The 59,552-nt window shown below is 35.7% G+C and overlaps 2 protein-coding genes across 6 annotated transcripts in view; both read left to right on the forward strand.

Annotated features, from left to right (window-relative positions):
* The window catches only part of LOC126836169 (chromosome transmission fidelity protein 8 homolog), a 26,883-nt gene extending 916 nt beyond the window's left edge, over positions 1-25,967 (forward strand). Inside the window, exons 1-2 of one of the 4 annotated variants that reach the window (XM_050569344.1) lie at positions 8,221-8,512; positions 25,222-25,967. In XM_050569344.1, the coding sequence (XP_050425301.1) occupies positions 25,240-25,608 (369 nt within the window). In that variant the 5' untranslated portion in view covers positions 8,221-8,512; positions 25,222-25,239 and the 3' untranslated portion in view covers positions 25,609-25,967. Of the gene's footprint in view, positions 1-8,220; positions 8,513-16,269; positions 16,715-21,281; positions 21,463-25,221 lie in introns of those variants that run through there. The other 3 variants (XM_050569346.1, XM_050569345.1, XM_050569343.1) reach the window with 3 other exon arrangements.
* Positions 25,968-37,425: 11,458 nt separating this feature from the next.
* Positions 37,426-58,631, forward strand: LOC126836168 (protein gustavus). 2 transcript variants are annotated; one of them, XM_050569341.1, is made up of 7 exons: positions 37,426-37,885; positions 47,142-47,219; positions 54,358-54,650; positions 56,545-56,732; positions 56,813-57,143; positions 57,385-57,543; positions 57,612-58,631. In XM_050569341.1, the coding sequence occupies exons 1-7, from the start codon at positions 37,464-37,466 to the stop codon at positions 57,749-57,751; spliced, it is 1,611 nt and encodes a 536-aa protein (XP_050425298.1). In that variant the 5' UTR covers positions 37,426-37,463; the 3' UTR covers positions 57,752-58,631. The 2 variants fall into 2 exon arrangements, with proteins under 2 accessions (XP_050425298.1, XP_050425299.1); XM_050569342.1 differs by lacking the exon at positions 47,142-47,219 and having other exon boundaries at positions 37,427-37,885; positions 57,612-58,628.
* The last annotated feature ends 921 nt before the right edge of the window (positions 58,632-59,552 follow it).

Genomic DNA, 59,552 nt, shown 5'->3' on the forward strand with positions numbered 1-59,552 from the left:
AAAACATAATATTTTGTCAATTTTAATTTAACTAAAAATATTTAAATCCACTGATAAAGAAACTTGTTTACATTTTATCTAGCCCTTACAAATATATTTGAATCTGATAGTGTTTAAACTATTAGGTTTCATATTATTATGTATTTAAAAATTATTATTTTATTGGTTTACCAATATGACAATTCAATCTGTATTTGGGATGTTGTTATGCATGTGCAGTGATGTGCAGATAAGAATATAAACGTATATTTTAAAGTGATAAATATTTGACTAAGTACTTTTAGAAAGTTAGTTCTATCAAGTCGGTATTTAAAAAAAAAAAAGCCAAAATTGGATTTTAGTCGATCGTTTAAAATGTTTGCAATAATCGGACGTTACAATAACAAACACAATAAGTAGCACTAAGTATATTAGTTCTACAATTATTTAAATGATAAACAAAACTATTAAATTAGTATTTTAATGTTACAAAAACAGCAAGTACTACCTATTATATAATACTTAATATTAATTCTTATTAGTTGATCTTATTTTTTTACTAATTCTTAAAGTCTGCACTAATTTTAATTTTAAATTACTTATCGTTAAATAAGTAAACTAATAAACATCAAATCCTCATTAAAATAAAATTAGTTTTTGTCAACATAGTCACAAAGATATGTTTCTATTAATGTAATTTAAATAAAATCAATTAGTTGTCTACTAACTTAATTATACTACCTTGTCATCTAATTTACTTTAACCTGTCACTATATAAGTTTCAGTCAGACTTACGCAGCGTTCTACATGAGCGAACTCAATGCGAACGCGGTGCGGTGCGACACGACGCGAAAATATCAAACAGCTGTCTACCCTGGAAGTGTCCTATGTGACCGAATACACGCTAAGGTTAGCGTGGCGCGAAGCGAACACGATCAAACGGTTTGATATTTTCTTGCGATCTGAACGCGATTTGTGCACAGAATGGACAGAATGGTCACTTTCAATGTAAACAAAAAAGCTGATTATGAACTCTCGGTCGCCGGAAGACCGCCGCGCACGTAGGACAGTGTGCTGCTTTGCATTGCGCCGCGTTGGATCGCACAAATTTTCGCGCCGCACCGCGTTCGCATTGAGTTTGCTCATGTAGGACGCTGCGTAACATAAAGTGTGGTAGACATACATTTTTTACTTGTCACAGTGTGACTAAATGTGATTGGGGTACTTCCTTACCCTGCGTGACCAATAACAGTTTAATAGTTGAAACATATCTTTTGGACTTCAAAATTGTAGGAAGAGCAAACAAATAAGGAAAATATAAATATGTCTATAAAATATAATAATTTACAGATTATAGTTTAAATTGAAAACTTTTAATTATGTGATGTTGCATCATAAATTAACAATTACCCTTAACCTGACACTTGTTTCTTTATTATTTAAAAATTAAAGCAAAACTATTCAGAGTTTTACATTTCAAAATGTTTTATTCATAAGTTTAAGCTGCTCATTTTAAAGCCATCGCTGACCGCTCCAAGAACATAGAGAAAGTTTTTGAGCATAATATATGATATGCCTGAACTGGCAGCTCCTTTTTACTTTCTAGTTTCTCGTAAATACTGCCACTGAGTGTGCAAATGTCAAACTAACGAGAGTAAGTTTTAAGCACTGCTACCCTAACTTTAACTAGTCCACTCTTTCTAATATTAAAAACAAAATATGTCACCAACACTATGCATATGTAATGCTATAAAGTCAATTTTAACTAATATAAATAGTTTCATGCATAACTATGTAGTTTGTAGATGAGTTTCCTAGGCAGTGCAAAAATAAACATTGAAGATACAGCATCTAATAACTTAGTAATAAAGCAACAGGCCAGTAAGTTGTAGACCTAGGTTTGATTAAGGGATACGATAATGTAACTTTACTTCTATAAGCCTTAATTTCACAAGAAGTCATTGTAAAAAAAACATTCGTTACTAAAATACAGTTATAGCTCACGCATATGAGAGTTTTATTTTGTATTTATTGATATTTATCAGTAAATTCAGAGAGTTATTAAATTTACTGAATATCCTTCATTTCCGTTTTGTTTAGTATATAAAATAAATATAATTCAGAAACTGCGCCAGAAAATAGTTTAAAAAAATGAGAGAGAATAGATGATTTAGGAATGTTTAAAAAAAAGAAACAATTAAACTGTAAAAGGGGCAAAAGAGATTAATAAAAAAGGATTTAGATATGTTAGGACATGGGACACAGATAAGAAATGGGTGACATAGAGATAAGTGGAGTGAACAAGCTATAGTGAATGAAAGCAATATGTATGGAAAGAGAATTTGGTTGGCCTGCCCTATTGTATTTTATAAGGGAAAAACAAAATAAAAACTTGGAAAATTAATTACAGTTCTGGGTCCGTTAGAACAAACGCATGTTTTTCAAAATGGTACTACTCCAAAAGTAATTGCAGTAAAAAAAAAATGTATTAATCAAAAAATGCAGATACATATGCAGTTCTTTTATACGTAACAAAATTTAGGTTCTGAAAATAATGTCAGTCATATGGCGGCATAGCGCCTTTGAGCCCCGCAATGCAGGAATCCAGGTGCTCGCGAAACGAGCCCATCGCGTCAGTCAGCATCTGTCCCTGAACTTCTCTCACCACTCGTTTGATCTCGTCCTTTAATTTATCAAGGGTTGGTGGCTTGTGTTGATAAATTTTAAGTGACCCCAAAAGAAAAAATCACATGTTGTTAGGTCAGGGGATCGAGGGGGCCACGGAATGTCCCCAAAGCGCGAAATGAGACAATGAGCGCTCAAGTGCGCCATATGACTGACATTATTTTCACAACCTAAATTTTGTTACGTATAAAAAAACTGCATATGTTTTTGCATTTTTTGATATAATACATTTTATTTTACTGCAATTACTTTTGGCGTAGCATCATTTTAAAAAACATGAGATTGTTCTGACGGACCCTGTATATGCCGTATAACTCGATTTAAATTCCACTGTACAATACGATTTTGAAACAAATGTCAAATTACAGATTTTTTTGTTTTCGACGAATCCTAGTTTTTTAATACACAAAAGAAAATTAAAAAAATGTCTTACAACTTTAGAGATGATTTGAAAAACAAATTTATGTGCTAAAAAAATTCTAAGGCTAGAATTGGATTCAGCGAAAAACTCTAGTTTAAAATAAAACTAGAATTGAATATATGTACTTTTCTTCTTGTTCCGAAATAAAACGTCACATTTTGTTGTATAGTGTCATAACCAAAGTCGTATGATGCTAACTATTTTTTTTGCTAATAATTTTCAAGTACTATTGAAATTAAATTTAAAAAAATTCAATGATTATTCTACTCGTAACATTAATTATTGTGATATTTATCAAATTGAGTATGTGTTGTAGTTTCCTACATTTTCGATTCCTGTGGGTCTATCCTGGGGTTTGCGTTCCTTTTTTTGCAATTTAATATCCAGAAAAATCCGTTCGTTTGCCGAGCAGTATCTTCCTTAAGGTCACGGTAAACTAGTTTTTATCACTGTACCGAGTCCAGTTTGGCTTGTTTGATGATTCAAATGTGAAATAAGACAAAATTAGCTGAAAGATTGTTATGATATTGTCATTTACCACACTTCCTTGTAGAATCACACGAGCTGTCTGTTCCACTTGTCGTGTTCACCTTGAAACTGGTATTATGCTACTTTTATTAACCCCACTATTGCGCCACTATCCACGTGTGCGATCGCGCGCGTGGGTCATCACTCATTGCCGGAGATAGCAAACGTTAAACAATATTTTTCTTTTTTTTTTAATTGGTGCACTGTTAACAAAGAAATGGCTTAAAGTCCATTTATTTTAGGACCCCTTCATTTATCCAAAAGTTAAAACCACCACTATCCGATAGATTTGTTCATAAAGCATCCAAATGTGCCTTTAAAATGATCAACATTTCATATGTTTAGTGTTTTAAAAGTGTTTTATTTAAAATATTTTTATCACGGTTTTTTGATGGATACATTATTTTTTTTAAATTAGGTTTTTAAGACTAACATTTTTTTCTCTCAAGAACTTGACCTGCTGAAGCAATTTCAAAGGCAGATTTGGATTCCTCATGAAAATAATCTAGCGGATAGTGGTGGTTTCATCCTTTTGGGTAAAACTCACCCATATTTTGTAGAACTGACTAATCGTGTAACTTTACCTTTTAGTTTGTCTTTATTGACTTTTGTTTTCATAGTTTCTTTATTATCTAAATCTGATCTCGATTGCTTAATATTTTCCATGATTTAAATTTTCTTTGCACTTATCATTCTGAAACTATCTCAGCCTCGAAAAGCTATTTTATCATTTTTCATTCTATATTAAGAAGACCTAGAATATTACTTGTCTGTTGTGATTGTTTCTTGGCAAATATCTCATGGCGTTTATTACAAAATAGAAGTAGGTAAAGAAATTACTTATTCAATGTAACAGCGTGGAATAATAGCATGGTTATATTCACACATTATTGCGTATTACTAATTAACCGTACATCAACGACAAGAGTATAATTATGAGTAATGACAATAGCGTTCACTTTAATATGCTTTTAAAATTATTGTATTCGTATATTATTTTAGTATAACTCGAATTTTTGCAACAGTTTTTTATGTGCCACCTTATTATTTTTTATTTTAGAGTATTCATCTATATATTTCTTAAGTTCGTTTGTTTACTTCTTAACAACTATTGTTTTCACAATTTGTATTACCCTTATAAAATAGCCAACAAACAGCATTACAATTTATTACTTTTCGATGACATTTCTTGTGTTTTTTATGTGTAGGTAATCACTTATTACCGAGAAATATATTACAACTCATTTAAATTTTAATTGGCCATCGTTGTTTAAAGTTCTCCAAATTGTGATTTTTATAGCGTATATAAATTATTATTATTATTTTTTTTTTTTATATAATATGTTAATATTCAATTTATTAAAGAGTATTTACAATCTATGCTGCAAGGCATAATAAGCAAATAGTTACATTGTTATATATACAGAGAGAGGGAAAAAAAAATAAACAAATAGAAACGGTGATTTGGTATGAGGAGGGAGGCTATCCAGTGATAGAACCCAACGTGATTTATTATTTTTTAAATGTGTTAAGAGGGCGTCGCACCGACCATTTTTAAGGAGTAAAGTATAGGCAATTTTTTACAAAATCTTAATTTAAAGGTTAAACTGTAATGTGTAATTATTAGTTCAATAACTAGGACTCTATTTTGGTAGTTAAATTATTTTTCGGACTATCACAGCATCCTTAAAAACGATTTAAAAATGTTTTTCATCTCTGCATGTTTAAGCAGACTGAAAATAACTCGTTTAATTTTGGTTTTAGAGTAAAAGCACCAATTATAAAATTAAAAGAGAACAATATTTCGGAGGGCACCACGGTGCGTTTTTTTTAATTATTCCAAGTATAACGCTGAATGCATCGTTTAGAAATAACGACTATTTTAATATTTTGAAATGACTGTAACTTTTCAAAAAAACGCACCGTGGTGCCCTCCGTAATATTATTCTCTTTTAATTTTATAATGGGTGCTTTTACTCTAAAACCAAAATTAAGCGATTTAATATTTTCAGTTGGCGTAAACATGTTTTTACCACTGAAAACCACCGGTGCGACGCCCTCTTAATATTTTATGTTTAACTAGGTACAGTATTTCATCAGTGATATGACACAGTTCTCAAAACTAACGATGCTTGATTTAATAAATTAATAAATTATTGTGTATTACTTATATATATATATATACTTAGTATAAACAAAAGTTAATAGTATGTGCAATCTTAATGTCGTTTTTATTTTTCACGCTGACATTACAGTCCTCATAAGTAGGATTCACACTTGAGTATTTCTGAATAATGCGATTATAATAAACCCCTACGTGCACATGACGCTTTGTATTGTTGTAGTTATAGACCTTGTACTAATATCTATAATGATCTTTGTAACTATGTCCTATGATTAATAGTAAATTTAGAAATGAGTAGTGTTTATATTTTAAATTGAGAAATGGATTTCAGGTGTATTATATTAAGTATTACAAACTATAGTGTACATTGATTTGTTTTTTAATTAATGGTTTTCGAGTATCAGTAAACTGTTAAAATGTTATTCTTGAACATTAAAACATTTGAACTAGTTGGTTGTGGTACCATTTGGTACTTTGGCTTTATATTATGATAATATAGGTAATATCTTAATAGCCCAACTTTGGTTTTCGTCCTCGTGAAGTACGCGATGTCATCATTTTGAAGTAGAGATCGTTAAATTGTTATAAGCTATTATGGACTCACTTCAGATGAATTTTAAAACTTTTATGTGATTATTTTAACATCAGGCATAATTCGACATTTTCTTCAATGGTATTCTACTTTTTTCTCAAAAATTAAAAAAAAACTAACAAACCAAAATGCATTAATGTATTGTTAATTATTATATTAATTTTTACTATATAAACTTGAATTATTTCTAGAGAGACTTAATAGGAATGTTGTTTACCTTTTTTTGGACATATTTAGCTTCTCATAAACTCGTAGTCCATTACGATTAATATCTAAAACTTATTTTATTAAATTCGGATAATTATGTCGAATTAGGTGTTTAATTACATGTTTCTAAGTAGGTAATCAGTTTTCAATATAGTTTGTACAGCGTAATGTGTGTAATAATTAAAACTCCTATTTAATAAACTATAGTTTTGTTTGTGTTCGAAGGCGAGAGAAAATACAATTACGTATAAATTGTAGTGATAAAAATAGTACCTTTTTCCTTTTGAAAACTTAATACCTACTTGATCCGACGATTATTTAGACGGCGTACCAAGTAAAAACCCTGAACCTAGTCAATTACGATAACAATTAATTGCCCATGAGTCATAAAATTATCTCAATAGGTTCGGTGTTTAAATTTCTTCATTTAAAATAATTCTAAAACAGTACAGGTTATTGAATTACCTAACAACTATTGAATTGTGTGTAGTGTTGTGTATACAATAGAATATAACTTTTTAATAATATGTATAAGTGCATAACTTTTGTTTTTTTAAATTATAAGTTGTTTAAAAATGATAAATATGGCCTATGGCGCACAATAGTCTAGAATCCGAAAAAGGAGATCGCAAATTGATTTTTCGATATGGTCGCAGTTTTTTTTTACGAAATTCAATTCTATAGGCGGACAGCGTTGAGCGAATAGTTGCCTAACCAACAAATAAAAATATGAATTCAAAGTTAATTATTAAAATGAATTTAATTAAATTTGTTTGATAATTTTCATAAATAGAATTAATAATTAATATTGATGACAATAATTAATTTTTAATAAAATAAAATAAAATTAGTTATATATTTATTATTTTAATAAAATTAATTTAAATTAGTTAATATTATTAGTTTACCAATTTTAGATTTATGTTTTAATTTGTTTATTAGATCACTATTGTATTTAACGCCCATTTATGGTCATAAGAACAGTCTATTCTTTGTCTTTCATCAAAAGTTTTAGTGTGGTAAAGAAATCAATTTTAAGACTTTTTTACTATCACTGAGCATTTCTACATAATAATTTCTCTTTATGAAATTGTTTAAATAATTGATTTTTTGACCTACATTAGCTCAATAGTTAGCTAAAACTGTAGGATTTTTTTAAGGATTGTTTATTATAATATAATGTCTAATAAGACATTATATTATCAAGTAGGTATCGACCAAAAAATTATATTTTTATATGCATGTCTGTGATCAATAAGTATTACAACATGAATGAAAATTAGCAGTATTTTGAAATCGTTTGGATTTCTGGAAAATAGAAGCTCTTAAGGTATTTTTGAGAAAAGAAAACCGTTAAGAAGGTCATCGGGTTTTGTCGAAAGACGGAATTAATTTTTTTTTCATGTCATAGATACACAATTTATATGTACGGCAATATTAAGGTAAATTTAGTCAGTAGACGAGTTTTCAGAATTTTGAGTACTATGTTAACGCACGCGCCAATATAGTTCACCTGTGCGAAGAGCGTTTGACCCTCACCAGGAAGCTGATGCCTATAGTCGTTGTTGCACATTGTCTTTGGTTTTACTCTTTACCACCACCTAACGTGCGAACAACCGTATCGCGGTGGTAGCGTACAACAGCACCTGAAGAAAAACGGCGGCCTGACCAGAGTGACGCCGACAGCCGGTTGGTACTGTCCGTGAGCATACTGTACTGTGCGTGCGTGCGTTTTTTGAAGAAAAAAACTATATGCGCGCAACTATTCGATTTTGACTTGTGTAGAAAAAAAAATAAATAGTACGCCGCGCTTATCGTTTTTTTTTTTAGTTTCGTACGGAGCGTTTTTCGTTTTACAAGTATCGAGCTCGGGCACAGGATTATATTGGAATTGTCGAGGCAAATAAAAAAAGAAAGTGATAACCGAAAATTCCAGGTATTGCAATTGGCGGCGATTCTACACTGTCAGATAAAGGTAGGTAGGTAGGCCAAAACATAATAATATAATATAAGAGACCAAAACAATATGGAACGTCTGAATAGGAGTCAACAGCCTACAGGCGACGGCGATGTACCTAATTCGAAACTGACGGCATTGTGTTGTACGCCTTGTCCATTGTAGCTCGTACTCAAAACCGAGTCACCAACCTTCAACAAATGACGCGAGTGTTTGGAAATAGTAGGCAAAACAGAGCTTGTAACAGCTGAAGTATTATTATTTTATCCCGACTGTCGCACACTAACCTGCGAAGTCACACGTATAAAACGTGTGTATATATATTTTATAATACCATATAGTTTTTTTTTTTACACATTCTGTAAATATGCACATAAACGTTCGAATGTTATTACGGAAATTAGTTTACAACTGCTTGTTTACTGCGTTAAACTCGATAGTATTTCATTGCCGTTTGGTCGAGTTGGGTACCAAAACGTTTAAGTACTAGTTTTGGTTTTCTGTTTTATGTTGCTAAAAAGCTGCGTGCCTAGGTAGGTCAACTTGGACTTTTAAATTTGTATTAATATGTTTCCATCTCAATGACCATACTATTATTGTCAACGTCGTTGATCTTTTCGATAATTAGATGGTACACCCTTGTTTTTTTGTTTACTTCGTGCCTCCCATGTAAATAAGAAAAAGCTATCAACAAAACTATTACACTATCTGCCGCCGATTAGAGCCAGCACCATTGTCTCCGACTATAAATTGTGTACACATCAGCAAACAGAAATCAAAATCAACACGGTGAAAAGAAATAATACACTGTACACTGAGTTAATTTTTATCAATGTAGCGTGTCTAAATTATTAGCAAGTAAAATCCAATACTTCGGCATTATAGTTTACCATTTGATAGCAGCGATCAATGTATTCAATACATTTGCATTATATTTTAACGCGTATTTATTTAATCTTAATTAAATACATTTAGGTTCATATAAAATTAGTTATGACTTATGTCTATCGAGCGCTTTTCCGAATGTTATTTTATGAAATGTGTTGTTCAGTATGTATGGGTTTGTCTGTAGACGTAAGTAATGTGTATGGCTAATTTTTTTCTATGCCATACCGGTCTGATAGAAAATTACCTTGAATACTTGAAAATACATTTGAAAAATATAACTTTGAATGAACTCCTTTTTTTAAATGTTCGTGTTGGTTAAACTTGTTTATGGTAGGATGAGGTGGAGAATTTGAGGAAACTGGTTGTATTTATTTTATTTCCATATTATGTATGCTATTATCCGACAAAAGACACCTATGTTGGTAAATCGACTAGAACAATAAGAGGGGACATGGCCTTCTCATGACTTCTTTGTGCTTGTCATACTGAGTATTTCTTGAATCTTCAAACAAATCGTATTATAAAAAAGCTTAACAATTTTAATATTAGATTGATAGTGTTACATAACTAGACGTCATCGAAGTACTAACGTATAACCGCGAACGAACAACGATTTTTAAGCACTTTTAGATTTGTGTACAATAGTTTCTATGATCAACATTCAGAACTTCTTACTTTGTAAGGATTAAAATATAAATATTTATACTGATCCTATGTTGAATAATAATTATTAGCCGTGTTAGTAACTTTGTGAAACAAAGTATTTAAAAACCAATTAGGAAAACAAGGTTATCCAATTACTTAAGTTATTCTTTATTGATACCCTTGGGCTGGAATGAAGCCCGAGTTATATGTACATTTTTCATTATATTTGTACAACAAAAAACAAAAAAATTAACTTTATGTAATGTACAATTTGTTCTACGTTTTGCGAAAACAAATTAATATAATAACGAAACATTATTTTTTTTCTTCTATAATTTCTGATATAAAAAAAGCGATAAAGACTGATTACCACTCTCATATAGTAGTTAAATAAAAGATTAAAGTGAAAATATTTTATTACTGTCGAGTTTATTGAGCTTTAGAACAGTAATGCGAGTTAATTTTTAGCGAAAATTAGAATATTAACGTATTCATCCTAAATAAAACTTTATTTTTAATAATTTATAGGTAAATAAATATTACAAGAAACCCTATTTTATTATATATTTATTTAATAAAATATCACCACAATTCAATACCTAAGATAGCAAACGTTTTATTGTTTATAAAATCTGTTACCTATGTGTTGAATGATACTGTAATTGAAAAGTTTCCTTAAACACTAACAAGTATACGATTATTTATTTTTCCGGTAAATAGGATAATAATAATGTGTATAGGTAGCCAAGTAGATGTATAATATTATATACATATATTGTCATGTATCTCAGTATAATAATACGAAATTTAATAGTAGTGCATTCATGATCACCTTGATCTTTCAAGGTTTTCCTCTTTATTCCTTATTTCGTACTGTAGTGTAGTTCCTTTTATACGTGCGAAAAAACCTACACCGTAGTCGACAGAGTTTCTATTGTATGAGCTTATTTAAATTTCTTTACTGGTAATTTATGTAGTGCTATGGAAATATTTATATTTTTAAAAGATGGTTCAACTAATAGGTAAACAGGCATATATATAATGTCTATAATGTAATTATTATGATGTTGTTAACGTATTACACCACTTGTAAAAATTGATATTTGTAATTTGATAATGGAAGCTAAAAACGAAATGTATTATTACCTTAAATTAAAAAACACTAAATCGATCGGAGTTAAATTACAATTTTTACAAGAGCGTTGATATTATATATATCATATTTATATAATTCCATTATTTGCTTAGTTTAAAAAATTTTACAACATTTTCATAAGGTAAAACGTCCTTTTTATATGTTGCGAAATGACTGTGAGATATTTATTTTCCAAATAGTATAAAACAATTTAATATGACATTTTTTTCTATAAATCTAGCACGACATAATGGAAAATAATAATTTAATCTTATTTTATTTAGTCAACAATACATTATGGAAAAAACATTGCATGCGAGATAATAATACCTACCGAACAATACGGGTTAAACTAAAATTCTATTGCACGAAAACTTAACATAACTTTTTTTCATTTAAAAACATGTTTTTATAAAATACATTTCTAATCATTTGTTGTAATGTTACACTCAAAAGGCAGGTGGTACATCTAATTTTTTTTTAAATCGTGTTTTTACACCAAAGTGCCCTTCTCCCCCAATCTAAATACTGTTAAAACACAATACAAATATTATATTATATTTTATAAATTTACATGTAGGAGAAAACTTGAGATTTCCGTTTTTTACCTGTAAAATTTTCCAAATTGGATTTATGTATCCTATTTTGGAACGCCAAGTGTCATTCATGACTAATTTTAATTATGATAGCAAATCTCATGTAAACATGTTTTTCGCATGCGATGTTCTCATATTAGTAGGTGAAACCCTAATATATTTGAAAAAAAACAATAACTCATCCGCGTGATATTTTTGTTCACAGTCAATGTATGCTTTGTATAGTAAATAAGTTTATTACCTACATTTTTTAATATCATGAGCTAAGATTAAGTATATAATTAAATTAAATAAATATATTTTATTTTTTCAACATTTCAAATTTCAGTAAAACAAAAATAACTTCTCATTTCGCATTTAGGTTAACAACTTGATACCGATTATTATGAATTATTGTAATATGAATATTATTGTTAAAAAAAAATTATTTATCGAGAAAAATGTATTTAAAAAAATGTTAAGCACGTTAAAATTTGTAATTTTTATTTCACTATTGACAATTTGAAAATTGAACATTAATGCCTGAAACTTTATATTTAATGATAAATAATCATAATATTATCTTTATACCTAATCATATCACATAATTATTTTAACTAATTATGTATCTGTCCTAATTATAAGTAAATTATTTTTAAAACCATAGTACCTAAATTTTAATATTAATTAATTTAACGTACATTAATTTAATTAATATAAATAAATAAATAATAAAAAAAAAATTTGGTTAATTTTTGTAATTTTGATGTAAGTACGGATGCATTAAATATCCAGTTATAAGTTATAAAATGTATTTAAAACAATATTGAAGTATAAATTTTATAAGTAATACCTCAAATATTTTATGTCTTACCATCGATCTCGCATTGGCCTTATCTTTATCTAACATTAAACCTTACAACCATTTGTTTTTTAGTTAAGTCTTTCATTAAAGAAGTATCTTTTGATTTATAAAAAGCAAACGTGTTCGAGGTTCAAGACATTATGCTACTGATAACCTGTAGAATAATTTGTAATAATTTACCCCTTATTGTTTTAATTTTTTCAATAAGTTTCGACCGGGTTTGACCTATTAAAAGTAAAAGGATAAATGTTTTTTAAACTTTGATGGTAATCTTAAGCAGTAACCCTTCAAACGTAATAATAATAATTGATCTTTGCACTGTAAAATGAACGCTGATACTATTTTATTGCAACAGACTATTAAGTTTATGAATGAAAATATGTTTTAATTAATATTAGTTATGTTTTGTAACATCAAACGTTACAACAGTAATTCACTTAACTACTAGAGTACTCCAAAATTTGTCCGAGTACTAGTTTCGAACCTGATGTGAAAATAAAATATAGATAATAGATATATTACAACATTTTTATAATTTCGATAATTTTTTTAGAGTGTATTGACTTTTAGCTTTAATAATATCAACAATCGCTACATTTTTAAGATCACCTTCTTTGTACTGAGTTTTTTTTACATTCGTTTTACAAGGTCAATTTATTTCCTGTGTGCGCGCGCAAGATGATAATGACCCTCGCAACTTGTATGCAACTATACAGATCACAAACGAATTTCATAAGATTATGTCCGTGATTTCTTTGAAAAAATCATACATAACCGGTTTTATTCTTTTTAAAATATATTTTATTAGGTATTTAATTTCATATTCGTATTTAATAAGAATAATATTGAATTATGTGTATACTATTTTATTTTATACTTTTATTTTTTTTATTATGTAAGAAAATATCCCCCAAGTATTCCGCGATCTCGCCCAAAGACTATTAATGACGGTATGTCTTTAATTTTCAAGATCAGTTTCTTAAACTCAATAAATTGTACAACGTTTTTCGTTTTTTATCTCTCGACTCGTCAAAGTTATGTTTCTATAACGTGTATACTACCCTTACAATAAGAACGCTTGTTGTTTTACTTATATGTATATTTTCATAACAGAGAAAACGGTCTGGCAACCTATTAAATCAGTTGGATTTTTAGTTGTGTGTAGATTAGCTTAGCATTGTCTATGATTTTTGATAATACAGTTAACATATGCCAACATAACGTTGTATTAAATTTCGCAACTAGCACTTCTTTTTCCTAAGGAGGGGGATGAGTTTATTACTATTCTCAGATAAATTAGTTAGTAATACTTTTAAACACATTCCGGTATTTTAAAAATAATACATTTTTACATTATTATGTAACAACTCCTTAGTAAATGGAATAGTGTTGATTTATTCATAATGGCTATGTTTTTAAAACAGAGGTCATTAAAAGCTTTGTACTTAAAAATTATAAAATGTAATTATTGTACCATCGTTAAGTATGTCAATTTTGTATTCTTTATTCGTGTATGTAAATATCACAAAAGGTCGTATATGACGTGGAAAGGGGTTAATTACTTTTTTCAATATTTATTTTACAAACGTTATAACTTATAATAAACCTTGACAATATGTAAAACTTTTTATTGTCTATGAAATATATCATTTACATTTTACAGATAACTGTTTTATTCAATTAAATTAATCTAGCTTACATTAAATTAGCATTTGAATCGCCTAGTCTTTTGTGTGAAGTACTAACATAATGTTATTATTATTTATTTATTTATTTCAAAATTCTTCTCTTTTGTTATTAGCTATGACGTTTTCTATCATCTAAGTGTCTTTAATTGTACGTTTACAGTGTGATGCAAATGTGTACCCAAGTAGATTTTTAAGGCTAGAGAGTAGAGTGAAATATTTACTTATTTTATTTAATTACTATTTATAGGAAAATTTACTTTAAGGTAATTAATTTAACTTTGATGCGAAGCTTAGAAGGTATTTTTTTATTTCACTTCGATTTTATTAAATGTGTTATAATTTTTATATTTATTGGGTATTTTAATATGTAAGGTGTTATAATTTTAATAAGACACAATAGTTGTTTTTAAATACAATTCATCTGAATTTTTTAAAACTTAAATCCTATCAAAAGTTAGTATTTTTTAAATTTAAATTATTACTAAGTACAAAATTAATAAAATGTATTAGTCGCCGCTAGTATAGTCGAGTCATACTCTTGAGTATAGTCGCGGCGCGGCAGTGGAACGGTTACTAAGGCTCTGAAGTTCCTACAATCAGACCCAAACGTCATTGTGAATTTAAAGACATGGATAGTCCGAAGATTGTCAAGTTAATAACATTTCATGAAATGAAAAAAATTCAATTCGTGAAAAAACATTATTATAATTTGCATGTGATTTTCTAGAGAATAAATATTTATTATATTTAGTATTATTACTTGATATTTAAAAAATACATTGAACATATTAAAAATGTATAAGGAAATGTTTAATGTTACTAACGTTTCTTAAAAAGTCATAGGCTATCGCGTTTTAAAGCTATAACTACAAAACTACTCGTTAGTTAACGTTTTAGTAGGTATCGATAATTGTCTATATTTGATTCAAAACATTTCTTTGATACCAAATTAATGATTTTATTAAGTATAATATCTGTGTTTGGATTATTAACATTTTGTAAAAGCTGCAAGGTGGTAACTTAGGAAAGTAATTATATTATTTAAGTCATGAGCAATTTTACCGGTTTAAGGAAACGAAAGAAAATAACTAAACAAATTTCTTGGCTGTCATAATTCAGGCAACTCAGCTATTAACAATATTTTAGAATCTGTTGAGCAAATTCATGTAGTAATTAATATTATTTTTACATGAATGACGTTATTGTTGGTCTAATGCACATGACCTTATTGCACTTTCTTAGCTATACAATAATATATAATTAGTAGATAATAAGTTATTATTATTCAAAGCATTTATTTTTGAAGTTGCAATTTTTGACACGCACGTAGGTACTTTTTATGAATAAAACCTTGTCTGTAAACCTATTGCAATGTTCTTGTTAGTTTTTGTATTGCAACCAAACTATTTTAACGTTTTCGAATATTCTTTTAAACATTGGTATTGTAATATACAATGCTGAAATGTCACCTAACTACTACATTCTACGTCATGGTCGCAGTAATGCAACTAAAATACATTTTGATGATTACAGTTCAAACGTAGAAATTTGTCCGGGAAAATGTTTTATATAGGCAGTGTGTGTCTTTTATTTGTACTTGAAAACCTTAAACGGCGAAGGCGACCAGAAAAGGCTAGCGTTTTGTATCGCTCTCTACGTTATATATTTGATGTTAACGTTTGTTTTTAGTCAAATGATGCCTAGACGTAGGTTGACCGGAAGGTAAACAAACACACTAGCAACATGCTAATAGTAGACATTATTCCGCTAAGAGGTACACAAGTAGTACTAATAAATATCTCTCGTTAGCCGTTCGATGTTTGCCGGTGGAACCGTATAATGTTTTTGTAGTCGCCCTTGACCTAGAGGCCCAGATTATAACCCCCCCACCTATGCTGCAGACCAGTGTGTGTGTGTGTGGTGGAGATGTAAACGCGACGACGATCTGGTGATCCTCCAGCGACGGCGATCACACAGGAACCTCGGCAGTTTTTGATAATACGCGATCGTCTAGAAGTCTCTCGGATACCGGAAAGTTTCGACGACCACCACCGATAGCCGATCGGTTATTATTTTCACCGTTATTCATTTTTTTTTTTTTTATATGCATTCTGTCTTTAATACGTTTTGATTTTGTATTATTATGGCGAAAAACTATCACGAATGCTGTTATAAACCGTCGTTTTTCCTGCATCCGGTCCGTCTAACAGTGCGCGTACAACCGTTGAATACCAATTGATTTTCGTTGACGAATTATTACATCCTAAACATACATAGTTAAGTGCGCGTGGATGACAGTAGTAATTAGTGCGGAATAATATTGCGCAACAACCTTTATTTTCGTCGAACTTTTGTCTTTTGCCCGAGAGATGTCTAGCAGCTGTCTACGTACACCAAACGACGACTACAATGTCTTCTTATCCGGTACAATAAATTAACAGCTATTAACTAATATATTCGATTTACTCGAAAACGGTTTTCGATAGGTCTAATCATTAACTTTGGTCAATAATTAATATGCTTAAATAGACATTACCGCTTATTAGTAATTTCGACTTTTTAAAGAAACAATTAAACTGAGGATTATTACTTTTCGGCTAATTAAACACAATACTTTGAGTGGCTTCTAATGTTTCTCTTTACAGTTTAATTTACAGGCAAATTTTTAAATGTTGAATTAGCTTAGTAGCATTTTTTTGAAAACACGTCAAATAGTACGCTTGGATTTTTTTATTTGTTTTACGATACATTACCAGTTGAGTAACTAATTATTGAGATTTACCCAAGATCTCAATCTTTCAGTCTCTGTTTTATCATAATCCCAAAATTATGAACCATGTATCCGTATATATTTGTAATATATTAACTTTTAGCGTTATCTTCACTACAAATAAACGAAAACTTTTTATTGGGTGTGAACGACCAACCAATATTTCAGAGTGAGGCAGAACCTTAGCAGATACCTATAGGACAAAGTTTGACTCCTTTAACCTTATCTATTGCGACACACAGTTTGACAAATCTGGGAGTCAGCCTTGGTTCCATTAAAATAAATTTCTTAACAATCATGTTGTAAATTAGATATGATTATATTGATTTTTTAAGCAGTTGTTATAGAATAAATGTTACACACATATTTTGTCACAAATAGCTTAGTCCTATATAGTCTAACTATAATATATCAATCCACGAAAGCTTTTACGCATTCATATCTAAATATGTTTTGTAATTAAAATGTGTGTCGTAATTATTTATAAAATGTTTAAATAAAATACTAATTACTACAATATTTTATTTATATAAAGGCCATCCGAAAGCTTTACGTGTTCATAGTAAAATTGTTTTATTATCATCTTACGCTTAATTAATGTAATTTCACATGAAAGTGGCGGTAATACTATTACCGGAAGGTCATATCCTTGTCGATGCCCTTAGTCGTCCAGTCGGTAAATACATACAACAAGGTTAATGCAATATGTAAAGCGAAAAAAAAGCCTCCCAATAGCTTTACCTCCGGTTTACGGATGTCTATGACACTTGCTCAGGAACAGGTATTGATCCGGAATCCGGATATGAGTTTAGTTGTTTTTACATGAAATATGCATATTATTATATTATTATATTGGCATTGGGGATATTATTATATTGTATAACTTTTATAGAATGATAATATACATTTGTATTATATTGAAGATTTTTACTTACTTTACTGAGCAATATAGGTATAGTATAACTTTATCGAGATAGGCCAGATGCTTCAGTACAAGGATAGTCAGTAAGTAACTCTTAGGTCCAAATAAACAACTTAGGATAGGAGAACTTCACCCCCCCCCCCCCCCAACACACATAACGCCTACATACCCTCCCCGTAAAAAACCTTAACCAAATTTGCGTATCCTTGAGGTAAATTTTTAATATTATGAGGGTGCTTAGACGCCCGTCCCCAGTCATTTAGGCTATTTTTACTTATGATACCACTCTAAATGGTCCACGTCTCGCAGTACAAGATTACTAGACCCATTATCTTCTTTGCTGCCACCAATAAGTTGGGTTTGATTTCCGGTTTGCGAAAAAATATTTCATACTTGGCGTGTGTATTTTCTTCGGTTTACAAATTCAAATTGTATCTATATTTCATGTTTTTCTACCTCTGTTGTTGTGTTACAGTTAGCAGGTAACACCATCGCCACCTCCACGCAATTATATTACCATAGCGTTTCAATAGCAGTCCTATTCTCGCGGCTCGTTCGCGCGCGAAAGATACAAAAAAAATATCTTGGGTCATTCTCATTACACACATACATACGATATGTATGAAACGTAAAATGTGTGTTAAAACTCCATTATTATTTAACGCACGCTTTGTTGTGTTCCATTGCTTGGGTTCAGTTCAGCATTGTGTCTCCGGGCGAATTCCTCGCGTTGCCTAATATGACCGCAGCGTTGCCAAACTAAAGGTATTATATACACATAAAATGCATAATATTAAATTTTTGTATCTTTGTTCCGTCTAGGTCACGTGCATACAGGTTTTCCAAGTGATTTCCTATGGTCCAAAACTCAATAGTAGAAATAGAAGACGGAAGTTAAACCCACTTCCCGCCTACCGATTCTTCTGTCGGTGTCTTGAGAGTGGCCCGTGTCAACTTTTTTTCCTCGAAACCCATATAGGTAACCCATACATATGGTGAATAAATGAACACCGATCTCGCACGGCATATGTGAATCGGTTTGAAAAAATTTGCTGTCACTCGCGCTGTTGTTGCTACATGTTATTATCATAGAATGTTGTATTCCTGAAAAACAAAACAAAAACAATTTGTCAGAAAAGAAACAGTAAACACCCATACATTTGCCTTTAGATAGGTTACACTTGCCACAACAAATATTTTTTTTACCGCTCGACAATGACACTGATCATGACGAGGTCAATTTTTTTTTTATTTACTTATGTTTTGAGATAAAAAAAATATCACGTTTCTGAGGTCATCGTGTGGCAATTGCTATTGCTATTGGAGCGCTCTATTCCACTATTCTCATATTTAGTTAAGACCAAAAAAATATGTAAGTTCAATGTTGTTAACAAAATTATTCACCGGATGTGATTATTCTCGCCAACGTTAATTCCGCACTGAGGAAAAGGTTATTTCCTTTCACGCGAAACCTTCAGCTTACATTTTTTTTCAACATGCTCAGCTTACGGGTTAGTTACCATAATAATTACCTTGTACGGTTTATTCTTATTACGGTTGGCAATACTGTGTGCGTGATTTATCGTCTAGGTTAACGACGCGACGGCAACAGCCGTCTTAGGTTTACTAAGGTTTTTTCGAGGTTGTTGTAAATGACATTTGAAAGAACAAACCAAAATTAAGTGTACCTGGTAATCGGAAATGTGTGAAATAAATGTCGAATAAAATTAGTTTTGGTTTTTTATTTTACAGTTTAAATTTAGGGAATCGTAATTCGATATTTAACATAGATATAACATAATATAATTATTATTTTATGTAGTATAATACCATTTGTTTATCATTGTTAAAGTTGTTCTTTGACAGGAAATCAGTTTTCTCCTTCTGTGTACGACACTTCATCCCATGTTGTTTATTTGCGTTAAAATAGCAAAGTGAATAACTATGCTAAAATATAGACTGCGCAATGTTGCTTTTACGATCTTTAAACTCGTGTATGATGACGTGATACTGACTACCGATAATAGCAGTAGGTAGTAGCATTGTTAATTTTAACATTGCTTTGTGCCTTCTAACTGTTCTTAAAAAGTTTACGAACTCTGATTGTTAACATACATTCTATTCTTTCGCAGCATCCTTTAAATGACAATAATCCCAGCGTTATCATTTTTTCCAAGAAACCACTAAGTATGCTACTTATGCAGTAGCTATTATGTTTAAAGCTGTTAATCTTTTATGAATATTTTTTTACATAATACTAGTCGAGATTATTTATCGTTACCACATTGTGCGTTTATTTTGTTGCCGAGAAAATATGCTAAATTAACAATTTCATAATAATTCTTTTCTACTACGACTATACTATTTTAAAGCTATTGAAATGCATTTGTTTGGTACTCCTTTTAGTTTGATATTTTAGCATTGTTTATATGGATTATTTTGGACTAAATGCTGATTTATTATTAAAAATCATAAGACATGAGATGAAATGTGATAAAATACACAATATAACACATAATAAAATTAACGTAATTCTAAAATTATAAACATAAATATATTTGTATTCGTTTTTTGGTATTGTCTTTTACGTCTGATAAAATTGACAGTTGATTTCTTGAATTTTTTTACCTATTACAGGGTTTGAGAAAATAAAATAAGCAGTTAACGTGATAATGTCAGTACATACTAAATATAGACTAGATTGAAGAGGAAGACCCACAAGTTGGCTTCAAAGTTATATTTCTGGAACTAGTTTGAGAATACGTTCTAAAATGAACCCACCTAGTTTAGGTAAAACAAAAAAGAACACTTCATATCAATAATCATAAAATCCTTGATATTGTGTTTGATTTAATTTAAATATAATTATGAAATAATTAAGAGTACGTCTAATAATTTACTGTTGTACATCATATCAATACGGAGTTAGTCGTCCGTGGTCTGAAGTGCGTATAGATAAACTGCTCGTTAGAAAAAAATGATATTTATAGAAATTATAGTAATTGATGATATAAATTAATTAATGGCCGAATCTTGTACGATATAATTATTGTATATTTTGATTATTTGTGGTACTTTACTTTTAAATTTCAATCGAAAAAACATATCTTGCTCGACCACTCGCTAACTAAGTAATATGCATGTCAACTTAGGTATAATATCAGTAAATATGTCGCTTCAATCTATTTTTTTTTTTTACCTAAACTGAATCCAATGGTTTTTATACCTTGTTTACCAAAAAATATATATACCCGCGGATATTTATATTGTGTCCTTTTCTTTAGATGCACAAATAACCCGACAGTTTATAATAACATAGTTAATTGACAGGACAACTGGTGTGTGCATGATGGCTGTGAGACCTTGTTCAGAGTAGGGTGACCGACCCTAAATAATTGAGAAAAGAAAAGTAAACTAGTCACGTATAGATAAATGGACTAACAACTTGGATAATGGTTAATAATACAATTCTCGTGTAATGTGAGTATAGAACTCTTTAATATTTATATTCAGTGTTATAATTTTTAATTCTGATTACAACAGTGTTGAAATAAATCGTTTTCTTGTTATTATTTATCGTAAGCTATGTTGGTCTACAATTCAAATAACATTTCACTGTTACTATATGTAACCTTCTAAAAATATAGAAAATCGTCGTTTCAGAACCACCTTTATCATTTTTATCAACTTTCCAGGAAAATAAAAAAATCAGTTTCATTTTACATTCAATAACATTATTACCATGTTACTAATTAATTGATTAACGCGTTATCTATAGACTTTATCGTAAATCTGAGTCTATCAGTCGATTTACTGCGTATTTTTAAATAAAATATTATTGCTACTCAATATCGACAAAATCTATGATAAATAGTGTTGCTTCTTAAGTGACGAAGAAATGTGTACTTTGTACGTGTAAATAACTATAAAATTTCCGTTTCACTAAAAACCCTAAGTAAATTCAAATTATGTTAACATTAAAAGTGGATAGTATTAAGTAGTTTAAAAATAAATGAGCGGATAATTAATTAGCCTTGTAATGCATTGTATGTAGCAACTCTATGTAAATATAGAAAATATTAATATAAATTAATGGATTCCATGCTATTATAATAAAAGGTTTATTATTATAAATTTTTATAGTATCTATTAATTGTTTTACAATGTACTTTTTTACTATTTATATTGTATTGAAGCGATTTACACATTTTTACCCAGTTTCTATGATATGTTTAACATTACGTAGTAAATGACATCATTGATTATTAAAAATCATGTAAACATTTATAAATGTACAACGGAAAAATAAATAAATTTAGCTGAAAATTGTATAGGGTGAAGGAATGTATTTTCGTGGCATAAGCAATTTCGTGATATAGTTTGTTGATCGTATCGCTTAATTCCCTATTAGAAAATTGTCTTGAAAATCGCACTGAATCTTAAAACACAGTTATTTTAACAATCAGTGTGATTTTCAAGACAATTTTCTAATAGGGAATTACGCGATACGATCAACAAACTATATCACGAAATTGCTTATGCCACGAAAATACATTCCTTCACCCTACACATAAACGTAAGAAACGATAGCATTATCGTGATGCAACATTGTAAAAAATAAATATTAAACCTACTATAAAGCTTATAGTATGTGGTCCTTTTTTTAAATGTACCTAACATATCAATATTTTTTACGTTAAACACTGCTGCATAATATGTGTCTCGATTTTCAAATGAATGTCTTTAAAAAGAATATATCATGTTCTTACTAGTTCATTTTAAATAATGTTTAATATAGTATAGTAGTAAATGTCTTACGCTGTTCCACTGTAAATCAATTTTGGTTCAAAATTGTTCTTTCGTACTTAGTACAATGTTGACAATACGCTATAAATAATATAGCGTTTGAAAAACGCTTTGACTGTTTTATTAGAAATAAATTAAAAAAATAATTAACCTTTATCATTTAGTAGTAATGTTGTTTTGTATTTCTACTAAAAAAAAATACAATATTTTAAATATTCACTACAAAAGGTGTTGTGTAAATAAAAGGCAATTTTTCCTATAGAAAGTAGAATAAGTAATGAAAATAAAGAATCCTCTTAATGGATCAAAAGATCAATGGCGTTACACTATAATTCCTTAATAAATAGGTAGGTGGTGTGGCGTTCTCTTGAACCGAATATTCAAAATAATTCAGAATTAATACTCGTAGAATATTATAATAATAATATTTTCTTGTCAAAAAATTATTCAAAATGTATACTCGGAAAAAAAATGTTTTACAAAAAAGTTGTTCTATCTAGGATGAAATCTGTCTTATCGAATGAAAGTTATTAGATGGTCGTCGCTTAATATAAAAAATTTAAATGTTTTGTGTATGTGTACGTATTTGTCAATTACGCTATTGTTTTATGACCTTCTTTACCATGACTGTCTGATTAGGCGTTATCGTTGTATTGTTTATAAGTGACCTCAGTAATTCAATATTTTCTAATAAAAATCAACACACTGTGATCATCACGCTAATACATCCAATTCGAAATCCATAGCCAACGGATGGCATTGCTGTTTTCTGCAAATCATTAGGATACCTCGCGTTTGTAACTATTAGGAATGTTACAAAATACAGAATAATACACGTACAACCTAAAAATTTCGTGACAACTCACTACTATTCTATGCTAAACCATAGAACTGCTGTAACTAATACAAAGTTGTAATATAATTATTTATACAAGTCAACCAAGCTGTCGTTTTATCATAAAATCGCTATCGCACGGAATTTTGCTACAAGGTTTATTTATGAATCTCAAGTGGTTCGGCTACAGCATTTACAGAAGTAATTCATTAAATTTAATTGCTAGTTGTAAAGAAAGGGTAGGTAGGAATCACGTCATGTCGTCAAATCTCTTCTGTGTGTATATTATCTGGGGAGGGGAGGGAACCTTTTGAGACGAGTAAAACGTAAAAAAGGGTCATTTGAACCCATTAAATAAAGAGGGTCGAACAAAGAGATATTTTAAATGGAACACACACTGCACTTTATACACATGTTAAACCTTATGCTGTTAACGTTAATGTTGTTTGATAACAAACGGATAACGATAAATTATATAAAAAATAATAAATGGAACAATCATAGGCGATAGCAGCACTTCGTGTGATATCTAAAGTAAGATTGTAAAATAGGTTATATAATAATTTTGAAGTTCATAGGTTTTTGTGTTATAATTGTAAAAACGGCCTAATACATACATATGAAACCTATTTAAGAATTTATAAAATTATATAACACTGGACGTTAGCCGAAATTATTTAAATTAATTATTTAAATAATACGAATATGTTACGTTTTACAACGCTCGTTTTTGATGTTGCCCTTTGTTATACTTAAACATGTTAAATTTAATTTCCATTTTGTTATAACATGTTAGTTTTGAATTTTTAACTGTTAAACATAAAACCAACGATACAAAAATGTATTCTCGATGTATAACTCGACGGTAATGTATTAAATTTTGCTACTGACCAATTTTCTGGTTATCTCAAAAAATTTACTTAAAATTTCGTATTCATTATTATAGAATTATTTACTAAACTATGTAGGTAGGTATTATTAATCTACATATTTTTATTATATTATTTACTTCGCCATTAAAAAAATAACCTAAATTGTATTCCATTGTATATTGTTTGTTATCAGTGCGCATCTTTTGATGAGTATTTGTTACTGGCGTATAATAATTAAAATTAATAATATTCAGTGATATCTATTGTTTTACACAATCTTCTATTTCTCAAGAAATGTCAATTACAAAGTAAATGTATTAGATATTTTCTAATACATTGTGTGTGTTTATCAATATCAAAAATGTCAGTTCGTGGAAAACTAATAGAATATTAAACTATCACGTGCTGCACTTCGAATCGTATTTTTCTTATGACGTTTTTTTTTTTAAGTTATATAAAATAAATTTCAATAATTAGTAAATATATATATATCATATTATTATTATTAGATTACAAATATGGAGTACTTATATTTATATAAAACGTAGGGTTAACACCAGTTTTAAACCGAACGTATTATCGTGTGGTTTTAGTTATTAAGTATCATGCGTATGTACTCGGACGACTAGTTTATTTTAACAACCGCAAGCTTTACTGTTGTCAGTAATTGATGATTTGATATGATTTTTATTTTGTAAATTCGGCCTTTTTATTTGGTTTTTGTAGTGAATCTCCGAAAAAGCAATGATTCTAGTGAAACTGCTAACCGGTGACGACGACGAAAATATGGGCTACTCTAAGAGTATTGCGGAATGGGCAGCGATTGAAATCCAAGGAGAACTCGAATCTCGTCATAACACTCCTCTGGAGTGCCAATATGTCGGAGATCTGTTCGCCACCGTTAAAGACAACGTGCCCATATTAATCATCGGCCATCATATCCTTTACGGGAAAATGGAAACTTTTGCCAGGCCGTTGGCCGTGATGAAGAAAGAGGTTATTTCCGGGGAAAAAGGAGAAGGTGGGGAATACACGGTGGTAGCCGTGGTCACTAAGAAACTGTTGTTCAAAAATAGACCGAAGCCCATTATAGCCAATGTTAACAAGACTTAAAACTAAATGCTTTTTGGTATTTTTCACTTATTTCGTTTTAACTTTGTAACGTGTACATCGAATTACTCTCAGTATTTTATGTTCAATACATACACATAACTATAATTAAAAAATGTTCTGATGTTCAAGTAAATTGATTTTATAATTATTATCTTTTTTGGCATATTCTATAATGTAAATATTTTTAAACGCCCGTTACTCCTTAAAATTGTACACGATGCAACAAAACATGCAGCCGTGAAGTTTGCCAATGCCAAGGCGCTCAGGCGTTTTACGGCTGTACATTTATTTGCCTACCCTTTATGCCGCACGCTATACGATTTCATTATTTATGAATACAATATAATAACCTACCTCAACTTACGTTGTTTTTATTCGAATGTATTTTATAATATTTCGCGCGTTATGTATAATAATAAATTTCGAATAATTACAACACCTAACGTGGTCAAATATTTTTAAAGAATGATCATTAAAAATATTACTCTGCTGTATATATAACATATTATATAAAAATATACAGATTCATCGTGAAGTTTAGTGTTGGCATTTTTTAATAGATTTTATCATACGAATATTTACTGATTTAATTTACGCTGTAAAGATAGCCTACTAGTTAGAGCTATTGGAATCTTTTTTATCTTGTATAGTTAAACTAATGAACGTCTCTAATTTTTGCTATCTGGTATCTTTTCGGGGCCGCCCACAACAGTTATTGTAAAAAAAAAAAATTAAAACTTAACATGAAATATATAATGTATCTTTTTGAAAATAATATGTACAAAACTGTAAGAATTTGTTCTTTGCACCGCTGGTTATAAACTGTGTTAAAACGAGTTTTATCCGATTGCAAAAAAAAAAAAATTAAAATTATAAAATTGATCATTCAGCGGTACAATTCTTATGCGGAAGTAGTAGGACAGACTTAAGGATATATGTATCATTATTTGGCATCTTCGTTTTCGCCGACCGTCGCGTTTTTATTTTCACTCGTGCATCACATAATGCTTGAGCCGACCAAAAAAAAAAAAAAACAATTTTTTTTCAAATAAACTTAGTTCTTTGATAACTGATTGGTTTGTGTGTAAAACTTGAACTTGTTTTGTTTATATTCTAGGCGGTCACTCGCCATGTTGCTGTGTATTTTATTACCTATGAGAACTACTAAAAAAAATTGAATCTTTATTTTTGTTTCGGCTTGCTCCATAATACAAAATTCGCATAGTCTATTTCTGCGAATATTTTGTCTGCCAGTCATGCTCGAACGACAAATAGATAAAATGCAATTCTGTCAAAAAATGGTTGGCAATATAATTTCTAAAAAAAAAAATCGGGTCGGTGAATACGAGCCAAGGTCTTGTGTTCGCGAGAGTTTAATAATCGACGGCGGTTTGAGACAGTCGATCTGATTATGTTGCAAATCTGAATGACCGACAGCTATTCCCAAGGTTCAATCACACGCTATCAAACTTTGGGGGGGCTACACGTATCAAACGAGATTTTCAAGAACATCGACTATGGCTGCTATATAATTTATATACATCTAAAAAATAATAGTTGTTTACTATTTATACTAATTGTTTAAAACAATAATCAAATCTTATACTAGTTATTACAGCATCACATCTCGTCACAACGAATATTTAAATATTAAATACATGATTAGTATTTAAAATAGAAGGCACACGAATTTGAAATAGTTAACATATTAAAGGCATGACGAAAAAAACTTACGTTAAATTGAACGTGTATTGGGCGTAAAATAATATTCCGTATTGCCTTGAAAGAAAACCTTGATCATTTTCTGTATTTTCTTTCTTGTGTTGTAGTCGACGGCTGCGGTTTGCATGAAAAAAAAAAATGTTCTATCTAAACTGCTTTTATCCGAATCGGTTATACCCGTGTATTTAGGTAAAACCTATCCGTTTAATGATTATGTATGTGCCATACACAATCTTTTAAGTTAGATTGAGTGAAAATCACATGACGTGTATTACAGGACCAGTTTGTTTTAGTTTCGATGATTTGCTATAAAGGAATTAGTTTTTAATTTTAATATTTTCAAATAGTTTATGGTGATGGAAAATATAGTGAATGGTGATATGTTATCTGTGTATGTAGGTATATAAACAGTTTTATTTTAACTAGCTGAAATTAAATAGGCTATAAGATCACACATTATTTGTATATTGCCATAGCCTAAAAGGGCACACTCAGTGGTTATCAACAAATTATTTTTAAATTATTCGATAGAATATATTTAAAATATATTTTCACAATAATTAAATTTAATACTCTACATTCTACAAAGATGATAAACATGATAATCTATGAAATCCGCTGTATCATAACAAATATTTTAACAGAAAAACTTGCTTACTTCGGCACTGAATACTTATATGATGTCTACGTACATCTGAACGTTACTAAAAGGACATTTTTTACTTATTCTCTTTTTCTTTTTTCTTTCCCGGCTGTCATAACTAATCATTCCTTAATTTGTAATAAAATTAACGCATAAATGCTGAAAATTGCAGTTAAATGATAATTTGCTAGCATTCTGAGGTTTTCAATAAATGTGTAAATGCCTAAAAGGCATGGTTTAACGATCGATATTTTTAAAAACATTATTGTTTTGTACACATCTTGTGGAGTATGTATCGGTCACAACTGGCTATAATTTTAAACAAACGCATCAGTGGTCATCACTCAGCCACTGGCAGTATTGAATTCTAATCTAGGCCTTCCCTGGAAAACATAGATATACGTGTATTACTATAATTCAAGACGGTGGACCGTGTGTCCCATGGGATTCTCACTCCTTTGCTAAGCATGTTACAAACGTCCAATTAGTTTTTATAAAATTTCATCGACTCCATCGTTCGGTGTTGGTAACTGGATACACCCGAAATGGTATTATTCCTGACGCTGTTTCCTGTCCAACAGAACCGCGTTTCGGTCTTGAACACGATCAATATTGTACACCATATTATTCCAACCGACGGTGTTCTGTAAGTATAGTAGGGACATCCTGCGAATTCCATTAATTTCTCCCCACACACACAAACACACTGCTTGTACAATAACATGGAGGGTATCTATTTCGCGCATTGTAACGAACCATAATTTTATAACATTGTGTATGATAATCATACTACGATTTAATACTGAAATGCTCGCCTCGTTTGTATGACCGATCCCGTGTATTATTAATTATCTACCGCATAATATTATTATTATGATCGAATCGGTCGCTTGTGTGCGCTTGAATAGAGCTGGAAATACGTTTCGAATTTAATATGTATTGCGAGTATGTATGTTTTCACCGGAGTACATAATATTATACTTGATAGGGTAGTGTTGGTCTAGAGTAAAGTTAAAAAATTGTTTACCGCTTAGAAAACAAAAAGGCCATATTAAACCCTATTGGGAATCGCACTGTGAGTGTGTGTGATCGACGCTTCGTCGTCTAATTATAAAATATCGTTACTTTGTAGTATTATTGTTTTCTCGTTTGAACACGAGTATTTATTTTTATCTCGTTTGCGATTTCACTTAACTTGGTTTTTTTTTTTTTTAGTTCTAGCGATTCTGCTTACTACGTAACTGTAAGAAAATCTCTTGGGAAACGTTTGCTCTTGTCACCCGTGTAGTCTATATGAGAATATTTTTTTTACCGCGTTACCACTACTCAGTGTCGCTATATGGGTTCCTGTTACGGTAATTTTCAAAACTCGTTTCGAGTATAATAATATGAGTCACAGTCTGAAGAGAAAATGGAATATGGATTGCATTTCCGACAGGACGAGAGGTTCGTTTACAAAATAATTTTATCTACCGCGAAGATAACCGTGGCCGTTGCTTCGACCACGTTATCTTCGAACGCGCTAGTACATTATGCCGTATATCTCGAAACCCGCTGATATACACCCATTGTGCGTTCCATGCGAGTATCGTTGAAATGATTATTATTATATATTATAGTTTACATAACACTCAATCGCTGCCTCGACCGCGTTTTAGACACGTCGTGTGTGTGCGTTTGCACCGCGAGTTCAACCGTGAAAAACGACCTCATGACGGCGGCGGACCCAGCTGTATACGAGTTTAAAAATTGTATTTTGTTGATAATCTGGTCTACTAGAGACGACGACGACTTCTACACCCGTCTGGTTGTGCGTTGTCATGTATTATACAGCACACGCAGAACAGAACGAGCTGCTTATAATAATTAGTATACATACATAGGGCCGAGTGAAAACACCGGGACCGCGGTGGTGGTGCTATTCAAATTGTGTGTTCGACGACGAAATAATCTGCAACAGCAGCAGCAGCAAATAGGGCTGTGCTCGTCGCTGTGCTGTGCACATGATAGCAGTTGCCAGGGGGTTGTCGACCTCCGGTGCCTACACACACATACACATAAAAACACTCACCCCTCGTCGGAATTATATTGCTCACGACACGCAGCCTTCGTGCCTTATCGCTAGGGACCACCACCACACCATACACAACAGCCGCCATCCGCCGGTTCGGCACCCTCCGCCAAAAACACAGTCATAGTTTTGAAACTCGCACCACTGTGCTGTTTGCCGACTCGGGGTTTGACCTGGAAAACTTTTTCACTGAGCCCCTTACTTCATTTGAATTAGACGAAAGTAAAAGTACCAGGCCGGCAAACGTAAAACGAGTGACTGCAAAACAGTTTTTGGAAAACTTATATATGCGTATACATATTATTATATGTTAAAAACGTTTTGTCAGTCGGGATTGAGGCGGACGGCGAGACTTAAAGTAAAGTTGTTCGTTACCATCGCCTTCCGTCATAAACCTAATGCCCGCCACTCGGTTTCCTATCCCATCTCTACCCCATGATCGGCACTATCGACCGCGCTCCGTTTTGTACGCTGTACAAACTTCAAAACCCCCTTCTCCAACTTCTTTATGTAAGCCCCGAACGTGTGTGTATTAAAATAATTAAAAAAATCCCTCTTGTATTATCTCGGTTGCGTTATTAGAGCTTATGTGGCGCGGTCGAGAGGGGTGATGTATGGTGACTCACCATTGAAAATCAATTTGTCGCCCAAAAACAAAAAGTATATATATATGTGTATATACACTATGTACACGTATATAAATAATAAGAACCAAAAAGAGTAGAAGTAACATTGTTTTTTTTAAAACAAAACAGTTTGTTAAACAATATTTGTAAATTAAACTTTTTTCTAAGGTTGTTTTAGTATATTTTTTTTAGATATATTGAAGAAAACTAATGAATATCACCCATAATAATATATCAAAAATATAATTTGCATTTTGCTTTCTAGTAAAATTTTGTAAAAGTTACTATACCGTTATAATACCGTTTGGTTTTCACCACTAAATTAAAACTTTATTATAGTTAGGATTTTGGTGAACGTGCAGTATACATAAACGACGACGGAATTCATGTACATGATGGGCGACTGTGTTGGGTTCAAAGGAATTATTATAAGGTTCTCTGGTAGGTAGGTAGGTAGGTAGGTAGTAGGTATACCGTCGTTGTCGTTGTTATTGTTCAGGGTACATACCGTCGTCGTACCGAGACCCCAAAGAAATCCGAAGCCCTAAACCGGTTTGAATTTTTTTTTCCTTCCATCCGTCTTGTGGTTTTCCGTCGAACAGTCGAGACCGAACAACAAAAACAAAAGGCGTCCAGATTAAACAACAGCTACGTGTACATAGTGCGTTTCCTCCTATACTACCGGCCGGAACGCCCAGCAAACTTGTTGCGGACTCAATTTTTGGGCAAAAAGAATAGAACAATTTTACCGGTTAACGATTTAAATTTAAATTATATAAAACGTTCCGGGGTACTACTGTGCAGACTACTCCAAATGGGGTTTTCTATTGTTGCCAACTACCCTGTTATAATTAATTATACATAATGGCCACGCACGAGTTTTTGTGATAACGGCAACGGCTGCAGTGTAGTATTCTGCTCTGGTACGATGTCGGCACAAACGGCGGTGCAGTTGCCAGTCGGGCGGCCGACAGAAGTCTGGCAACGTCGCGCACAGGATCGACAGTCATGCGTTGCCTCGGTAGTCGGGAATATTGATCCCGTCGGCCCCCGGCGCACGTTGCAACGCCTCACGACAAAGAATCCGTCTTTGAAAAAAAAAATGTATACCCTCACTATAATACACCACCACTGTACATGGGGGTGACTTCACATAAAAGGAACCCTTCGGACGAATCTCTCAGTTACAGCCCCTCGACTCGGCGATGGAACTTTTTGGTTCCCGTCGAAGTCGGTTCGGGAGGAATAAATTTAAAACGATGTTTCAAAAAAAAAAAATAATAATAACCTTTTTTTCGTTTGCAATGTAAATGCGGTGGTCTAAAGGTCTGCTCTGATCGGCCTACCAGGTTGTAGGATACCGCGGGACAGCAGGTGCTAGACCAGTAAAATTGTTCAATACACGGTATTAACCAAACATGTCCGCCGACCAACAAGAAGTGTATCGCTGGCATTTCCAATCGAAACTACGATGGTTGCACGGCATTGTCTAAAAAAAAATATATTTTGTATTCGTTAGCGACTTCTCGTCCATTCATCCTATAACAACGTGAAAGTATTCAGAAAACTTTTGTCCGCACTCACACCTGTCACGCGTTTTCAATTCTCATTCATCGACCGTAAACGTATTGAAAATCTATGGTAAAATGGTTGAAGCTGATATTATGTCGCTTTTTGTCAATTGTGGGGTAATTTATTTTAAATAAGTATTACACAAAGTGACAACATTTTATATGACTGGATGTTTTCATTGTTTAGGTATGATTGCTAGCTAATATGAAAACAAATACTTAAGAATACAATTTTCTGAAAAACTTAAATTGTATATTCCCGAAAGTTTGAAAAAGAGACTTATCAGTTTCTGTCGTTCTACAACAAAAATATTGTTCTCTCGACAGTGTAGTGTACGATGTATTTTTACTAGAAATGTAATTTAGAATCCGCTTACAAATGGAAATCCACTGTAAACAGAATATAACGGGAAAGGCTTTGAAAGCTGATGGCGTTTAGACACCCATAAGCCCGCCAGCGTACGAGAGGGATCCGTACTAAGATCTGTTGTTTAAGGTTGAAAAAGTTTTTGAAACTGATAAACCATTTCGAGGCCCAAGTTGGTAAAGACCCGTTTTTTATAAAAAAAAATAACCAGTTAGGTTTATTTTAAATGCATAAACCTGACGAAACCAAATGCGTGCTGAAATTAAAAAAAAAAACCGTTTTGTTTTACTGGGTGTTGGTTTTTTAGTTATCCGTGGTAACGACGCTAAGATAATCATAATGGTTGTTCTCCCACTATAAGCGTCTATTTGAATCTAGTGTGAATTATGAATCATCGGACAATGCAAAATCCTGTAATGTATTTGTCAACAAAACTTGATCCTATAATTGTCGGACAACGTTATTATACTTTATGCTGTACTTGGTTTATCGGCGGACCGCGAGAACGAGACAAATAAGGTATTGGACAGCAGCGCTTATGCCTGTCATGCGGTAGTATAGCAGCAGCTAATAAAGTATATTAAATATATATATTTTTTTTAAATGACCCACGGTTTACCGCTGAAAGTATTGTTAATTGATTGTTAATAACTGTTAGTTTTACCATTGCTATGATGACTTACATAGAGTTAACTAGTAGTCCAATAACACTTTTTTTTTAAGATGGTAAAATACGTCATCTAAAAAAAGATTACAAATTTTAAAAAGGTTTTATTGTTGATAAAAAACATATTACGGTGATACACTATAAGATTGAATACTTAATAATACTTGAATTGTTTTATAAACGAATTTGTTAGGCTAATAAAATGTTTAATATATTTAATATGTAATATACAAATAAATTATTTATGTAATTAACCAAGTTAGGAAACGGTTTTAAGTTAACTATGCGCGAAATAGTAAATATTCGATTTACTCGTTTTCACTGTTTTAAACAACAATTTCTAAACGAATATCTTGAGAAATAGTAAATATCAGCACAGTATAATATTATGTACTTAACAAAAAAATTATAGTTTATTAGATAAATTATGAAAGATTTAAATTTTTTTCCGCAATGATTATTGCGTTATCGCATTACCCCTATGTTTCTCGGGAAAGGGAACAAAAAAATAATGGAGGCTTAAAAGCAGATTTACAGTAGGGATATCTTATATCCGCTTCTGGGCGTTTATGTGTTTTTGCTAGACCGCAAACATAATCTTGTGTAGCCACCATGTGCGGGTACCTTTATATAGACACTACAATGAAGAGTTCTAAGCAATAGAACGTACACTATATTATTATGTATACTTAGTAGTTAGTACGCCTTTATTTCACAGAACGGTTCGAATTATTGTTGTCGATTACAAGTGGCTATTTTAATAAGACCAAACCGTTGTTTTTTTCCACCAAGTCGGTTGTTATGTCGATCTGAAATCTACGGTTACCGTGTGTTCTTGTTCTCCTAGGTCTCGTAGACCAAACACCGGTTCGGTCAATGATCAATCGGTCATTTTTTTTTTATGTACACAAAAAACACGTGACTTTCAACGAGTATACCGCGGTCGAAAAGGTGACTTACTTTTTGACAACTTACTATGTGTACACCGCCTCTAGATTTTGGATCCGAACCAAACTTGTCGACCGTTGTTTCGCCGGTCGTCGCTGGCGGTGGCATTAGTCTTTAGGCCGTCTCCGTTTTTGGCATCGTTTTTGTTTTGACTTTGGCGTTTGCTTCGGCTTGTGTTTGAGTCACGACAGTGAACAGTAGGAGAGGGGAGGGGTGGGCAAGAAAAGAGAGCCCAACGATTTGTCGAGAAGAGGCCGACTCGTTGCCAGTTGGCGCACATTTTATCGGAGAACGACCGAAACGAGACGGACGTGGGATTCGCCGTCGAATCTCGGCAAGTGGAGAATTCAATGTTGTTTTCCTCTCCAAGACGATCGAGCCAAATCTAAAAGACTGTAGCGGCGTGGTGAAACGTACCAAATAGAGTTGGGCCCACGATGTTGCTAAAAAAAAAAAAAAATGTTCAATAATAGAAGAAGAAAAAAAAGGTGTACTATGCATTATAATGGTTTATTAATGGGGTAGTAACGTTAGACGGGAGTATAAAAGACCGAGAAAGTTATTTGGACGTGCAGAATATAAAAAAAAAAAAATATGAAATAGACCCGTTGCCCCGTATACCTGATGGTATAATAATAATTTTACTATATTTCGTCACTCAAGTAGCAACACCACCCATTTCATTTTTATTAAAAAAACAGTTTTCAATAATATTATTCATTTAGCGTGTCTTATTCGTAAATCTCAAGTATTTTGAGTAAAACAGTGTTACAAATTTGGCTAAAATGTGAGACAAGTAGTGTTGCTTCTTAAGCGACGATTATTGTTGTTAGGTATACTAACGACAGCGAATGTCGTGGAAAGGGACAGTTGATTTATTTTCTCGTCGACAACGCGACTTCGCGACCGAGGAAAGACTGATCGGGTATTATTTTTCCCCTTGAGCCTTTGCCCACTCTTAAATTAGTACACATAGTTATAGGGTATGTCGGTGGATGGACTGCCCGTGAACCAATGCTGATACATTGTATTTGTTTTAATCGTGTTTATCTTGTCTTTTTTACGTTTCACTGAAAACGATACGGTCTCAAGTCCGAAACTAATTCTATTGTTCTTTGAAGTTTATACCGGGAAAAGCGATTGCCAGCGGTACCTCGATAAGGTGTTTTCGAAGAGATCTCGCCGGAATTAGTTGTCTGTACGTTTTTCAAAAATACATTGTATTACATCATTAATCGGGGTTTTCATGGAATCGAGCATAATGACGGATTTACTTTATAGCGAGTCTTCGCTGTGGAAAATTAAATAGTTAACTATTGTTACACGTGAGTCCGTGGCGCATATAACCGGTGGTTATGCCGACTGTTTCACACGCGCGCGTGTAGCTAAGACCGTGGCCGTGTGATGAGAAAAGCCAGTGGTGGTGGTTGTGTGCTAACGAATTATTCACAAAAGCATTGTAACGTTAATATAATATGTAAACACACACACACACACGCCTATTGTTAATTGTGTATTTTTCTACGGGAAAATGCCGCTTGTGATATTATGTAAAATCCGAAAACTGCAGCGGTGGTTTCTCTGGGCAAGTCTTGTCCTCGAAATGAAAAAGACGACCCTTCTCTCGCGACTGTTCACAATTACTAGCTCGCAGTAATCGATTGTTCGTTGTGTGTAAACCTATGTAAAGTTTTACTGTTAATAAGCTTGCCTTTGTCGCGAGTTGCCCTAAAAATAACCGACAAGCAGATAAAACCACTTTCACGCAAGTCCTAATTCATATATAAATCTGACGTGATTTTAAGCGATTGCCGGAACGTGATTAGATATTTTGACGCCTGAGATGAGATTAAGAGCGTCCTGTCCTCTACTAGATATGGCCCCACAATATAAAAAATTAGATCTCGAGGCCCGTTGTCTTAAATTAAAATTTGAAGGCCATTGAAGGTACATTTTGCTTAATGAGAAATACTAGTCTACCGATGATTATTAATAAACATTTATGAAAGTGGTCATAAAACTCAGTCTAGACATAAAAAGACCACAGTGTTCGTTAAACTGAGCAGCAACTATAGTTAGGCTGGGTAAAAAATAATGTATTTCAAATATTGTTTAATGACATGCGCAAAATCGTTTATCTCCTTAGCTGCTCTCCGAGTTTCTTAGTCGACGGTTTTGATATCAGGAAATTGGCGTGATTTAAAACAATGGTGTTCGGCGGCGGCGGCAAAAAAAAATAACACGAATTTTGCAACCTTGATTTGTATATTGTTGTATAATAATGCGCATTGTCGTTAAACGCACAAATGTTTTGTAGTAGAAACAAAAAAAAATTAGTATTCATCGCCGTGTCGGTTCGCTGGATGAACCTGAAGTGTAATAATTACGCTGGTAATGGTTTTCGTCGAGATTATTGTCGTATTATTTAATAATTGTTTATTTGGCTTAAAAATATAATCACAACGTGTGTGTGCGTTGATAATATAGAAAACTCGTATGCATTATCGCTGTCGTCTTGTTGTTGGCTTGATTGCGTTTGACGAGATAATCAACATTTATGCTATACTTTTTATTATTATTCATTAATATATTATAATATCGTTCGTTTTTTATGTATTCTAAAACTGCAAAGCTGAAAAGGTATTCATGTTTTTGTCAATAATAAAATGATAATCTTTTGTTGTTTTGTTCTGCGGTACTTGGTAGTAATTATTATTGCGGCAAGGAGTACCACAGTAAAAAAAAAAAATACAATAATATAATATTTTTGAATTCGTCGACCGTAAAAAAAAGCCCCCCCGCCCCTCCACTCCCCTCCTGAGCGCGTTTCCCTCCCGCCGAACGCGACGGCAATTCAAGGGCGTCACAATGGAACACGGGCAGGGCGTTGCGCAGCTGTTGGCACACTGCTCGTGCATGCAATGCCGCCGCCGTCACTTGCGTGCACTCACAACATTCTCGTCGTAACAACAAAACAATCGACGGCGATCTTTGTCGACGCCGGTGATATCGATACCCGGCTGCTACTTCTATCGATAGCCGACGGCGTGTGCACTGTGGAGGGGAGACCAAAACGGTTGTTTTACGTATAGCGATCGGGGCCGAGTGGTGGCGACGTGGTTAGCCGACGATAAAACAATCGATAGTGGCGGCGCTAGCGCGCGATATGCGTGCGGACTGACGGCGAGCACACCGTGATTCCGTAAGGCCGGCCAGTTCGTGTTGAGCGCGCGGTTTGTCATGCCAGCAGTGGTCCTACCGACTCGCCACTGTATAGCGACGACGAGTTCTGGTGCGACGACAGCGACTTCGAGTACTGCTGCAGCTGCTACTGCTACGACGCTCTTCTGGTTGCCTGTGGTGGATAGCCCGACCGCGCGTTGCTGTTACTGCGGTGGTAGTCGTCTGCAGTTCGTCGGTGGTACCCCGAGGAGTAATTGTTACGACTTGTCGTGCTCGCCCCTGACTCCGTCGCCAACATCGCGTAGGGTCTGCCGGTGTGACGGTACCGCCTCCGTAGTGTTGTTGGTGCCGTATGTGCTCGGCCCGCCGTGCTTCCGACCGATCGTGTTGCCGCCCGCGTTTATCGCAGCCGCCAATCACCTCAGACATCACCGCCGGATACAACTGTACAACACGACCGTCACCAGTATGGAGACTAGGTAAATACGACTGAGACACCTCTACTTCTTTGTACTTTAGCGGGTGTCCACTTCGCATAACAATCTCGGGGCTTTAGAAACACTTGAATTGGCTCAGGTCTGTGTTATCACGCGACCGCCGATAACGGACGGCCGCCGCCGTGCTGCTTTAGTCGTTTTGCCCCCGCGTCAGGCGGCGCGCCCTTCGGCGGAAGCACCGGGGCCGTATACCCCTACCAGGTGGCGTTTGTCGGGAACTTGACGCGCTCGCACGACGGCCACGGCGCGAGATTGCGGACGCCATCGTTTGTTGAACCGGTCTTGAAAAAACCGCTTCGGTTGCCCTTGAACCCATATCCCCGGCGGTGCGCTTCACACAAACGCAGCCGTTCTCTTTTTATTACTTTTCCGTCTGACCGCCGGGGACTCCGGGGAGGGGACACAGCCGTAGCGTTACACAACAGCTGCGCTCGCCATCCGCGTGTTTTTCGAAGCGCGCACACACAAAGGACGACAAAATTTTGTGTTTGCCAGTGAAAGTTTTTTTCGCTTCCGCCCGACCACGGTGGCCGGTTAATGTAATTATTATCTTTGGGCGCCCGGTGGTGGTCAGCACGAGCCGCAGGGACGTTGACCTCCTCCACCACCGGCACTGCTGCGTGTAATTATTATGCGGCGTACGCAAAACGACGACCGTCTCCCCTTTTTATTGTAACGGTTGGGTTGCGCAACGTCCTCTGCAGGCGAAAGGGGTGTGTGTATGTGTGCACTAGAAACGTATCACGCGCGTGTGTGTGTATGAACGCATTAAAAAACAAAAAAAGCTCCCCTCGGTTTGTGTGTGCATTGTGTTCAACGTGATGAATGGTTTAACGTTTATACGAGAAATGCACTCAGCACACGCCGCCGTCAATATCGGTATGAGGGACCATTATAACTGCACTGTAGAGTTGAAGCTGTGGTGTTTTGTTGTATGCTTTAGACGGTCCAGACTAAATGTTGTGCCGTGCCGTATTTTTTATTTGTATTTTTTCATATGACATTATACTTAAGTCGTGCCACAAATAGGCTATCCTCGCGTCCACACCGTTGAAAACCACGTATAGGTATTGGCCGTATCAAATTTAAATGGGTTGGCCCGTTCACGCCGGCATGTTGGTCGTCAAGGTGTCGTGTTTTCATGGGAAAGGCAAGATAAATAGAACAGAAATTGCGGTGTACAAAGTGAGGCGACGAGACGGGCTGGGCCACTGTCCAAAAAGGACGGTTTGGGATCTGAAATGACCTTATCGATACTAGAGTGTCGACAAAGGACAATGATATGGACGATATGGAGTTACCAGTCAACAAAGGTCTGACCCGATTCGTGACTATTTTGTCGTTGTACGACTTATACGGACTTCGAATGACAATCCAAATGTTTCTCCATTATTTTCATCTCAGTCCCCTTTTTATCAATTATCTTAGCAGTTATCTCACCAATTCTAAAGTTCTCCTATTTGCTGACGATATTAAAATTTACACGAAAGTCAGTTCCGCTGCGGACTGCGATGACTTGCAATCTGATATTGAATCATATTTGCACTTGGATCCATCGTGTGTTGGGCTGACTCGATAAATGGCATACTATGTCCTTTCGCAGAAGTCGCTCACCTCTTTACCATTCTTATTTCCTTAATGACTTACTGACTCATTGAACACATTTTCTCAGTTAGACCTAGGATTTTACCTCACTCCATCTTTCTTTTGTTCACCACATAAACATCACTATAGGTAAGAGCACTTGAATTCTTGGGCTTTATAAAGCGAAATACCGGTCTCATCCAGCACATGTATCCGTTCGCTTTATTTCTCTTTAATCCATTCCATTCTGGAATACGGTGTGGTGGTTTGGCACCCGTATTTGGCTTGTAGCCAACTCCGTATTGAACGAGTCCAAAATCGGTTTCTATCTTATGTTGTTTTTATTCTTAAGATTACACGCCCTCTTCATTATTACTTCATCATTCGCTTCTCTTTAGACATTCCTACTTTTGACTCACACCGTACTGATGCTGACGCTTCTTTTATTTATTTCCTCCTTAATGGCTCCATAAATGCTCCTGGCTTGCTCTCTCAGTCTTAATCCGTGTCCCAGGCTACCCCACGAGAAACCACTCCCTATTTTATGTACCACCTTATCATACCTCCTATGGTCACAGCCATCCCCTCCACAGAATGCTCTGTTTACTCAATAAATCCTATATACGAGCCATTATGCTCTTAGCTAACGCATTTTTTATTTTTTTTTTAATATCTTTTACTAATTTTGTTTTTTTTTTGTCTTGCTCTCTGTGTTATCATTTGTCTATGACAATGTTATTTCTTTTGAAATTGCCGTTTGGCGTTTAATAAAACTTAAATTAGTATAATAAGATCTGCCATCATTTGATAATCTGCGCGGCTTCAAATCTATCTCCTATAAATTTATTTAGGCATTTACAATTCCGAAAACGCTTGGGGCGGGCTGGTAAATCTCGTCTTCATTATACTCTTTGCCAATTATTATTATAATATGACTTGAAAACGCGAATCCCAAGGGAAAGAAAGAGAGCGAAATGTCGTTAACGACCCATCCACGGAGCCGGGGGAAGGAGCATAGGGATACGATAGCGGTTGTTGAGTGCATTGGGTTTTTGTACTGGAGCTCAGCCGCGCACCCCATGTCGGAGATCCATTCGACGGCGGCTTGTGGTGGACCCTTCGCGTAAAGTAATGTCGTCGTCTTCCCATCGTTTTTGTGTGCGTAGGTCTACTAAAGGTTCCCAAAATGCGAGGCAATTCGGATTTTTTTTTTTTTTGAGAATCATTACGCCGCAGAGCGATTGCTCAGTCTTGACACGCACGCGGCGACGTTGGTGAGGGCCTCCGGCCACGTTGCCGCATCGTGCGTCGGCCATCTGTGCAGCCGTCCTTTGTTTATTATCTCCAGGCGCGCGCACACCATATAATATAATGTTATAATATACTCAGTCTGGCTGTCGTTTACAACAGCACAGCAGCAGCAACTCGCAACGCACTATACGGGCCTAAAAATCTTTGGCCGTGTCCTTGTCCGCTGTCATTCACCATACACAAAGTAGAGACTACAGGAACTGGGCTTCGTCGGTTATAAAAAAAAAAATGTAGATGTGTTCCCAAAACTTCACGTGTCTCCTTTGTTTGCGTGTATCGTCCCGGTGGCGAACTCGTCATCAGGGTAAATTGGCGAAAACTCCAGGCCCGAAAATCCATCCAATAATATCAAACATTCAATTGAGTTATACTTGTGTTGGCTTTGCATTAGTGACATGTGCGTTGCATGGAGTTATTGAACAGCCGACGCCGACCTAGAAAATATAAAATTCAAACCCAGTGTACTGCTGAATTATTAAAGTATAAACAGAAATAAGCATTAATACCAAGATAAGTCTATATATTATCATAATGCACTTAAATATTTATATTTTTCAGTACATAATGATGACATAAATTACATTTTACAATGACAGTATGTATTAAATATCTAGACAATCGATGAATCTTATAGTTATATAACTATATAAGTTATAGTTATATTGAGTGTTATTTGATCGTTGCGTACATATATATTTGTATGGGAGCATTATAAGCCGCTCGATTAGGAAAAAACGTCGATATCTGTATTGACCCGACTCGATTCTTTTTAATAACATTCAACTGCCGTCGTCGACCGTAAAACTTATTTTATCGCACATCGGTTATCACTTATCACTGTGTAATATAATCGATCCGTCTGTATACATCTGTCCGTACCTATATATTTTTCGTCCACCTACACCGCCTTCTCCCAAATGCACATGCATGCGAGCCGTCTCTTCAACATTTTACCTTTTGTGTGTGTCCGATACACACCTGGGCACCCGACGGCCAAGGAGGGACAGGTATATGATGATCGCCAGGTGGTTTCTGTATAACACATAGAATTTTATATATATTTTTTTTGCCCCCCGAGCAATAGCAGCGGCCTATACACAGACTTCTTGAACACAGACACCCACTATAGTAGAATAACAAAAGTTTGTGTAAACGCCTGACTCTAAACGGAGAGATCAATATGTGTACCTGTTATCCCGTCGTATAAGGTTTGCGTTTTTGTCCCTTTGAAAAAAAAAACAACGTTACCTCTCGATCAGATTTGTTCCCAAAAAAATTGTATGTCAGACACGAACGTGTCGTGGCTACACTAGTTCGGCCGCCTTGGCCTAATTTTCTGTCTATTTTTTTTTCTTCTCGCGCCATTAGAAATTGGCTGGCGGTTTCGAGTGAAAAGTGAAATCATTCGGCGGCGTTTTTCGGTCGAGTTGACACACGAAAGAAAAAACCGTTCAACCCTTCCCCTCTTTCTGGCCGGTACCGCCGATATTATTCATTTGTCGTTACATCGATATTATTGTTTTATGACGATTGTCGAGTAAAATCGGTTCCGTTTGTTGTTGGTGCGCGTTTTTGTTTTATCCCCACCCGACCGCCCTGGTGTATTATAACCGACGCGTGTATCATGACGTTTTCAGACAAGGCCGCCCAGGTTCTTACTCGCGTATCCAATAATTATAATTCTTAACCATGTACCGTGCGTGTGTGTATATTTCTGTAAAATGTTATGACAACGAAGAAGTCATTATGCGGGTCAAGGTACCTACTTCACGAAATATATATACTTTGTCGACTGCAACATTGCCCTTAAAAAAATAATAATACTTAAGAGTATCGTGGCACCACCATTGTTGTAGCTGTATTCGGAAAACAAAATTAATACAAAACTGAACGGAAATTCATTGTTAAACGGTATAGGCAAAAGCTATTGTCCGACGTACGTCCCCGAACTAGTTTGCCAATAATCGTATGCGCCATAAGTGTTTTAGTTAGTATTTTGCCTATTAATAGTCGGACCACAAAAAGACTTGTTCGGTCTGTCGGCCGTTAGGGTATGTATTTGTCGTCCGCGCGCTTAGCAGTCAAATTATCTGTATGAGTAACCGATCTAAATTAATTTGTTTTGTACTTGGCCCGTTACACGTTTGACATTAGTTTATACGAAATTATTGTACGTACGAGGTTAACGTAGTCGTCAACGCGTACGGATTACGTTTAAACACAAACATAACGATGTATGGGATTTTTTTCCTTTGAAGTATGCAAAATAGCACAGCTGTGCGGAACAAGCAGCTGGTCGCCTCGACTCGTACGCCCTGGGAATGTGTGTTCAGTTTTCATAAACTTCCCCCCGCCCGTTCCGTCATCACCTTGCCGGTCTAGGCGGCCTTTAATCGAGCACAATCGGTCCACTTGATGTTTTTTTTCTTCTATTTTCTATGGCCGACATTCGGACTCTCCAATCGGTCAGCAGCAGCTGATGATGGCCGCCCTATTACGCAAAATCGTTTTCAATTATAATTATTGACCTCTCGCCGGTATTTATAACGATCAGCTGTTGTTCGCTGACGTCGTCGTCGCCGTGGATATCGGATGATTCACACCTTAAGAAGGGCGACAGAAAATAATTGTCTATATAGGGGGGCCCCCAGGTAAACCCCAGCGATACCGTTTACAACGGGATCCCTCATGCGGGACAAATTCCCGACAGTGGTGCCCAAACGGTAAACGGCGATGCGTACAGCGACGGCTGAGAACCCGCAGTGTTTTCGAACCCTTCGATCCGGTTAAAGAAAGGCGGTGCGATGACACCATTAGGACGACATTATCATATCCCTTCGACGGTTACGGACCCCGAACGTGAAAGGGTTCCCCGTGTCGGAATACCGGTTGTCTGATGGAGAAAGAAAGAGAGAGAGGGAGGACAACAATAAAAGAAGAGGATTTCTGTTTGGCTTTGGTTCCCACCGTCTGTGTCAAGGGCGGTTAGTCGTCTGCCGTCGTCTCTTCCTTAGCCGTCTAGCTCTCTCAGTACAACAGTGGTGCGTTTTCGACTCGGTGTAACGTTTATTTAATAATCTTTCGTCGTGTGGTGCTACATACTACGTTGTTCGGCGAACACTGTTGCCGTCGGTGTTCATTTTTATTATTTCCTACGAGTTGAATTTGGTTGTTTATCATGGAACGCGATTACCATTCCGTTCAAACCGAAATGTCCACTTTGTTACCACCGTGAGTATTATTATTATTTGAGTCTAAGCTCGAAGTCCGTCAATGGGCATCACCTACTCTATAACGTTTACGATTTCGCCAGTTGGTAGTTTGGCGAAGCCGCGCGCTAATGACCTGGCGAAACCAGCTCGTGAGGTGTCGTTCAGGGTAATTGTACCTTCGGCTATTAGGTGTTAATTATTTTGCTTTCAGTTCGCCTTTCGACATCTCGTGTACAAGATAATAGTATCTTAACCAGACATTCGGTAATTGAGGAAAACTGGTAACTGTCATTTTGTGTGTGGCCTAGTTAGGAAATGCGCGTGACATTCGGTGGCGCCTAGTCGCAACTGAGTCAAGGGTATGTGCCAACCATAAGTATATACTATATTGTACTGAGCAGTTTAGTGTCTCGGTGTATACAGCCGGTAGTTGCGGCGCGATTTTGGTTTTGCGCAACCGGTTGCGACATTGCCGGGAAAGCCACGGCGGTGGACGGGAAAACGCGGTCGCATGTGACGGCAAAAAGGAAGTGACCTTGATCACGGGTGGCCTTGCCCGGCGACAGTGGTCTACGCCAAGTAGTTATAAAACTAGTAGCCCCCCTCTCGAATCGCCAACCGTGTCACCCCCTTAAGCGCCTTCTAATAACCGCCCGCAACCCCGGCAGCGTTTGCAAATTGGAAATGTGCTTAATCACATTTCTCAAAATTGGAAAAGTCGTGCTCCGCTTTGAGTTTCGTGATTTTGGAGCAAGTCCGATTGAAACACAAAGACATAATCCTGCCTCAAAGTAGTATCGAGTCCTCGGAGAGGTCATGGTGTCTATCTCTGGGTCATGGTGTCTGACAGCTCGTGTTATGTCCAATATTTTTTAATCTGTTTCTTCAACGTCCATAGTTGAGAGTGTCTTCCAAGTGGAACTCTACAACGAGATTCGGCTTTGAAGGGAGGGTAACGCGACACCGTTTCGATGGATATATATATATTTTTTTTACTCGATCGCCGTCCGCATTGTAACAAAACACCGTTATGCTTAGGAATTAACGTCAATTGAGTGGGGGGGGGGATAGTCTCAGGTATTGTATTGGTAGCAAGAAATCGCCTACGTTTCATATTTTAAGCGACTCCGGCGTCTGCGTGCGTGTATTGTTCACTTTAGGAGAAAACCATTTTTCGCGTCATATTCTCATAATGTTATGTATAATACATAATAATAACTAACTAGTCTATACGACGGCGGCGGCGGTGGTTATCGCCGGTGGGCCCGACGAAACGTTATCATCTTCCGCGAAGTTATCGTCTCTTTTGCTCACACACCAACGGTGCTTATCAGCTACACAAAAAACTGTACAGCTAAGCGTGTGATAATATATACGCAACACATATATGCAAATAAAATATTATAATAATATGTATTATATAACGCTTAGTTGTGTGTATGTACGACTAGAAACGGCGAACATTGGGCTCAGTCATTTGTATTGTTAAATAAAGACGGCCAGCGGCGCGATGGGAGGGGGGGAGTGACTATAGCCCCATTTAGCCTCTCTTTCACCACCGGCGACCGGCGCGTTTTTATTTCTCAGTCCGCCAAGGCCCCGGACACCGGCCCTCGAATAAGGAGGGGGACCAACGCGCACACCGGTTAGGTTATTGTGTGTTGTGTATGTGCTGTATATTCTCTCACCACCGCAGCTCAGCACCATTCTCGTCCGCCAAGGCCAGACTACGACGATCTGAAGGCTGGTGGTTCGGGTGACGTCACACCTGGTTTCTTTGTTGTCTCGTGTTCCGCTATATTGTGTGTAGTATACAGAAAGACCGAGGATATATATAATGCGTTTACGGGGACGGGAAAAAATGCTAGTAGTACCCGAGGAATTCACCCGAAAACACAACGTGCACGTTTCCGCCCCACGACGTTGTTAACCTCGAGCTCTCGTTGTCCCAGGTAGAACCGTCTGTGAACAACCCCGCACGGTAAAACTATCATAAATAAAGAGTTGTGCGGCTCGCCCGATTTCTGGAAATCACGTTTTAAACATAGGAATACACCATACGCTCTATCCTCGGCGCTGACCCTGTCGTCGCGTGCATGTTGCCTATACACGAAAGTGCTACACACACGAGTCTGACAAACGTCGAATCTTTCTCGTCAGACTCAGTCAAACGCGAAAAAAAAAGAGAGAAAGGATGAATTAATACCGTGAAACGCGTTTTACATAATGCATGACTATCCGTCTTGAACCGTCTCTGTGTATACATAAATATCATTATGTTATTATTCCTCTTCCGCGTGGTCACCGAACCGTTTGAACTCCCACTCTTTGTATGACTAAGGTATAACTGCCGGCAACGTCACAGTACAAAGCTTTTTGTGCCGCGTTCATACTGGTAATAGTGTTTATTTTTTTTTTTCGAAAAAAACAATTGAAATCGGTTCTGCCGGTTCGGCATAACGCCTTTAAACTTATACTTCCCCGTAGAGATTTTCGGCGGATAAGCTTTTGTAAAAACCTATTTCATAAACAAAACAGAATATTATTGTATACAATACATCAACGTGTTGTAATACAACGTCGGTATATAATTAACGAATTACGTTGCGAAACCGTTCACCTTGGCACTGACAGTGGAACTTATCGTTTCCATCGCCAACGTTGTTGTGTCCTTAGTAGCAGGTAACGACTCCGTGAGCTAATGTATCTCTTCCTTGATGACATAACGACGAGAAAACTTATTGCTCTCTCGAGTAGGTTTAGATACACGCGCGTAAATAGCAATTGCAACCAACTTGGCTTGAGTTTTAGTAATGACCGATGGGTTTTTTATTATTACTATTACTGTGTTGCCCATATTGGAGCCGGCCTTGTGCTGCCGTGCTCGCTTAAGAACCAGGAAGTCCTTCGGTCGTCTTCGTGGAAATTGTCCGGCTAACAATGAAATCTGCGTCGGTGGACCGATGCTGTGCGTGCGCGATCCTATACTTGACTATCCGAATGTTATAACACAAAATATATTATGTATAATAGGCCCCGGTTCTCTAGAACTAAATTAAAACAAAAAAATCATATTGTGTTGCTAAAAACGATATCAGACTAATGTTTTTGTTTTTTTTGTTTTGTTTCAGGTCAGTATGTTTGGGCTTAAACGAAGCCGCTTACGCTAACATTAAAGATTCTGTTAGAGAATTGTGGAATCTCATTGGGTGAGTGTGAGGTCTATTTGTTGTTGGAGCATGAGTCAAAATAATGAAAATATAATAATATATAATAGCAGAAGTGCTATACACAAACGATGGCCACGCAACGGCCTTGGCATTCGCGATCCGCCGGCCGTTGTCGTCGCCGCCTCGCCCGCGAAGGTCTAGTTCGATTTTCGGAACGAAAAATCCGATAGTTTCGTCACGCCGATAATAATAACAAATTATATTATATTACGAATATGAATATATTGTACGGCGTGTGTCCGCGACGACACCGGTCACTGTCGCGGCCTGAGTAGATTTCTGCCGCCGGAAAATGTTTATAAAACCCGTAAACAACAGACTTGTAGTGATAGTTGCCTGCAATTGTCTCTTCTGTATAGTCGACTATTTACAGAACCGTATTTGTTACTGCGAAGATGTGCTCTCGGGCCAGATGAGTTCCAGTATCGATAAAGCTTTTACCGCGGGGTGACGGCGCCCCATCCCCATAGCAACACCCACCCGTGAACCGGCGAACATTACTGTTACTCTCCCCGATTTGGGGCGTGGCGCCCACGGTCATAAAGTTTCACGGCCCCGGCAAGTTGTAAACCGAACGGTTACGGATTTATGTTCCAACTCGAGTTTGCAAGAATACGACGCGAGTCCGAAAAGGCCCTCCTAATGTAGACACTTAGACTTGTCGGTTTGACGGAAAACGAACTCGTCAAAGGCTTTTAGTCGGACTCGGCCGAATTCCGATTCTGTTAGTCTTGTACTTCAACAGAAGTGACTTGAGAATTGTGCATAAACGTTCATCGACCTTGGCGGTCGTAAGTGTTGTCGTCATTGTCGGATGCTTATCTCGACAGCAAAAATAAATAACGACGCGATAAAACTATTTGTACTTAAATAATAATATTATAGTATATTATGTATACCACAAAATTAAAGCAATAGTGTTTGACAATAACCCGGGTCTATTAAAAAAAAAAACATTTTGATTCTATGGTTTGCATAAACCCCCAATAAAATCCATATTTTTATTAAATTGGTCATTTGCTGGGCTCCAACGAAGAAATAAACCGGCTATTTTTTTTGCCTACTGTATTTGTGATTGCCAAATTAAAAACTACTTTATAGTAAACATCCTTGTCAGTGCTGCATCGTAGATCAAAGCAAATTCTGAAATAAATTCATCAATATATCAAGTTTTTAGTACCCAATATTAATTTTCATCGGACAATGCCCTCGATATATTATTATGGCGTGTACGAGTGGCCCTCTGTGTTACGGTTAACGTTCACCAGTGCGTGTCGCTTAGGCTCTATAGTGCGCACCTGTTATTTTTCAAATTTCGTTTTTTTCTCAGGACGGTTTTTTTTTTTCGAAGGGGAAAAACGGCGGTCGGTCGCGTAATATATCTTTTACGATAATCGCGTACGCATAACGACCGGCATTGGTTCCCAAACGCGCGGTGCCGCACACGCCCAAAAGCTGTCAAAGTTATCCATATATGGGCACCCGGCGGTGTAAAGTGAAGGGGTTTTTTTGAAATCGCGTCCGCGAGTCCTTGGCGTCTCGTACCGATATACATGGTTGTCTCGGCTAGGAAAAAAAATCATCTAAGCGTTTGGGAAAAGATGCCGCCGCCTACTCTTCGGTTGACTTTCTCCGGCGCGTCCGTCCTTTTGTGTGCGTTTAGTATCCCGCGTGTCGTCCAAATAATAATAATAATATTATTACACGAGCACAAAAGCGGCGGCGGCGTCCCACGTCCTCGTTGTCCACGACTCGAACCTCTCACCACCGCCGCCACCCGTCGAGCAGCGTAACACGATTCGACTTTCACTCAAAAAAAAAAAGAGTTACGTTTCATGGTCGACCGTTTTTCAGAGCGGAACCCGTGACCCCGTTGGGTAATTTCGTGAAAATCCTCCGTCCCCGACTTTAGGTTGCGTAAGGCTATAGGGGGGGTCGTAAAATGAAAATGAGAAAAAATGTCGTTTCGACGTACGATCGATGGATGGTTTTTCCGTGGTCGTCTCTCGTTGTCGAGTTGTCCATTGCCGCAGTACTATCACCCCATTGCGCATGACCTTTGGCGGGATGAGGAAGTAGTGTTATAGTTGGCGCGTGCACTAGGCGCACAATTTTATGTCGTAACGCCTAAAACATAATTATAACAATATAAACGGCATTAACGGCACGCTTCTGAGAACGGTCGACGCATGTTTATCTCATTTGAATAAAATTCTGTAATTATTCTACTCGTACATAAGCTCGAGGCAATTACAAATATTATTTTTTTCTGTTTCTCGGGCTCGCGTGTCCGGCCATACGGTGTGTGTATTCTCTCCCTCTGCTCTTCAATTTGTATACTGTACGTACGAATGTGCGTATGTTTTCGACCGGACATTCGCAGTGGCGATAGACACGGACCAAACGGCGCGTATTCGTTTATTATCATCATTATTATTATTATTATTATTATTATTATCTATGAAACGTCGTTTCACCCATATGGTCGTTTCGGGGTTCGAGCCCCGGATGCGGCTACGGGTGTACACGACCGAAACTGGTATATAATACAAATACAATATGTACGGTTCTACCGGTGTCGGTCGGCCGATCTACGAGAAACTGTTGTGAGGGAATCACATGTGTGCAGCAGCACTTCTCGGGTTTCTATCCGTTCTCCGTGTATATTACAGTGTAGCCGATATAGTACGGTTTCTCTTTGTATGTAGTCTCGTTTCTCGTGGTGCCCCTCTCGCCGTGGTCCGAGTACAGTTTCTTGTTGCGCAAAAAAATTCCTCGGCAGTCGCTCGTGTTTTCGGCGGGCCCCATCTAGGACACACAGGCCAGGGAGAAAGTAAAAGTGTGTGGCCTGTATAGGTAATAATAATAATATTATCATTTTCTGTAAGCGCCAACCGGAGCATCCCGTCGCTGCCGTCGTCGGTAATGAACCAGTTACCGGTGTAATAACGTCGGCGGCAGCGGGAGAAAGCGGCTTGAATAGTATAATACATTACGTGAACGTACGTAACGCCAATGCCGCCACCGCCGCCGCACGCTGGTTATGATATCGATGGAAAGACGGGCAGGGCGGCCCCGCCGTTCACTTTTGCAATGACACGATTTTAGCCGGCCTGTAGGTTATTGGATTTCCAACGGCATTTTCTGGCCGCCATGGCCCGTGGTCGTAAAGCGATTTCTTCTGTACCGGCGCAGCTGACCGTAACGATTTTCTCCTCCGGGGGGAAACTGGGGCCGTCCGACGAATACGGTTCCGACCGGTGACCGTTAGGATATTTTAATAATAAAAAAATAAGTGAAAAAACCCACATGTAATATTAGGTATTGTAGTCTGAAGCAGTAAATCGGTCCTTGTGTGTAAAAAAAATAAAAGTTGCTGCTCACTACCCGCGGCTTGTTCCCTCGATGAGTCATGATTTCCAAAGGGCCCGTTCGCGAATCGATACTCGGCCCCTTTTGTGTTTTTGGAGGGACTCTGGGCTTTTTCGGGATTAAATTTGCAAATGCAGTCGGGATATCCTGCCGTGGCCCACGCACTTCCACCGCACCCTGGATCGTGTGCACACACATGGGAAAGTTCTACCAGCCCCTCCGACATACCGTCGACACCCTCTTCGGTCTTGTACGTGCTCGCTGATTTTAATTATAAAATAAGGCTCTCGACGAAGTCTTACATGAGTCCGGTTGACATTATACGGCGGCGGTGGCAGCAAGGTCTGAAGCAAATTGTCCGTTGACTTCTCCCTCGGTCATAATTGTGTTTTAGCCAATGAAAACTCAAATAACATTTTCAACGCTCAGGAAAAATATATGTATTCAGCCCGATCGACTGTCTGTGGTTTAGGCGCAATAATTAATATTCGTATTAATAAATTAATACATCGAAATTATCATGCATAATATAATGATAATTATATTTATAATATGAAAACAATTTTTTTTCGATTCAGAATATTACACTTTTTGTACACACATCGATGACACGTAACCGCAGTCGCCGATGTAAGTTAAAACGTATTTTCTTCATTATTGTGCGTACAGTACCACCAAGCCTTAGTGGCTTGTATGACATTCAAAAATCGAGCGTTTTACTCGGCAGTTTGGCTATCCTTGAGTCCCATCCGCAGTTGCTTTGTACACGCGATAGCGCGCCGCTGTCACTTTCACTTGTTTTCACAACAGCACGGCCGTTTGTAGCTTACTACAACAATAAACGGCGCCGTAAGCTAATATAATAATAATTATTATTATTATTTTGAATTGAAAAAAAACACGTACGCATAATATATGTGACGCCGGTGTAGTCGGTAAAAAAAATGTTTATTTTCAAACCCAGAAAACCAATTTTATTGTATAAATAATGACCGTCGCCAGTACCTACACGGGCATAATAGTGGCCAAGAGCCGCGTTGGCCAATATCGAAACGGGCTCGGCGGCCACCCACGATCAGCCTCTACACAAACTACAAGACTAATAGTACCGAAGTAAAAAAAAAACTGTCCGGCTGGATAACGGACGGAAACCTCTTAAATTGTAACTGAATGTGAAAAAGAACGTCTTTTACGTTTAATTTTATTAATAAATATTAGAATGTTTTTCGGAATCAAAAACTATACACAAGTTTAATAAGTGTTCCGTCGCGCATCGTCGTCTCGCAATAGCCCCGAGGTCAACACGTGACGGGCATGTCGACCCTTTAAGTATGATTATATTTAAACATATATATTGTATACATATACCTATGCCATCTGTGCAAGTGTTGCAGTTGTTGGTCAATTCGGTTATTTTACTTCGTCCTCTGTAGGACTTCAAGGATGTGCCCTCGACTGCGCCTGTTTAATAATATTCACATTGGCTGAAACAATGTACCGATTACGAGCGCGCCAACACAGCGAATTAAAGTGATTTCAATGTTATGCCCGAGCCTGAAATCAGGTCACAGGACCGTCGCTATTATTACATGACCAGTGAAAACTGTTTTTCGATTTGCACCAGGTTGTGATTATTATTACGAATAAAAATAAATTTTTTGGGAACCTGCGGTCTATGTTTCAGGAGAACGGATTGCAATAATATTATAAAGGAAATTGTGGGGGGTTTCTATATTATTCTTGAGCTTCTAAACGCGTTCAAAAATCCGTCGACCTTGCGTAAGTTCGCGTACGAAAACGTCCATTTCTGCAGCGTATCCGATCTTAATAATATCTCAAACCTTGACTTTGAGACTATGTCGACACATATTTTATCAGCGCAGTATTCGCCGAATACGAGTTTAGCCCGAACACTATAAGACCGTCCGAACCAGTTTATCGCTCCAACCGTGAGGTTGCGTAACGGCCAAACTGAAGTTTCTTTTCTCCATTGTCGGCGTCTCGTTTTCTCCAGACGAAAAAAAATTGTAATAACCACTCTGCAAGACTCATTTAACAGGCCGGTCAATTCGAAATCGTTTTACTATTATTTTTTTCTTAATGTTTAATCGATTGGCTACACCGGCAGTGTAATATAGACTTAGATAGCTCGGTGGTTTCGTTGTAATATTTTCATTTAAGTAGGTATACCGACGGGGCTTAACGCGTCGTCGTCTAGACGCTAATGCAGATGTTTCGGTCCACGGCCCAAACACGGTATTAGTTTGTAATTCGCTTTTGCTTCCTGCCCGTTCTGATGTTTTCTGTTTTCGACTCGACCCGGTTTACATAATATATAATAGTAAATATCGGTTTTTTCCATAGAGTACTTCATTTAATCGCGGCGCGAAGGAAACAAAAGATAAGAGAAATTTGGACAAAAATTCTTTGTTCTTTTTCCGGTTAAATTTTTTATTCGATTTCAGAGCAGCTGGCGGAAAACGATTTGTCGCTTTTTGTGATAAGTGATGAATCGCGTTTAAAATTCGCATTATTATTATTTGGTCATACATTTTTTTTTTTCATTTATTATTGAATAAATTGTTTTATTTTTATTGATAACAGTGCATGAACGTGATAAGACTCAGATTCTTTTCACTCGTTCCTTATATACAGAGGTCCAACTAAACCGTAACGTCGAGTTAAAAATTAATTCGTGGGACATTCTTGCGATAGCCGATAGGCCTTTTATTTTAACTCCTTTAATTTTTGTCCGCGACTAAAAATATTCCGACGATTACGTAGCCAACGTCGTGTACTACCTTATAGTAATAAAATAAATATAAATCGTCGTTGCCAAAAGTTGCAAAATTACATTTGCCTTATAGAATTACAGAAAATAATAACAGCTTTTTGTCGAATTTGATGGAAATTAACGACTGAACCTTATCTACAGCTGTTGTTGTATATGTGTAAACATCTTTTTTTTTTTGTAATCTCGATTTCTTTCACTAGAGTAGTTGTACCAAAATAGTCGTCGACTTGAGCTGTGTCAATTCTTGAACGGTTAAAAACGTTTAGTCACAGTCTTTATCATTCCTATGGTATATTGTATATTATCGTCGATATTATTATTGTGGTCGTAAAATAGTCGTTAGTTATTACCTTAAAACAATTATTTTTATTGAGAAACGCCAAAGGACTTAAGAAACGCGAGATAAATAATATTACGACAACGCTATTAATATCTATACGTATTAAATTTTACAACTTTTAAAACAATACCTATCGTTATACAATGTTGGTATTATTTCACAGCACGAAATCCGCATTTGTTTACAATTGTTATTTATCATTCAACAGTTCTTTGTCAGGATCTTGTGCTTTTCAGACAAAGCGTCGGTTCTTATTTGTATTATTCAAACACAACACTTTTCCGGTGTTTTATTTTGATAGCAACGCGAAACTCCTTGTAATGCGACACGACACGTGAATATGATGATTATAGTATTATAATTATCTCGAGTTTGTTATAAAAAAAAAATGATCATTACGATTGGTGGCAGTTACACGTGCGCTATTCGACTGACTATATCAGTTATATTTTTAGCTTGTAAGTCTAATACTCGACGGGTTTTTGAGTGTTTTTCGGTATTTTTTGTGACATCTCTTTTGGAAGAAATAAAGTATTTTTTTATATTTGTGTACCTATGTTTAGTTTTTTGATACGGTTTACTAACATATTATTACTTTTTGTGTGTTACAGACTGAAGGGCACCGGTGGCAGTGCTCTGGGTGGTGCTAGCAGTGCATTAGTAGGCACCAGCGGCAACTTAGGCGCGGCAGCGGCCGCTGCTGTACTTGGCGGCGGTAGCAGTCGTGTGACGTCGTCGGGCGTTGAGCTTAGAGAGCTCAGGCGCCACAACTACAAAGCGTCCGTGTCCGTGTTGTCGCATCTGAACAAAGGCAACGCTGCGTCGCCGTACGTTAGCATTGGAGGAGGACACCGACAACGGACCAGAGCCCACCGGGCCATGAACATGGGCCAGAAAATCTCTAGTGAGCCAAAAAAAAATATAAATATACAATACAATGCCGCCCCGCTACACCACAGACCGTAATAAAACTTGAGCTTGATGACTAATCCGCCGAGTATTTTCTGTGCCGGACATTGAAGTCGCCGGCGCGGCGTAACGATGTTCACAGTATACGAACACACTATAGAATGCATTCCCGTGTATTGCACTGATAGCATATTAATATGATTTCCCTGTTACTGTGACGTGGGGTAATCGACTTTTTGCCACGATAGCCTCAACGATAAGTATACACTATACCACGAACTGTAGCTATTATGTGGACGTTGTTCATTGATTTACGCATGAACGACACTGTAGTACATACTACACGTGCTACGTATAGGTACTACGATGGAAGAATAAATTTTGAATTTTAACCGAGAAAAATACGTAAACTAAAAATAGTCCATAATTAATTAAATGTGTTGTCTTATACCTAGTTAAATGTTTTTAATGGGAATACCACAGGTTTCGGTTTGAATTCTCTTTGGACTATAATTCAGTGTTGTGCTTTTGTGTATTGCAAACATCGTACTGCACTTACTCGGTGAAAGAGATAACGCCAATGAACTGTTTGGTTACCGTGCAAGAGTTGCTGGCTCAAACCTACCCCCTCGTGACCCTCCCTCCACGCACATCGTCTTGCTTGCCCCTCGCGCTTTACTTAACCTAGTCGAACCACGTTTGTGGATATCCGCGGTTGACGCAACTCGAAACGGCTGGCACACGCTTGTTTCGAAAGTTTGGAGTTTCCTCGTTCTTGGCTGATAACGCAATTGAACAGCACTCGTGTGTGTTGGCGGGCAACTGTCGGAAGGGGAGGTAGGAGGAGAAGGCGTATACAGCCGTCGGAGATGCAATGTAGTAACCGGGGCGCACGTGAAACACAACAATACACACCGAGCAGTACCAATTAACCGATACAAAATGCGTTGTTGCGCGACTAAAAATACAATAATATTATTGCGAGTCCGTTTTATCGCTCGCCATTTTTCCAACTGAAAAACACGTTTCCTTATCTGACCACCGTTGACGGCCACCAACAGTTGTTTGCCGAACACAGCGCGTTCGACGTCTGAGTCGTTAAAATATAATAATAATATAATCGAGTCCACGATAAAACACTTCAACAAATAGGATTCATACCACACAGGCGCGTCGTTTTCGCTGAACAAATCCCGTTGTTTCTATTTTCTGTTTCTTAATTCTCCGTCCGAGGCGGTCAAAAGTAACAGGCGGTGGAGCGGCGATCGTCAAATAAAATAAAATATTGGTTTTGCGTTTTTCGTCCGATGACTAACAGGATTTTCCCCGGTGGTAACGAGCGGTGTGAGGCGAATCAGGCCGCCACCGCCACCGCTACCGCCACCGTCACCGTCGGCAAAAGCATGAGTAAGTATAGGTACTTAATACAATGTATAATATAACGTCGAAAGGTTTAGACGAAAGTAACGCCGCCACGAGAATGTTTTTTGAGTTATTGTCGCCGCCACGCGAATCTTATTTTTGGAAACCGTTGGCAGTGTGTATTTTGCGGTGGAGAATTACTGTCCTGCTAGCAAAGGTGTAGGCCGTGTATGCCATTTTAAATAGTTTCTAAAACATCGTTCTAATTTTGTTCGTAATGGTTTCGATATTTGCCATTTACTGCTTTCTTTGCTAGCAGGGTAGAATAGGTAATAGGCAACCCCCTATAGTGTGTGAACCCGGTTTAGGTTTTTCGGCTACGTGTTTTTTTCCCATGACAGGCGACTATCTGCCGCCACCTGATAGATAAATCTAACCTAATTGATTGTGGACAGTAGGCCGTATATTATATTGAGTTTTATATTATATATTATTAACGATTCCTTTTTGTGTTTTCCTTTTCTCAGGTGGAGTTAAAACTGTTAGCCGCGAAAGTGCGCAACCATACAAGCCTGTAGTACCCAGAGAACTGGCCCAAGACTTTGCTCGTCCAGCCAGACTAGACATATTATTAGATATGCCGCCGGTATCCAAAGAAATACAAGTCAAACACGCCTGGAACGCGGAAGATAGGTCTTTAAATATATTTGTTAAGGTAAAATTTTCATTTTATAATATATTGTTTTTTAACTTCCACTTAGATGATTGTGATTAATAATTGATTGGTTTTTATAGGAAGAAGATAAACTAACATTCCATAGGCACCCGGTAGCGCAAAGCACCGACTGCATTAGAGGCAAGACTGGCTTAACCAAAGGTCTGCACGTTTGGGAAGTCAACTGGTCGACCAGGCAGCGTGGAACGCACGCAGTGGTCGGTGTTGCGACTCAAGATGCGCCTCTTCATTCTGTCGGTTACCAAAGCTTAGTGGGAAGCAACGACCAGTCATGGGGCTGGGATTTAGGGCGTAACAAATTATACCACGATTCAAAGAGCTACGATGGCATTACGTATCCGGCTCTGCTCAAGCCGGATGAGACGTTTATTGTGCCAGATAAATTTTTAGGTAAATATATGTAATTTGTAGATTAAATATACGAAGATAGCCCACAGGCATATGAAATACACCAACCTTTATGATAACAAAATAGGCGCATAGAATACATAGTTTTTGCCTGAAATTGTGTTTGTTAAAAAGTATAAGGCGTGGTCTATCTGTATGTTTACCTTTAACACATTACTTAATGAACTTGTGCTACAGTCACTAAATTATTGTGCAGTTATTAAAATTAATTTAAAATTTGCAGTTGTTTTGGACATGGACGAGGGTACATTGTCCTTTGTTGTTGACGGCCAGTATTTGGGCGTAGCCTTCAGAGGCCTCAAGGGGCGGAAATTATTTCCAATTGTTAGTGCTGTTTGGGGTCACTGTGAGATCACGATGAAATATATTGGCGGTCTTGATCGTAAGTCATTAACATTTGATAATCTGTATTTATACAATATACTTACAGGGTTTTATTTTATTTTACAGCCGAACCTTTACCACTAATGGACTTATGTAGACGAGTCATTAGGCAGCGCATAGGCAAACAATACCTAGAAGAAAGGGTCATGGACCTCAATCTGCCACAGTCGCTGAGCGTTTACTTATTGTATCGGGACAGGAGATAACGGGTCCTAAGACCAAACCGAATATTATGATCAACAGATCTCAAACGTCGATCCAATTCCTCCCTACTTATAATATTTGTCCTACCTTTACAACACCCCACAACCACCCGTAATTTCCTCTACCTCAGGCCAGTAACCGCGACGTCCGCCAAACTAGTCTCCCCCCCTACACCGATCCCTCGTTCAAATCCTTTCCAATGTCACTTCTGTGTAAATAATACTCGATGCATACACCTTTTCCCTCCCTTATAATCTACGCAACCACAAAATCTAAGTAACGACTGATGTATCAAGTGTCAAGATAGTTTTTTTTAATATATTAATTAATTTAAGGTTTAGGAAAATATTAAAGATAAAACTTTTGTATAAAGTCCAAAAGATGCCTATTTGGTATTATAAAAAAGAAATTAAGCGCGCAAAATAATTACCGCATATAATTTCCACCTTGTGAATTATAGTTTTTTATATATACAGGAAATTTATTTCTATTCTGGTTTATTTGTATTATATTATACGCGCGTGTTAAGGACAATGAAATTTTTTTACCAGTTTTTGACAAAATTGTATATAATTACAAGTTACATGTTTTTTTCTCATCATTGTTTTATATCACAAATAAATATGTTTTTGTAACAGAAAAATCCTTGGTATATTATATTCGAAATTTTTTTTTTTTTTGTAGAAAGAAATCGATATTAATTGTACACGTTTTGTATGCGAGTTAAAAAATAGTTTTTTCATTTATTATTAATATTATTATTATTATTATTATTATTATTATTATTATTATTACCTTTTTTTTAGTTGTTAAATAGAAAAATAATAAAAAATGTTATTGTTTCGTAAAATTTGCGCTCCCAAAATTGTTTACCAGAATGTTCAAACTTCTCTATTCTGTTTACAAAAAAATACTAATAATGACCTACAATATTATACATATATAAAGAAAAACTAAAACACATGTAGACTAATATTTAATTTATACATGGAACGTTTGTACATAAGTTAATTACGTTTTGTTTATTTTTATTTTTAGTATTTTATTTTTATTTAACGATTAATTTGTTGGTTAACAACAAAACTCGTTTTGTGATAGATACGACTTTAAATACATTTTATTTTTTAATTTCAGTTTCTTGAAACTAACAGATTGATGTGTAAATACAATTTCTTTTTGATTGAAATATTACAAGACGATATTTGAATATAAAACAATCTTTTCTATGGAAAAAAAGTTTGCATTATAATGTTGTTACCATATTTTAATTACATTCAGGTACTATGCAATGTTTTGTTTTTACAAGTAAAAACAATTTATTTGGGCACATGTTTTAGTTTAAATTTGTACGCGTTTGTTTAGCCAGTTGGCCGATTTTGAGTGTTGATATCTGTGTTTATTACAGTCTTTTTTTTTTTTTTATTAAAAGAACAAAACTAAAACAATTATTAGCCTTGAAATGTATATTTTGTAAAACATGATTTCGGAAAATGTGCAAAAGGTTTTTTTTTAATTATTATTATTATGATTATTATTATTATTATCAATTATATTATACTTGTCAAAAAAAGTGTTACTATCAAGTAAACTTATTAATCAAGATATTGTTGTTGCACTATTTTGTAGTCGGTCTAAATACCAGTTAAAATTGATAGTTTTTTACGGGGTTGAGAGGCAGGTAAGTGGCCAAATTACTACTGGGCCACTTGCTTTAGATTTTATGGCCAATTATTATATTATATTTGTGTCTTGTGCACTAGTTTTATTGATAAGAAATTTAATGGGTTGCCTTTTCATTTACTT

This window comes from Adelges cooleyi, unplaced genomic scaffold (assembly GCF_023614345.1).
Source record: "Adelges cooleyi isolate 19-005CV unplaced genomic scaffold, UGA_ACOO_1.1 ACOO_flye_CR_arks_rails_tigmint_CR_PRNA_23, whole genome shotgun sequence".
NCBI lineage: Eukaryota > Metazoa > Arthropoda > Insecta > Hemiptera > Adelgidae > Adelges > Adelges cooleyi.

Coding starts and splice junctions, on each gene's coding strand:
- LOC126836168 (XM_050569341.1), top strand. CDS start 37,464: ATGCCAGCAGTGGTCCTACCGACTCGCCACTGTATAGCGACGACGAGT. Junction 37,886..47,141: donor GTCACCAGTATGGAGACTAG/GTAAATACGACT, acceptor GTTTTGTTTCAG/GTCAGTATGTTTGGGCTTAA. Junction 57,544..57,611: donor ATATATTGGCGGTCTTGATC/GTAAGTCATTAA, acceptor TTTATTTTACAG/CCGAACCTTTACCACTAATG.